The sequence below is a fragment of the Oncorhynchus keta genome, chromosome 22, assembly GCF_023373465.1.
Source record: "Oncorhynchus keta strain PuntledgeMale-10-30-2019 chromosome 22, Oket_V2, whole genome shotgun sequence".
NCBI classification, from domain to species: Eukaryota; Metazoa; Chordata; class Actinopteri; order Salmoniformes; family Salmonidae; genus Oncorhynchus; species Oncorhynchus keta.
This window is the reverse complement of record NC_068442.1, coordinates 3,542,111-3,614,199: the sequence shown is the minus strand read 5'-3', so window position 1 is coordinate 3,614,199 and position 72,089 is coordinate 3,542,111. Positions and strand designations below refer to the sequence as shown.

Genomic DNA, 72,089 nt, shown 5'->3' with positions numbered 1-72,089 from the left:
CCAATGCACTACATTACTTTGCACTGAATTTGACATTTTTAAATCAAATAAGTTGTAGTACAAAAACATTTTTGTTTCCGTCTTTTCATCTATTTGGTTTTATGACCATTTCCTCTTCCTAGAGGTATAATGCTAATATTAGATTATTACATGAACAATGATGCTTTATTATCTGCATATGGAAATAAAAAACAACGTTTAGTTGATTTACAGATACTAAAGGCCCACACTTTATATGGTTTTGTACTGTGATTTGTGATACTGTACTATTTAAAAACATGTAGGACAACATACACTGAGTGCACAAAACATTAGGAACATCTTAATATTGAGTTGCACACCCTTTTTCCCTCAGAACAGTCTCATTTCGTCTGGGCATGGACTCTACAAGCTTCCCTAAGTGTTCCACAAGGATGCTGCCCATGTTGTGTCAAGTTGGCTGGACGTCCTCTGGATGGTGGCCCATTCTTGATACACATGGGAAATGGTTGAGCATGAAAAAACCAGCAGTGTTGCAGTGCTTGACACACTTAACCCGGTGCGCCTAGCACCTACTACCATACCCCGTTCAAAGGCAGTTAAATATTTTCTCTTGCCGAATCACCCTCTGAATGACACACAATCCATGTCTCAATTTTCTCAAGGTTTTAAAATATTTCTTTAACTCCCCTTCATCTACTCTGACTGAAGTAGATTCAACAAGTGACATCAATAAGGGATCATAGCTTTCACTTGGTCAGTCTATGTCATGGAAAGAGCAGGTGTCCTCAATGTTTTGTATTATCAGTGTGTGTAGTAACCCGGTACAGTATGAAGTATACCACTAGAGGGGATAATTGCTTCAGTCTTGAATGTTACTTCTCACTATCCCTACATTAACAGTCTGCCATTGTAGACTCCGGTAACTTGGGTATCTTCGTTTTTTATATTTGCCATTAATGTCTGAACCATTTACCATCTTTCCCACTGAAATCAGTAAATCAGACTGTTAAACAGCCACCACTAACATTGAGTGGCTGCTGCCAACACACTGACTCAACTCCAGCCACTTTAATAATGGGAATTGATGGAAAATATATCACTAGCCACTTTAAACAATGCTACTTAATATGTTGACATACCATACATTGTTCATCTCATATGTATATGTATATACTGTACTCTATATCATCTACTGCATCTTTATGTAATACATGGATCACTAGCCACTTTAACTAACTTTGTTTACATACCCTACTTTAAACTATGCCACTTTGTTTACATACCCTACTTTAAACTATGCCACTTTGTTTACATACCCTACATTACTCATCTCATATGTATATACTGTACTCGATACCATCTACTACATCTTGCCTATGCCGTTCTGTACCATCACTCATTCATATATATTTATGTACACATTCTTATCCCTTTACACTTGTGTGTATAAGGTAGTAGTTTTGGAATTGTTAGGTTAGATTACTCGTTGGTTATTACTGCATTGTCGGAACTAGAAGCACAAGCATTTCGCTACACTCGCATTAACATCTGCTAACCATGTGTATGTGACAAATACATTTGATTTGTTAGTGTTCATGTGAGAGAGGGTGTAGTAGTGCATACTGACCATTAGTTGTATCATAGTGTGGGTGGTGGAGTTTATGCAGGAACAGAGGGTAGAGGCATTCTCCATCACAGTAGAAGGCAGAGTAACCCGTAGGAGCCAATACCCAGTCATAACGGAGAGAAATACCATAGAAATCAAAAGACAAGATGAATGACTAGAATAGACTCTTTCAATGAGAAATACAGTGTCACGTTCTGACCTTTATTTCCTGTGTTTTGTATTTAGTTAGTATGGTCAGGGCGTGAGTTGGGTGGGCAGTCTGTTTGTTTTTCTAGGTTTTGGGAATTTCTATGTTTCGGCCTAGTATGGTTCTCAATCAGAGGCAGGTGTCATTAGTTGTCTCTGATTGAGAATCATACTTAGGTAGCCTGGGTTTCACTGTGTGTTTGTGGGTGATTGTTCCTATCTCTGTCTTTGCACCAGATAGGACTGTTTTGAGTTTTCACATTTCTTGTTTTTTTGTAGTCAGTTGTTCATGTGTACCTTAACGCATTAAAAAGAACCATGGACAATTACCACGCCGCGTATTGGTCCTCTGATCCGTTTCGCCTCTCCTCTTCGGAAGAAGAGGAGGAAATTCATTACATACAGTGCCTTGCGAAAGTATTCGGCCCCCTTGAACTTTGCGACCTTTTACCACATTTCAGGCTTCAAACATAAAGATATAAAACTGTATTTTTTTGTGAAGAATCAACAACAAGTGGGACACAATCATGAAGTGGAACGACATTTATTGAATATTTAACTTTTTTAACAAATCAAAAACTGAAAAATTGGGCGTGCAAAATTATTCAGCCCCCTTAAGTCAATACTTTGTAGCGCCACCTTTTGCTGCGATTACAGCTGTAAGTCGCTTGGGGTATGTCTCTATCAGTTTTGCACATCGAGAGACTGATATTGTTTCCCATTCCTCCTTGCAAAACAGCTCGAGCTCAGTGAGGTTGGATGGTGAGCATTTGCGAACAGCAGTTTTCAGTTTGAAGCCTGAAATGTGGCAAAAGGTCGCAAAGTTCAAGGGGGCCGAATACTTTCGCAAGGCACTGTACATGATAAAGAATGCAAAGAACATACTCTACAAAGCACATCCTACACAAATGCCTTGCTTCCCTAAAAATACTAACTGTGTTACAGCAAATAAGGTGGTACAATATTAGCTCATTATTATCTATTCAGTACAATGAGTAGTTGAGAGAGAGAATCTCACCTTCCAGCCTTGTTCACTGAATCTCACAGATATCTCACATGTCTCTTACAAGCCTGATGCCCACTGTTGACATGGCTGTGATCTGAAAGGGAACAAAAAATATGTTATGAACCAGGAAAGACTAATGTACACTTTGGATTTGAAATTAAATGTAAATGCAACTTAAGCAATTTTGTAATTGGGATGAACTATCCCTTTAAACTGTGTATAAAACAAGTTTAACTACAAGACGAAAAAAACAGTGTTGCCCCCTGACCTTGTATGTATACTGGGCAAGGGCAGGTCGTATTTGGGCTTCTTCTTATTGGGTTTCAGGGCGTGTGGGGGGCGACAGGGGGCCTGGCTGGCCCTGAAGAAGTTGGTTAGATGAGTACTTTAAGGATTATATCTATATTTTGGAATGATGATGATTTCGGGAGGCTTCCATCATGGAAAAGGGACCAGACCACTTTTTTTGTTAGTTAACCTAAACGAATCACGACTCCCAGCAAAATGAACTCCCAGCAAAATCTCTCTGCAATGACCTCCCAGCAAATCTCCTGAACAGAACACTGGCTTTTATATAGCTTCAGAATGAATGTGTAACTGGAGACAGCTGTGTCTTGACGAGGGGGCGGGGTCAGCTCTCCAATTAGCCATGGATTCGACCAATCAGCTGCTTGAGGGATTTCAGGAAGCCATTTCCTGAAATCAACACATGCAAATACATAAACTACAACACATAAACTGGGGAACGTAACAAGGGTGAAAATGCAAGCTTGTGTAAGGTAGTAAGTAACACAAACTGTCCGCATTAGGGTCATTTGCGCAATATACAATTTACTATGGCAAAAAAAATCAACATGTCAATTTAAGAAGATTGTATTTGTTGCCTACTCACAAAGTATTACCAAAAGTACATATATTTCAAGGGACATAACACTGAGACCCCTGGACATGGGTGGGGGAATATTTGTGTGATGACCTAAAATAGGGGCCGGAGCTCACCAGCACCAGCAGTCTCTCCAACCACCCCTGAACGTCAGAGTCATTTAACCATTTAGAGAGTTGAACAAATGCCTGGCACTCTAGACTTGAGCCTCCATAGTCAGTGCAGCAACCTGAACGTTTCACGTGCCTACCTTTAGGTTTCTCTCAGTACAGTCCATTGTACTGGCCTGTGTGATGTGTCGTAGTTTGATGCACCTTATTACTTTGTTTGTTTGTCACCCGAAAGTTCAGTCTCAGCCAATGATTGCTAATATCCTCCATTCCTTGCCTGACCCTTACAGATGCAGATGCCTGACCTGAAGACATTCAAACAGCGGTTTGAGAGCAAGCATCCCAAGTCCCCAATGCCACCAGAGCTGGTTGATGTTGGAGACTTAAAGCGATGACCCACACAATGGACCTACAGCTGGGGTAAGATGCAGTATACAGTGGGAAGAAATAGTAAGTGAACCCTTTGGAAATACCTGGATTTCTTTTTTAAATCTTCTTTTTTTATACTTAGTTTTTATTGTAGGAACACAAAGAAAGGTCAAATAAAGCCAAATAAAAGAACAACAACAACAAAAAGATCTGGCAGTTACAGTGCACTTCATACCTTCATCATCATCAGAACATCATATTAGTTACACTGACATCTTTGAATTAGACCTGTTGAGTTCTTAAAGCAAAGGTCATACGCTCCATGTGGTGTATTTACATTTAAGTCATTTAGCAGACGCTCTTATCCAGAGCGACTTACAAATTTCTTCGACAATGTTTATCCATTGTGTCACTGTGGGAGGGTCTTTTTGTAGCCATTTCCCCGTGATAGGCTTTTTACTGGCTGCCAGTAGGACCTTCAAGAGGTACTTTTCTCTATTGTGTAAGTCATCAGGTCACCCATGTACAAAGAAATCAATGTTTGTTCTATGTCAAATCCCATTATTTTTCCAATGTTAGATCTTATTTCTCCCCAGTAAGTTTCGATTGCGGGGCAAGTCCAAAAGATATGAGAGTGGTCTGCCCTCAATAGACCGCATTCTCCAACAAGGGTGTTGTGAGCCAGTCTGTTTTGAAGAAACGTATAACATTCTTCCAACAGAATTCTCTCCATGACCTTGAGTTGGTGGAGGGAGCTTTGTTGAGTCTCTTATATGTTCAACCATGTGTCATCAGTTATTTCAATGTTAAGTTCCTCCTCCCATTTCTTTAAAAAATAGTTTGTAGAATGTTTCTTTGAGGGTTGAATACCCAAGCAGAGATTTTAAATAGTTTTTTTGTTACTCCCCAAGTTGTATGCGTTAGTGAATACTTGGAATAATTTTGGAGGTGCTCGAGGGTCAGTCACTTTTATCTCCCTTAAGAAATAGTGTCGTACTTGTAGGTATCTGTAAAAATCTTGTTTATCCAAGCCATGTTTTTTACTTAGGTCCTGGAAGTTATCTAGGTGCCCATTCCTTATAATTGTACTGAATGATGTGATACCTTTCTGCGTCCATTGTTTAAACCTGCTGTCCTGAGTTGCAGGGATGAAGCTGGGGTCGTATGTGGGCCAACTCAGCAGTTTGATCTCTCTGTCTAAATTATTTTGCTTAACTACCCTAAACCATGTCTTCAGAGAGAAATTAATCCACTGATTTTGTCTATTGTATATTTATTTTAAAATATCCTTATTTCCCAGTACTGACTGTATGGGTATCTCTGTCAGAGTAGTCTCGATGTCTTTCCATTTGGATTCATATTCTGAATTGCACCAACACACCAGGGGTCTCAATTGGGCTGACACATAATAATCTTTTAGGTTTGGTAAGGCCATACCCCCACAGTTTTTTGGTAACTGTAATGTTGTATATCTAGTTCTTGGTCTCTTACTGCTCCAGATGAACCTTGATATCCGTTTATCCCATTCCCTCAACTGTTTTGGTGGGATTTCTATGGGCAGTGATTGGAACAAATACAGTAACCTCGGCAGGATGTTCATTTTGATTGTTTCAATTCTACTACTAAGATCTAAGGGAAGTGAATTCCATCTTTCTAGGTCATCATATATTTTCTTGTTGATGTGACATTTTGGTAAATTTACTCCCAGATATTTAATGGATGAAGAGGTCCAGGTGAAGTTATACCTACTCTTCAGCTCTTCGTGTGCGGTATAATTATATACTAGGGCTTGGGTCTTGTGTACGTTAAGCACATACCCTGAATATGTTCCAAATGTTTGTAAAACTTCCATCAGTCTAGGTACACTTGAGCCTGGGTCTTTAAGGAATAACAGAACGTCATCAGCATACATGCATATCTTATGTTCACTGCCTCTTATTGTTATTCCCTCTAAGGTTGGGTCCTGTCTTATTGCCTGTGCTAATGGTTCGAGGTACAAGGAGAAGAGCGTGGGTGATAGATTACAGCCTTGTCTTGCCCCTCGCTCTAATTTTATCGTTCGTGTCAAATGTCCATTTATCTTTATTCTGGCGGTCGGACATGAATACAGTGTTTTGATGCACTGTATCACTTCTTTGTTGAAACTAAATCTTTCCATAACATGGAATAGGTAATCCCATCCCACTGAATCAAATGCTTTTTCTGCATCTAGGCTGATTAATATTGCACTTGTCTTATTCTGAGTAATGTGGTCCATGACATGTAGCGTTCTCCTTATATTGTCCTGTGTCTGCCTATTTTGTATGAAACCAGTTTGATCTCCGTCAATCAATTCTGGGATTATGTTCTCCATTCTTTTGTCAATTATTGATGCATATAGTTTATAATCTGTGTTAAGAATTGCGATAGGTCTATATGAACTGCATTCTTTCTTATCTTTACCCTCTTTTGGGATTACCGATATGATGGCCTCTCGCCATGACGTTGGGAGACCTCCCTCCCTCAGAGTCCAGTTAAAACAGGCCTTAAGTAGAGGTGCTAATTGTTCTCTGAAGGTCTTGAACCATTCTGAAGGGAAGCCATCAGTGCCTGGAGACTTGTTGGCTTTTTGCTGAGATATTGCTTTATTAATTTCTTTGGTGGATATTTCTGAAGATAGTCTATCATTTTGCTCTGTCCCAATTTAGGGGAGATCGAGTGAGTTCAAAAAGTGCTCTATTGTCTGTGCATCTGCCTTCTCTGGTTGCTTGTACAGATTTTTGCAATATGATTCAAATGTATTCTGTATTTCATCTAATTTGCATGTGATCTTTTTTGTTTTGGGGTCTTTTATTTTGAAAATGGTATTCTGTGCTTGTTGTTTCCTGAGTCTCCATGCTAGTAATTTGGTTGCCTTTGAGCCTGCTTCATAATATCGTTGTTTCAGGAACCTAAGCTTTTTCTCTACTTCCTCTCTATAAATCTGGTCAATTTCCTGTTTTACCTTTTGAATCAAAACTTATATTTCTTGAGGAAAGAGCATTGTTTGTGTGAGGCAAACCTTTTTTATATATATATTTATTTTATGGCAGGGAAATTCGCAATGACACTTAATGTTAGCTTGTTGGCTATTCGTTTTTATCAATTTATGGTACAATGTTATTTGTAATTGTATAAAAATATATATATATATATATATATATATATAATTTAGCTCAACCACTTGCGTGGTGCAAAGGACTGTTTTTATTTGCAACTAGTAGATTTTTGATTTTATTAGGATCTCTTTTAGTCCCCATTTGGACTAATCTTCCAAGAGTCCTTAACATTAAAATACAATTTATAATAATATATGAAATAATATATGCCATTTATCACGCTTTTATCCAAAGCGACTTACAGTCATGTGTGCATACATTCTACGTATGGGTGGTCCCGGGATCGTTTTAACCACTACCCTGGCGTTACAAGCGCCATGCTCTACCAACTGAGCTACAGAAGGAACAATACAAACACACTTTCACATATAACACACTATTACAAACATACATAATACACTAGCATAATGACCCAATAAATACTCAATCTAAAGAAATATTGATTCTTCATCTACTATAGTCCCACAACATTTCTATATACTATATTTAAATTGTTTTTAAATAATGTTTAAACTTGTATATTGAAAGGTTTCTAGTTTGCTAAGTTAATTTATTCCATTTCTTTATTGCTCTAAATCGAAATGTTATTTTTGTGAGACCCTGATTCATGTGAACGTATACAAGTTTAATATTCTTCATATAGTCACTGTGATAGTAAATGTCCATTTCTGTTTTTTCTATTAATGCCAGGCGAATCCGTAATATTTTTAAGAGACCGGAATAAGGTTTCTAAAGCAGTTTCCTGTATTGAAGACTTTTCCTTAGTTTCGGGTTGGAAAATGAATACCAGTAAAGTCAGTCTTATTTCCACTCAAGGATTGTGTTTACAGGAAGTACAGTGGGGCAAAAAAGTAATTAGTCAGCCACCAATTGTGCAAGTTCTCCCATTGAAAAAGATAATAGAGGCCTGTATTTTTCAACATAGGTACACTTCAACTATGACAGACAAAATGAGGGGGAAAAAATCCAGAAAATCACATTGTAGGATTTTTAATGAATTTATTTGCAAATTATGGTGACAAGCCGAATTTCTTCAGCCTCCTGAGGTTGAAGAGGCGCTGCTGCGCCTTCTTCACGATGCTGTCTGTGTGGGTGGACCAATTCAGTTTGTCTGTGATGTGTATGCCGAGGAACTTAAAACTTACTACCCTCTCCACTACTGTTCCATCGATGTGGATAGGGGGGTGTTCCCTCTGCTGTTTCCTGAAGTCCACAATAATCTCCTTAGTTTTTGTTGACGTTGAGTGTGAGGTAATTTTCCTGACACCACACTCCGAGGGCCCTCACCTCCTCCCTGTAGGCCGTCTCGTCGTTGTTGGTAATCAAGCCTACCACTGTTGTGTCGTCCGCAAACATGATGATTGAGTTGGAGGCGTGCGTGGCCACGCAGTCGTGGGTGAACAGGGAGTACAGTAGAGGGCTCAGAACGCACCCTTGTGGGGCCCCAGTGTTGAGGATCAGCGGGGTGGAGATGTTGTTACCTACCTTCACCACCTGGGGGCGGCCCGTCAGGAAGTGGAGGTGATATGGTCCTTGACTAGTCTCTCAAAGCACTTCATGATGACGGAAGTGAGTGCTACGGGGCGGGGCGGTAGTCGTTTAGCTCAGTTACCTTAGCTTTCTTGGGAACAGGAACGATGGTGGCCCTCTTGAAGCATGTGGGAACAGCAGACTGGGAAGGGATTGATTGAATATGTCCGTAAACACACCAGCCAGCTGGTCTGCGCATGCTGTGAGGGCGCGGCTGGGGATGCCGCCTGGGCATGCAACCCTGCGAGGGTTAACACGTTTAAATGTTTTACTCACCTCGGCTGCAGTGAAGGAGAGTCTGCATGTTTTGGTTGCGGGCCGTGTCAGTGGCACTGTATTGTCCTCAAAGAGGGCAAAAAAGTTATTTAGTCTGCCTGAGAGCAAGGCATCCTGGTCCGTGACTGGGCTGGTTTTCTTTTTGTAATCTGTGATTGACTGTAGACCCTGCCACATACCTCTTGTGTCTGAGCCGTTGAATTGCGATTCTACTTTGTCCCTATACTGACGCTTAGCTTGTTTGATTGCCTTGCAGAGGGAATAGCTACACTGTTTGTATTCGGTCATGTTTCCGGTCACCTTGCCCTGATTAAAAGCAGTGGTTCCCGCTTTCAGTTTCACGCGCATGCTGCCATCAATCCACGGTTTCTGGTTTGGGAATGTTTTAATCGTTGCTATGGGAACGACATCTTCAACGCGTGTTCTAATGAACTCGCTCACCGAATCAGCATATTCATCAATGTTGTTGTCTGACGCAATACAAAACAAATCCCAGTCCACGTGATGGAAGCAGTCTTGGAGCGTGGAATCAGATCAGTCAATGATATACAGGTAGATACTGTATGAAGCCATTCCAATACAGCCCTTTGAGTAGAGCAAGGGGTAAGACTGATTGTAGGGCTGTCCCCCCCCCCCAAAAAAAAATTGTCGACCGAGAGTCATCCTGTTCTAATGTTAAAATGTATTTTTCCATATCAGACACACCCTATGTGTTTGAATACAATCACCTACATAGGCACTGAGCTTGTCTGATGCTTTAAGCACACTGTTTGATAAAATAATTAAGACACACAAATGACTACAGAAAGAGACCGATGGTGACACTGTATTAAAAGAAATGACAGCAAGTGCCTCTGTGACAGGCGCACGTTGTCTCGCCCTCCTCCATACTGCAGCGAAAAGGCACCACATAACAGCAAGTGTTTATTGTGCTGTCCATGCTGAAGACGCATTTCAGCCATTTAGTTTCTTCCTTACAGTTCTCTTCTACAGTTTCTTTACAGTTCTGGAAACTTTAGAGTGTTTTCTATCATAATCTGACAATTATATGCATATTCTAGTTTCTGGGGCTGTGAAATAGGCCGTTTCAAATGGGTACGTTTTTTAGCCAAAAACTAAAATACTGCCCCCTACGCGCAAAAGGTTAAGAAAATGTTAAAACCTCTTATGGATCATGCGCATTTTCGCAGCTTTTTGTTAAAAATCGCGCAACATTTCAAAGTCATGCTACTCATGCCAGGAATATAGTATATGCAAATGATTAGTATGTGTGTATAGACAACACTCCGAAGTCTCTAAAACTGGTTGAATCGTGTCTGTGGCTATAACACAACGTGTTTAGGAGTAAAAATCCCTCGAAAAACTGTTCTCCAAAAACACAAAAAATATATTAATCCGACCAGTCAATGTATTGTTTAAGGCGACTGCAAATACATGAATCTGTTCTGTAAACGCCTACAGCTTCCACACGATGTCGCCAGTGCTGGCATTTCGAGCAGACTTAATCCTTAATTTGTATGACGTTTTACCCTTTCCTGTTTCAGTCTCTCAACACGATGTTATTAAAATGGAAAAGATGGCCGCTGATTTCAAGACTAGCTGCTATCGAATACAGATCGCCCCGTGATGAATTGTATAGATTATTAACGTTTATTAATACCTAAAGTTGGTTTAGAAAAGTAGTTTGAAGTGTTTTGTAAAAGTTTATAGGCAACTTTTGTCATTTTAAAAAGTGACGTTGCGTCTTGTAAAAGGGAATATTCCTGGATCAGACCGGTCTTCAGAAAATTACATTTTGGCTATACAATGACGGATTTAAATCGGGAAAAAGACCCAATTGTGATGTTTATGGGATATATGAGTGCCAAGAAAGAAGCTCATCAAAGATAATGAATGTTTTATATTTTATTTCTGCGTTTTGGGTAGCGCCGGCTACCGCAAAATCTGTAGTTTTAGGTGACGTTGCAGTACTTTGGGGGTGCATGCTATCAGATAATAGCTTCTCATGCTTTCGCCGAAAAGCATTTTACAAATCTGACTTGGTGGATAGATTCACAACGAGTGTAGCTTTAATTCAGTACCTTGAATGTGTGTTTTAATGAAAGTTTGAGTTTTATCAAAAACTATACGTGGCGCTCTTGAAATTTCCGCTGATTTGATCCCGACAGCGGAACCCACTCCCTAAAAAGTTGCAATACCAGTAAAAATTATAAAGCCATTTTTACAGCATAAGCAAATATTAAAAACAGTCTGTGAAATTGCTTAATTCAACATTTTGCCTATGAAATAACACATATGGAATCATGTAGGTACCAAAAAGTGTTAAACAAATCAAAATATATTTTATATTTGAGATTCTTCAAAGTAGCCATCCTTTGCCTTGATGGCAGCTTTGCACACTCTTGGCATTCTCTCAACCAGCTTCACCTGGAATGCCTTTCCAACAGTCTTGAAGGAGTTCCCACATATGCTGAGAACTTATTGGTTGTTTTTCCTTCACTCTGCGGTCCAATTCATCCCAAAACATCTCAATTGGGTTGAGGTTGGGTGATTGTGGATGTCAGGTCATCTGATGCAGCCCTCCATCACTCTCCTTCTTGGTCAAATAGCCCTTACACAGCCTGGAGACGCAAACCAGATGGGATGGCGTATCACTGCAGAATACTATGGTAGCTAAGTGTGCCTTGATTTCTAAATAAATCACAGACAGTGTCACCAACAAAGCGCCCCCACATTATCACACCTACTCTCACAAAGACATTGTTGGAATTTGGACATATTTTCACCAGTTTAATGTCCATTGCTCGTGTTTCTTGGCCCAAGCAAGTCTCTTCTTCTTATTGGTGTCCTTTAGTAGTGCTTTCTTCGCAGCAATTTGACCATGAAGGCCTGATTCACGCAGTCTCCTCTGAACAGTTGATGTTGAGATGTGTCTGTGACTTGAACTCTGTGAAGCATTTATTTGGGCTGCAATGTGAGGTGCAGTTAATTCTAATGAACTTATCCTTTGCAGCTGAGTTAACTCTGTATTCCTTTCCTGTGGCGGTCCTCATGAGAGCCAGTTTCATCATAGTGCTTGATATCTTTTGGACTTGATGGTTTTTGCACTTGATGAAAAGTTCTTTACATTTTCCGGATTGACTGTACTTCATGTCTTAAAGTAATGACGGACTGCTGTTTATCTTTGCTTATTTGAGCTGTTCTTGCCATAATATGGACTTGGTCTTTTGCCAAATAGGGCTATCTTCTGTATATCAACCCTACCTTGTCACAACACAACTGATTGTCTCAAATGCATTAAGAAGGAAAGAAATTCCTTTACTTAATTTTTAACAAGGCACACATGTTCATTTATTAAATGCATTCCAGGTGACTACCTCATGAAGCTGGTTGAGAGAATGCCAAGAGTGTGCAAAGCTGTCATCAAGGCAAAGGGCTACTTTGAAGAATCTCAAATGTAAAATACATTTTGATTTGTTTAACACTTTTTGGTACCTACATGATTCCATATGTGTTATTTCATAGTTTTGATGTCTTTACTATTATTCTACAATGTAGAAAATAGTAAAAATAAAGAAAAACCCTTTTGACTGTATATATATATACATATATATGGATGATTTACAAAGCCAGGAACATTTAACAATTAGGCTTTTGATTATAGACCTAATTTCGTTGGGTTTTCCTCTCTCCTCAATTTTATTAGACAATTAGGCTAAGGCAAGGGCTGTTTCCCCGTCTCTGCTGCTGCCTCTACAGCATTGCTCAATCCCAATATGCTGGTTAACTTTGCTATTATGCACATAGCAACATAGGAAAGGGCGGCAATTCTACGAAGCACTGTTACAGAACCACGGACAGCGACCGTATCCAATGCAGGAGAAAGTGCATTTGTTATAAAATAATATTTGATTTATTAGTGTTGCACCAGTAATTACATAATTTAACCATATACAATGTCAGTATCACGTCTTAGCGTGATGGACTGTGCCATCCCTGTGGCCTCGGCAATGGATTAGTCAACTGAGACAGGCGCGAATCAAACAGGTGTCCATGTGCACCATGAAGAAAACAAACTTTTGCGACTGCTCGACTTAAGAAATCCCAGTCAACCAACAGCCTATTGACCAAACGGGGTCAGACCTAGATTTACTATTAGGAGATAAAAGGGTATTGCATGGGCAATTTACCTTCCTCCGAACAACATGCTGTAGGGGCAGGTTATAGATATGAAAGATATTACAAATACCCACATCTCTGCTCAATCTGTAACGGCTTTCTTCCGTCGAATGAGAGTCGGACCAAAATGCAGCGTGGTTAGTTCGATACATCTTTAACCTCTTAAGTCGACCCGACACACATGCGTCCCATCTAGCCATCTGGAAATGCAAATGCGCTACGCTAAATGCTAATAGCACTCGTTAACCTGTTAGAACTCTAGGGGCAGTATTTCATTTTTGGATAAAAAGACGTGCCCGTTTTTAGCGCGATATTTTGTCACGAAAAGATGCTCGACTATGCTTGGAATTGATAGTTTTGGAAAGAAGACACTCTGACGTTTCCAGAACTGCAAAGATTTTCACTGTGAGTGCCATAGAACAATATCTACAGGCAAAACCAAGATGTTTGAGTGACCAGGAAATCAACAGGATTTCTGAAGGCACGTTTTCCATGATCTCCTTATATGGCTGTGAATGCCACAGGAATGAACGGACACTTCCTATCGTTTCCCCAGGTGTCTGCAGCATTGTGACGTATTTGTAGGCATATCATTGGAAGATTGGCCATAAGAGCCTACAATTACCAAGTGTCCCGCATGGTGTCTGCGTGGAAATTGTGCGCAAAAGTCAGGTCCCAGTATTTTTCCATCCGAATCAGAGAAGAATGCACGCTTCTAGGACTGGCATTTCAATGAAGAGATATATGACAAAACACCTTGAGGATTGATTCAAACAACGTTTTCCATGTTTCAGTCGATATTATGGAGTTAATTCGGAAAAAGTTCACGTTTAGGTGACTGAATTTTCGGTTAGTTTCGGTAGCCAAATGCATAGTAACAAAACGGAACGTTGTGTCCTACACAAGCATCTTTCAGGAAAAACTGGACATCTGCTATGTAACTGAGAGTCTCCTCATTGAAACATCTGAAGTTCTTCAAAGGTAAATTATTTTATTTGATCCCTTTGCTGGTTTTTGTGAATGTTGCGTGCTAAATGCTAACGCTAAATGCTACGCTAGCTATCACCACTCTTACACAAATTATTGATTTTCTCTGGTTTTAAAGCATATTTTGAAAATCTGAGACGACAGGATTGTTAAGAAAAGGATAAGCTTGAGGACAGGCATATTTATTTCATTTATTTTGCAATTTTCAGAAATCGCTAATGTTGCGTTATGGTAATGAGCTTGAGGCTGTAGTCACAATCCCGGATCCGGGATGGGGCGGCCTAACAGGTTAAAACTCAAACGTTCATTAAAAAAAACACATGCAGGGTACTGAATTAAAGCTACACTCGTTGTGAATCCAGCCAACAAGTCAGATTTTTAAAATGCTTTTCGGCGAAAGCATGAGAAGCTATTATCTGATAGCATGCAACACCCCGAAATACCTGAAGGGGACGTAAACAAAATAATCAGCATAGCCGGCGCTACACAAAACGCAGAAATAAAATATAAAACATTCATTACCTTTGACGATCTTCTTTGTTGGCACTCCTAGATGTCCCATAAACATCACTATTGGGTCTTTTTTTCGATTAAATCGGTCCATATATACCCTAAATATCGATCTATGAAGAGTGTGTGATCTAGGAAAAAAGACTGTTTTAAAACGCAACGTCATTTTTTAAAATTAAAAAAGTTGACGATAAACTTTCACAAAACACTTCGAAATACTTTCGTAATCCAACTTTAGGTATTGGTAAACGTTAATAATCTATCAAATTGATCACGGGGCGATGTGTATTCAATAGCTCCACGTCTTGAACTCATGGTCAAATTTATCATCCAAACATCCTGTCGGAGACCGGAAGGAATGGGCTCTCTCTTACTCGTTTGACCAAGAAACAAAGCCCAGGCAATTGACAAGACTGGCGACATTGTGTGGAAGCTGTAGGACTTGCAATCTCAGCCCCATGTAATTTGGTTTCCCATAAACAATACATGCAAGTGGCGCATTGATACTTTTTCCAGTTTTCAGTGATCAGTTTTTCTTGCGCTTTTCGATGAAACACAGGCTCTGTTATAGTCACAGCCGTGATTTAACCAGTTTTAGAAACGTCAGAGAGTTTTCTATCCACACATACTAATCATATGCATATACTATATTCCTGGCATGAGTAGCAGGACGCTGAAATGTTGCGCGATTTTTAACAGAATATTCGAAAAAGTGGGTAGGATTAACAGGTTAATAGACAAAAAACACAAACAATACAAAAACAACAAACAGAACGTGAAAACCTATACAGCCTATCTGGTGAACACTAACACAGAGACCGGAACAATCACCCACAAAACACTCAAAGAATATGGCTGCCTAAATATGGTTCCCAATCAGAGACAATGATAATCACCTGCCTCTGATTAAGAACCGCCTCAGGCAACCATAGACTTTCCTAGACAAACCTACTCAGCCACAATCCCAATACCTACTAAAACCCCCAATACAAAAACACACCACAAAATAAACCCATGTCACACCCTGGCCTGACCAAATAAATAAAGAAAATACTAAGACCAAGGCGTGACAGAACCCCCTGCCCCCCCCAAGGTGCGGACTCCCGGCCGCACACCTAAACCCATAGGGGAGGGTCCGGGTGGGCGTCTGTCCACGGTGGCGGCTCCGGCTCGGGACGTGGACCCCCACTCCAACCAAGTCTTAGTCCCCCTGTAACGCGTCCTATGATTGGCGACCCTCGCCGCCGACCTTGGCCTAATAACCCTCACCAAGAACCCCACTGGAGTGAGGGACAGCTCGGGACTGAGGTAGAAGCTCGGGACTGAGGTAGAAGCTTGGGACTGAGGGGAAGCTCAGCACTGAGAGGAAGCTCAGCACTGAGGGGAAGCTCAGCACTGAGTGGAAGCTCAGGCAGGTAGTTGGATCCGGCAAATCCTGGCTGGCTGGCGGATCTGGAAGAGTCTGGTTGACTGGCGGATCTGGAAGAGTCTGGTTGACTGGCAGATCTGGAAGAGTCTGGTTGACTGGCAGATCTGGAAGAGTCTGGTTGACTGGCAGATCTGGAAGAGTCTGGTTGACTGGCAGATCTGGAAGAGTCTGGCTGACTGGCAGATCTGGAAGAGTCTGGCTGACTGGCAGATCTGGAAGAGTCTGGCTGACTGGCAGATCTGGAAGAGTCTGGATGACTGGCAGATCTGGAATAGTCTGGATGACTGGCAGATCTGGAATAGCTCTGGCTGACTCCATGCAGACTGGAAGAGTCTGGATGACTGGCAGATCTGGAAGAGTCTGGCTGACTGGCAGATCTGGCAGCTCTGGCTGCTCTATGCAGACTGGCAGCTCCATGCAGACTGGCAGCTCTGGCTGCTCTATGCAGACTGGCAGTTCTATGCAGACTGGCAGCTCTGGCTGCTCTATGCAGACTGGCAGCTCCATACAGACTGGTAGCTCTGGCTGCTCTATGCAGACTGGCAGTTCTATGCAGACTGGCAGCTCTGGCTGCTCCATGCAAACTGGCAGCTCTGGCTGCTCCATGCAAACTGGCAGCTCTGGCTGCTCCATGCAGACTGACAGCTCAGGCTGCTCCATGCAGACTAGCAGCTCTGGCTGCTCCATGCAGACTGGCAGCTCTGGCTGCTCCGTGCAGACTGGCAGCTCCATGCAGACTGGCAGCTCTGGCTGCTCTATGCAGACTGGCAGCTCTGAACAGGCGGGAGACTCCGGCAGCACAGGAGAGGAGGAAGGCTCTGGCTGCGCTAAACAGGCGGGAGACTCCGGCAGCGCTGTAGAGGAGGAAGGCTCTGGCTCCGCTGAACAGGCGGGAGGCTCCGGCAGCGCTGTAGAGGAGGAAGGCTCTGGCTGCGCTAAACAGGCGAGGTGCACTGAAGGCCTGGTGCGTGGTGCTGGCACTGGTGGTACTGGACCGAGGACACGCACAGGAAACCTGGTGCGGGGAGCTGCCACCGGAGGACTGGACCGATGGACCGGACCGTGAAGGCTGGAGAGCCTGTGAGCATGACTGGCACAGGACGTGCAAGGCTAGGTAGGTACACAGGAGGCCTAGTGCGTGAGGCTGGCACAATTTTCACCAGCCGACTAACACGCACCTCAGGACGAGTATGGAGCGCTGACCCAGGTGCCATTAAATCCCGACACGCTCCGTCGGGCGAATATCGTATTTAAAGCACCAAACTAGCAACTCCCTCATAACTCTCTCCTCCACTTTCCCCATTAACTCCTTCACAGTCTCTGCTTCACTCACCTCCAACACCGGCTCTGGTCTCCTCCTTGGCTCCTCACGATAAACAGGGGGAGTTGGCTCAGGTCTGAACCCTGACTCTGCCACACTCTCCCTGAGTCCCCCAAGACATTTTTGGGGCTGACTCTCAGTCTTCCGTCCGCGCCTCCATGCTTGCTTCGCCAACTCCATTCTCCGATAACCTGCTTCGCAATGCTCCAGCGAATCCCAGGCGGGCTCCGGCACTCTCTCTGGGTCGACCGCCCACCTGTCTATTTCCTCCCAAGTAGTGTAGTCCCGATATTGTTGCTCCTGCTGCCGCTGTTGCTTCTCCTCATACCAGCGCCTCTCAGCTCTCGCCACCTCCAGTTCTTCTTTGGGGCGGCGATATTCTCCAGGCTGATCCCAAGGTCCTTCTCCGAACAATTCATCCATGTCCGTTCCTCCTTTCGCTGCTTCTGCTGTCGCTGCCTGTCACCACGCTGCTTGGTCCTGGTGTGGTGGGTGATTCGGTCACGGCTTTCTTCCGTCGAATGAGAGTCGGACCAAAATGCAGCGTGGTTAGTTTGATACATCTTTAATAGATGAAAAAACATGAACAATACAAAAACAACAAACGGAACGTGAAAACCTATACAGCCTATCTGGTGAACACTTACACAGAGACAGGAACAATCACCCACGAAAAACTCAAAGAATATGGCTGCCTAAATATGGTTCCCAATCAGAGACAACAATAAACACCTGCCTCTGATTGAGAACCACTCCAGACAGCCATAGACTTTGCTAGATCACCCCACTAGCTACAATCCCAATACATACCAAAAACCCCAAGACAAAACACACCACAATACAAAAACCCCATGCCACACCCTGGCCTGAACCAAACATGAAGATAAACACAAACTACTTCGACCAGGGCGTGACAAATACATATACAATCTTTCGCCTTTAATGTAATGGCATGAAAAGAATTGCCAGAATATTATACAATGACTTATCAACAGCTGTAACAAATTGCCCCCTACAGGAAATCTACACGGGCAGTTATAGAAAGAGCCATTTACTAAATAACCATTGATTGTTGAAGAATAGAACTTATAAATGCCTCAAATATTTCAACCGTATTACCCCACCAGAAACCAAAACATAAGCTCGTATAACGCCACTGTTTGTAAACTAATACTATATGGCTGAGGAGTAGGGTCGATCCAAGCGTTCTGACCTCACAATGACAGTAAAGCACCCAAGCTAACTGGCTAATGTTGGATAGCTTGCTAGACACAAATCAGAGAAAACCTCACTCTTACCATTTTACTTGCCCTAGCAGAGCTGGTTAGGCTGTTTCCATGTTATCCAGAACATTGGTTACTAACTGTGCTGCTGGCAACAATTTAATTTGAGCTTTTTTGCAGATGTTTACTGACACCAGCCATATTCAACGGGTGTTGAGCGTTATTAAATTCATCAGTTATTCTGCGCTCTAATCAAGTCAATAAACATTGGGTAGTTAGTTAGAATATAGTTACTATACTGACAAGTTTGATGTATAAGTAGCCAACTAACGTTAGGTAGCTAGTTAACATACCGATACATACTGCTGTAAAGATATGCTATGCGTTTTGTAAGGATAGTGTAGCTAACATAATGTGTAACGTAACTTATTTGAAAAGTCATTACTTTATTACATTGCTCAACATTTTCTTAACATTTGTCATAATCAGTTAAAGCAATGAATTTGTATCGGCTCTCATTGGACTTTGGCTGCATATTTTCCTCAATTTTCTTCAAATCTGAAAACGCTGTGTAGCCACGCCCATTTCCTGAAGAATTGCATTATGGGGCGGCAGGGTAGCCTAGTGGTTAGAGGGTTCGGCTAGTAACCGGAAGGTTGCAAGTTCAAATCCCCGAGCTGACAAGGTACAAATCTGTCGTTCTGTCCCTGAACAGGCAGTTAACCCACTGTTCCTAGGCCGTCATTGACAATAAGAATTTGTTCTTAACTGACCTGCCTGGTTAAATAAAGGTAAAATAAAAAAATTGAAATTATGGGCCCTAAAGTACTGCGTGTATACGTCATATTTTGGCGAATTTAGTACGACATCCAATAACTTTTGGCATACTAACTACATCATACTATGACCAATAAGCATACTATATACTCAATTAACATCACAAATAGTACGGTTAGTATGAGTATTCTAACACAGCTCAGGACTCTGGGCAGCCATTTTGTTTGTTTAAAAACTAGGTTGCCCCTTTAAAAAAGCCACACAACAATCAATCAACCAACCAATCTGCAGTTCAACCAATAACAAAGCTGTAATTCCACCACTGTTTTGGTAATAAGATGATGGATGGGGCTTGAGAAATGTAACTACTCTCAAATGCATAGACAGACCTATGGATGCAAGGACTGACCATCCATAATATCAGCATTATAGTTTTAACCATGTTGAGGCTATACAGTGTTGGTTTACATTGTTTCTAAACATTGGCGTAAAAAAAGCTTATTTGTGGCTCTGATGGGGTACAACAGTTGAACTAAGCTCATGAGGCATGTGTTATATTCTTCAAGAATCAATGCCTATAAATAAATAATTTAAAAGTCAAAATATGAATGTAGCAATTGGAAATTTCCCCTTTAACACCACACATCAGTTCAACAACAGCAGAGTTTGTGCTTCTGTTTTTAAGACAGTACTTACTAGTGTTAATCAGGGCCCATTCATCTTTAAAACCATTGGATGCCTTAAGATACCCTTGGGAAACCGGGCCCAGATATCCAGTTCCCTCTTCTTCTTCATCATTTTTCGATGTGACAGTCATCTCTTCATTCACTGAAACGTCCTCGTCTTTCTCTTCTTCTTTCACTGTAACAGCCTCACCCTCTACTTGTTTTTGTATTGTAACAGCCTCCTCTTCCTCCTCCTCTTTCACGAGAGCTTCTTTCTCCATCCAGCAGACCTCCTCTTCTTCAGCAGGAACGGGGTTAAGTTTGAGACTGGAGCTATGAGGCATGTACTGAAGTCACTAAGCGGTATAATTCAAAGCAGTGTCACTTTATCAGCAGCACGCGCTACGGTGTGTGGGACGTCATCTATAATAATGTGGCTGTTCTAAATTCTGTGTCGCTCAAAGCCTTGAGAAATGAACCTATTTTTTGACACAATTGGCTGGAAAGATCCAATGCTTCAGGAAGTTTTGTTTCCCTATCCCTACTTTTCAGCATGTTCTCTGTGAAGTAGACTACGGGAGTTTTGTAACTTTTACAACCTTGGCTTACTGCTAGCGCACTAGCTGCCTGATATCTGTAATCTTTCTATTTTGGATGTCTCTGCTTTTTTGATCTGCAGTCATGTTTTAGTTGGGTTTTGTTAATCGGGTTCTAACTGGTCTCCGGTAGTTGGGCTCCATCTCGCTAAATAGCTAATGTTAGCTGGCCATCTAAGATAACTGCATATAGCTAATATTATTTGATTTTTAGTCAAGGAATACCTAGGATAGGGTAAGTAAGGGTAAGTAATCCTAGAACACACCTCCATCCTCACCCTGCACAGACCCACTAAACACAACATCATCTCCATTAACACATCACACCTGCCCAGACCCACTAGAACACACCTCCCCCAAAAAAAAAAGATTTAGATGCAAGTGGCTGTTCCACTGGATGTCATAAGGTGTATGCACCAATTTGTAAGTCGCTCTGGATAAGAGCGTCTGCTAAATGACTTAAATGTTAAATGTTAGTTAGATGGCGTTATGTATTTCCAAAACTGTGGTTTACTTTAATCACTCAAGTCATGAGTGCAAACGATTGGTTGAAATTGAAGTTTATTTGATATTTTATAAACACTACAAAACATACACATACAAACATTAACTACATCACACGTGCCCAGACCCACTAGAACACACCTCCATCTCCATAAACTACATCACACGTGCCCAGACCCACTAGAACACACCTCCATCTCCATTAACTACATCACACCTGCCCAGACCCACTAGAACACACCTCCATCTCCATTAACTACATCACACCTGCCCAGACCCACTAGAACACACCTCCATCTCCATTAACTACATCACACCTCCCCAGACCCACTAGAACACACCTCCATCTCCATTAACTACATCACACCTGCCCAGACCCACTAGAACACACCTCCATCTCCATTAACTACATCACACCTCCCCAGACCCACTAGAACACCCCTCCATCTCCATTAACTACATCACACCTGCCCAGACCCACTAGAACACACCTCCATCTCCATTAAGTACATCACACCTGCCCAGACCCACTAGAACACACCTCCATCTCCATTAACTACATCACACCTGCCCAGACCCACTAGAACACACCTCCATTAACTACATCACACCTGCCCAGACCCACTAGAACACACCTCCATCTCCATGTCCAGACCCACTAGAACACACCTCCATCTCCATTAACTACATCACACCTCCCCAGACCCACTAGAACACACCTCCATCTCCATTAACTACATCACACCTGTCCAGACCCACTAGAACACACCTCCATCTCCATTAACTACATCACACCTGTCCAGACCCACTAGAACACACCTCCTTCTCCATTAACTACATCACACCTGTCCAGACCCACTAGAACACACCTCCATCTCCATTAACTACATCACACCTGCCCAGACCCACTAGAACACACCTCCACCTCCATTAACTACATCACACCTGCCCAGACCCACTAGAACACACCTCCAGCTCCTGCATCACTGTCCGCCACATGGCCTCAAACTGCACCATTTTATTTCTCACCGTCACCCAGCACTTTACATTTTTAGATAATAAAGCATTTGACCTTTCTATTGCATTAATAATGGAGGATTGGTTCATTTCCAGTTTTTAAGTATAGTATTTAAAATGATTGACGAGAAAAGTATCGTCCAACCATCGGGTAACTTGTTTCATGCGTATGAAAGGTGAGGGTGAATTTCAGATGTTCACTGCTTGTATTGATGAAGGAGTAGAATCGATGAAGTTCCTCTGCTGTGCCCTGGAATAGAAGGAACACGTCATCAATGAAGACTTTTTCAGAACCTGATGAGGTGCTGGAATAGATTGTTAGGGATGACAATAACATTCTTCTCTAACAACCCCACATACAGTTACGCATAATTAGATGCCATTTATTTGAACTACAATGACAGGGGATGACCTGAGCGCCTACGTGTCTTGTCTGTGTTTCTTTTACACCTGCTACGTAAGAGACCGAAGAATGTGTAACAGAAAAGCTTCCGTCCCTCTCCTCCCTCCTACCTGGGCTCGAACCAGGGACTCTTGCACACATCAACAACTGCCTCCCACGAAACATCGTTACCATCGCTATTAGCGCACACCCCGCAAGCTAGCTAGCCATTTCACATCGGATAGAAATGTACAATGGTCAATGCTATCTGGGATTCTTGGGACATCCCTACCCTAAACCTAACCCCTAACTTAACCATTTTAAATGTCAACTTCAATGGGCTAGGGAAGTATAGCTACCTGAAAATACACAATCTAAGTGATTGATAGTTCATATTCAGCAGTCATAAAGCCTTATTTACTTTAATGAACTACTAAAATAGTGATTTTGTCAGACAGCAGCTCTACACTTTATTGACTGACTGATCCATTTATCCTTTCAACCAACCTTCCTCAGCCTTCCTCCCCTCTGAAGACCCAGTGAGGGTGGAGCTCAGTCAGAGAGCTGTTGAGGGACTGGTTAGGAAGAACACTTCTACAGCCAGAGAGGTCACACATGGTTTAGATGGTAAATATTTATGTCCCCTTAGTGGTTCATCACGTCAGCATAAGGGAGTATGTTCCATCATCTATGTTTATTTACATTAGTGCCAATTGTCCAGATATTGGTGTAATTTCTCATCCCTTTTGGCTGTATGAAAGTTAATTTCCCCTCAGGCACACACATTTGTTCTTTGCTATTATGGTCATTTGTGTAGAATGTACTTCTCCCCACCTCTTTACGTTGCTTATTTATATTCAATAGCCTGACTACGTCCAGACTATCAAAGGCCCATCCTGGTAGATCTGAACCTAATGCAGTTTGGAGTGATCAGATGACAAAAGTCACATTTAGGTGCTAGGTGTAACTGAGGCCATAGATGCTCCATATCCATTACTTATGTTTTATATAATATGACTAAATATGTTTATTTCTGTGTTGCAGGTACAGTCAAGAAATGGAACGGCAAGGCCACAGAGCATGACATAAGCAGAGTTGTGGGAGACCACCTCAAGCCATTGGTAGAGCTGGGGGTGGTGTTTACTACTCCACCATGCTGGAAAAGTGGGATTGATACTGTTTTTCATACTAAGAGGGACCAAGAGTCTGTTGATTGGTCAGTCGTTGGGTTCATTTGTTGAAATCAAATCAAGCTTTATTTATACAGCACATTTCAGACATGGATGCAACATAATGGCTTCACAGGAAAAAAAACAAAATGAAAATAAACAAAAATATTTAGTACACAACAAACAGAAGATTAACAACTGAAAGACTAATGAACATTAAGGAAATTCCATTGATTGAAATATTAATTGGATGCAATATCCAACCCAAAATATTAGCTTGTTTTTTAGGAGGCTCTGAAAGACACTATGGGGGTGTCCACTGGAAGTTGACTAGTAACAACAACTGGGACATGAAAGACACCCACCATGAGACCCACTAAATCTGCCCAAGAAGCCGCAAACAAAAGAAAAACCCACAACAAACTTAAAGACAGGAAGTAAACCAAAAAGGTGGTGGTTAAAATAATTTATTTACAATCAATACCATTCACACTTTACAAAATCATATCTCTCATTCATTCTTAATTACTTATATTTACAAAACCAAATCACCAAACACCAAACAAAAACAAACCTCAGGGGAGCATCGTCCCTCCCCGTCATACATAACCAATACCTAACCCTTTCCCTAATCTATCCCCTTACCAAACTCACTCTAACACTCCCAGCCCTAAACCCCCCTTTCCACCTCTCCCGTGCCGCATGCTTCCCCCACTTCCTCTCCTCCCTCTTCATCCTCCCCCTCAAATCACCTTCCACCCTTCTCACTATCCCTTCCACCTCCCAATCTCTCCCTGCCTTGACTAAATTCTTCCTGGCTTCCCACAGTCCCTTTTTAAAGAGACTCATGAGAAGCCAGAGCAGAAACCTGTCCCTATCCGTTCCCTTTGCTCTCCCTACGCCTCTATCTAGCCTAGCCCATGTCAAAAGAAAATCACTCCTAACCACACCTAGCATCACCCGTGCCCTAGCCCAGACTAGTCCGGCAAAGGCACAGTCCCAGAAGGCATGGCGCACAGTCTCCTCCCTACCATAAGAGGATCTTGGACAGGTGGGGGATTGCACCAAACTATACCGGCACAAGATGGAAAGTACCGGCAAACGCTCAACCAATTCAGGTCCTTGAGCCCGTTGTCCAGGCCCCGCGCCTGCACTCCCTCCCAGACCACTGACGAGATGCCCGCTACGGGCGCAGGACTCTCTGCCTGCCTGACCTCCTCGTACAGGTGCCTGTGGTCTAAAAACCTACCTCGGGGTGCGGGCCGCATGACCAAAGTGCCACGGCAGCTGTTCTGCCCGAGGACCGCGTTAGACCACACCATTACGCTTCTCGCCTGATACGAGAAGAACACCCGCAGGAGGTAACCGGACGGGTGTATCACTGGCTGAGCAAGCTCCGCTAACAAGAAAGAAACAAAAATTGAGTCCAGCTTGAGGGGGAAATGTGGTACCCCCCTACCTCCCTCCCCGATGGGACAGATCATGCGTGCCCTAGCGACCCACTCGAACCTGCCACTCCACATAAACTGAAACACAAGCCTCACTAGAGGCCTCCTCAGACAAGCCGGCAATGGGTAGATGTACGCCAAATACAAAAGAGACGGCAACACATCCACCTTTAGGACCAGGACTTTGCCCATAAAATACAAATACCTAGCCTTCCACATTGCTAGCTTCCTCTGTACCACTGCGATACGCATGTTCCAGTTTAGCGTCGCTGAGCCGGAGGTCTCAAAATGAACCCCGAGAATCCTCAGGGCCCCTTCACAGAGAGATAACCCCCCAGGCACATCCGTTCTACCGCGCCATCTTCCGAAAAACTTGACGGAAGACTTTGCATGGTTCAGAACTGCTCCCGACGCTCGGGTGAAATCCCCAAAGATGGCAAGGGACCTTGTCAGGCACGAGTCCTTGCACAACAGCAAGGAAGTGTCGTCGGCGTACTGCGTCATCTTAACACGCAGCCCACCACTTCCAGGGTTCAACAAGCCTTCCACCCCCGTGTCTGCCCTAATGGCAGCCCCCAGAGGCTCCATGTACAGAACGAAGAGGAGAGCCGAGAGTGGGCATCCCTGCCTGACCCCAGACGAGAGGTCAAAAACGTCACCTAAGTGACTATTTACACTAACTCGACACCCCGCTCCGACATATAAAGTACGGATCCATCCTATAAACTTCTCCCCAAATCCTAATCTACCTAACACCCTGAATAGAAAAGATCTATTCACGCGATCAAAAGCTTTTGCCTGATCTAGCGCTGCTACCATTAAAGGCAGCCCTCTATCTTCAACCCAAGCGATGGAATCCCTGATCAACTGTAGGTTCCATCTTATAGAGCGGCCCTCTACCCCGCACGTCTGATCCTCCTGGACGACGTAGGGAAGGGCTGTGCGCAACCGGTCTGCTAAAACCTTTGCAAGAATCTTGTAATCTACGCACAGCATGGTCAATGGCCGCCAGTTGCCAAGGTCAGTTCCTTCCCCCTTCTTATAAAGAAGTGACAGCACACCAACAGCCATTGATCCCCGGGACCCCCCGTCTCAAGGATGGCCTTCAAGACTTCGAGAACCACTGGTCCAAGTATACCCCAAAACTTGAGGTAAAACTCAGCCGGCAGCCCATCCATCCCAGGCACCTTCCCTTTTCCCATCCTCCTAAGAGCGCTCTCAACCTCTTCTAGTGAGATCTGGGCCTCCATCACGTCTCTAATGTCCTCTGGCAACCGCCGGGACAAGTGTTCTAAAAACACGTTTCCCTGCTCTACATCTATTTTCCTTTCCTTAAATAAACCTTGGAAATGATCAGTTGTCACCCTGACCATTTCCTCTGGTTTACTTACTATACTACCATTTTCTTCCCTAACTCCATGCATTACCTTCCTACTCTGCCTGGCCCTAAACGACTTAAAGAACATAGCGGAACAAGTCTCATTATGTTCTAGAAAGCCACTATGCGCACGCTCCAGGAAAGCTCGAGCCTTCTGCTCCTGCAGCTCCCTGAGTTGCGCCTTTAGGGCTGCGAATCTCTCCCAGTCAATCGACCCGCCGAGGTTGCCTGCCTCGTACTCGAGTTCAATTAACCTTTGGATACGATCCACCTCCCTCCTTTCCTCCCTTTTTTCCTTCTACAATATCCTATTATAAAAGCCCTTATCCCCCCTTAACTAAATCCCACCACTCTAACACCCCCTCGCACATGGACCGGAGGCCGTCAAGCCTCCGAAAGAAACAAAAAATGCCTCAACGAAAGCCTGCTCCTCCAGTATATCCCGATCTAACTTCCAGTACCCCCTACCGAAGAGGCAGACTGGCAACCCCACCTGCAGGAACACCCCGTCGTGATCCGTGAAGAAAACAGGCAACAGCCGCCCAGACAACTGACCCAAAGACCTGGATACAAAAATGTAGTCGAGCCTCCGCGCAACCCCTGGAGTTGCGCCATGTAGGACCGACCATTGCCGGAGTAGTGTGCAGGCCACCATCAACCAGACCATGGCAAGCCATTAGCCCAGAGATGGCACCTGCACTGCTATCACCGCCTACCCCTAAATCTATATTAAAGTCTCCTCCTATCACCAAGTGCCTGTTTGTAACACACAGGGGCGCCAGACAGTCCACCATCTCCCTCCTGTCTGCCGCCACCTGTGGCCCATACACCCCAATTAACCTATATCTAGCTTCTCTAAACTTAACATCTATCCCCAAAACTCTACCCTGCATTATTACAAAAGTGTTCTCTATTTTAACCTCTCTATGCCCACACAAAATCCCTACTCCTGTTGAGTGCACCCCTCCTATGCCCCAAAAAGATTCCCCCTTATCCCACTCCCTCTTAAATCTACACACATCATCCCTCAGGTGAACCTCCTGTAAAAAACAGAAATCAAACCCCACACCCTCTAAATAACAAAAAAACTTTTAACATTATTCCTTAACCCCCTAACATTTAGACTAAAAAAAGAAACAGAACTATTCATTGAATTATTAACAACAAATAAAACCCCCCAAAACCAAAGAAAAAACAGGAGACTCACCCGATGCTCCCCTGGTCCATCTCCACCGGCGGGGACGTCCTCTCCTCTCCTGACGCCCCCCCCCGTCCTCCATCCCAACCCATGACCCAGGCAGTGTGTTGGGTCCTCCCTCCCCACCCACCATCCCCCCCTCCCCGTTTGCCTCGGGGCTGCATGTAGGGGACCCCATCTCCTCAAACAGGAGTTGGGATCCCTCTAGCAAACAGCCCACCGACCCCTCACTGGAGTCATCTACTAAAATGCAAGGGGCTGAGGCAAACCGGGAGGACAAATGACCCTCCCCCCGCCACTCTCTTAGCCCCCCCTCCCTCTCACTTCCTGCCAAGCTCCCCCTCTTCATCCCTTTCTTCTTTGGTGAAGGAGGTGGCGGGGAGACACAACGTCCCATCCCCGCTAAATCCTCCACCAAATCCCTCATTTCAACCTCGAGGAAGCCTGGCAGGCTGTCCCCCCACTCCTTTCCCCCCATCTCCCCCTCCCACCCCCTCCCCTCCCTCCGTCCCCGTCACCGCTCCCTCTTCCACTCGTACCACTGTCCCACTCTCCCTCTTCTCCGCTCCTTCCCGTTCTTCCGCCTTCTTTTTCTTCTCTCCTTCTTTCCATCTTCACTCCTCTTTCTTTTCGCCTCTTCCTTCTTCCCTTCTTCGTCCTTCTCCGTCCTTTCCCCTGTGCCATCCGTACAATCCGCATGCGTCCTTTCTTTTCTCCCCCCATCCCCCGCTCCCCCCCCCCAGCTGCAGACGCGTATGACCTGTGACGAGCCAGGCAATCACGCCACAGGTGTTCTCGGGAGCCACACCCGTGGCAAGCCTTGGGCTCGTCACACTCCCTGGCCTCGTGCTCTTCCGACCCACAAAAGCGACACTTCTTGTTGCTGCACGAGGCCAGGGTATGGCCGTAGGCCATACAACGCCTGCAGAACGGGGGCTGACGTGCATAGTAGAGTGTTCCCCTGTCAGCCCCAGGAGAACATCGCCGGAGGATGGAGGTAGCCATCCACACTCTTCGGGGACTCCCTGAGTAACGCCTGGAAGCCTCTCTTCCCATTCCAGAAACCCAGGGAGTCCCTGAGGTACCTCGCTGAAGAGACATTGTCCATGTACCTCCCCAGAAAGGCCCTCACTTCTTCGTCCTTCACGTGCGGATTGTACATGGTTACGGTGACCACCCTGAAGTTGTTTCTTGCCAGGCTGGTCACCGTGTAATGACACAGGGGACCTTCTTTCCTTTCCATCACCGTCTTCATAATCTCATTGTGTTTTTCTTCCAAATATAGGGTTACATCAAACCCCTTCTCCATTGGGTTCCCCTGAAGGCAGAGAACATCTCTAACCTTCAATTTTAGGTGCCCCATTAGGATGTTCCTCCCGAAGGTTTCTCTCCCCCAAGGCTCCATCTCTTTTCCCCGCCAAGAAAAGCGCACCGTGTTGGCCAGTCCAATCCCCAGAACCGACGGTCCCGATGTACTTTGCGCCATCTCCTCACGGACGATGGCGCACCCGTCCCACCACCTCAAACTTATAAACAGGAATCAAATCAAAAAAGAAAATCCAAAAAGGTGGAGCAAACTAAAGGTGTTGACTCTCCACATCTATCAAGAGCACTGGGCCAGACACTCTTAAATAGAACCTGGATCAGCTCAGGTGAAACATATTCCCACTAACGAGATGGACAAGCTAGCACAGGTGTAACACAAACTGGCTAACGAGGTGACACCAATCAGTGCTAATGAGCTACACGTGCTAAAGTCCAACCTCAAAACATAAATGGAAAAACCAAAGCCTGGAACACCTTCCCCCTAAAGACAACAAACATATCCTATATGTTTTTGGACAAGCTTGCTCACCACCAACAGAAACAATTTCCATTTCACATTATAATCAACTACAATGCTTCACCTTCACCAATAAAAACAAAAAACACCTATTCCTAAATAATAATAAGCAATCGTATTAATTTGTTTCTCATTTTTCTTTGTATAGAATTCTAAAACTCACTAGCTTCTAGAACTCTCGTCCCCTTGGAACGAGCCCAAACAAAACTCAAATCAAATTGTATGTCATATGCGCCGAATACAACAGTGAAATGCTTCCTTACGAGCCCCTAACCAACAGTGCAGTTTCAATATGGAAAAAAAGAAGAGACAAAACTCCAAATAAATTGTGATCATGGTAAATCAATAACCAATATGCAGGAAGTTTGGGATACATTGAAAACCTAACATGTGCTATATACACAAACATCTGCCACAATAATCACATTACTTGTATTTTTTTTAAAGAAGCTCCTGATAAACTGCACAAGCAGCAATAAATCACTGATATTTGTCGCTCTGGATAAGAGCGTCTGCTAAATGACTTAAATGTAAATGTAAATATTGATTGGGGGGGAAATTAGGTTGTACGTGCTGTTGAAACTGACACAACAAAAAAAAAACATAGAAATGGGAGATATATTTTACCTCACTGGTTAGAGGACAACCTACAGAAGACAGTCAGCTGCAGTTGGAGTGATGCATTTAAATGTAGGGGTCGCTAAACAAGGGAATGCAACACTTATTTGTCATCACTCATCGATATCATGCTAAAATCATTTGGGCGAGAGGAGGGAGATTATGTTGCACGTCCTGTTAAAACTAACAGCTCAAAAACCACACAAAATCTGGGAGGAATGTGTACATCCCTGGTTAAAGGACAATTTGTAGAAAACAGCTAGCTACATTTTGATTCAAGTGGGTCACCAACGTGGTAAGTGTAACACAACTCGTAATTGTCCCTAGAATGTCTAAGCAAACAGCTGGAGGGATTTCTCCTATAGAGCTCCATTTTTATGGAATAGTCTGCCTACTCATGTGAGACGCAGACTCGGTCTCAACCTTTAAGTTTTTACTGAAGACGCATCTCTTCAGTAGGTCCTATGATTGAGTGTAGTCTGGCCCAGGAGTGTGAAGGTGAACGGAAAGGCTCTGGAGCAACGAACCGCCCTTGCTGTCTCTGCCTGGCCGGTTCCCCTCTCTCCACTGGGATTCTCTGCCTCTAACCCTATTACCGGGGCTGAGTCACTGGCTTACAGGTGCTATTTCATGCCGTCCCTAGGAGGGGTGCGTCACTTGAGTGGGTTGAGTCACTGACGTGATCTTCCTGTCTGGGTTGGCGCCCCCCCTTGGATTGTGCCGTGGTGGAGATCTTTGTGGGCTTTCCTCGGCCTTGTCTCAGGATGGTAAATTGGTGGTTGAAGATATCCCTCTAGTGGTGTGGGGGCTGTGCTTTGGCAAAGTGGTTGGGGTTATGTTCTGCCTGTTTGGCCCTGCCCGGGGGTATAATCGGATGGGGCCACAGTGTCTCCCGACCCCTCCTGTCTCAGCCTCCATCATTTATGCTGCAGTAGTTTATGTGTCGGGGGGCTAGGGTCAGTTTGTTATATCTGGAGTACTTCTCCTGTCTTATCCGGTGTCCCGTGTGAATTTAAGTATGCTGTCTCTAATTCTCGCTTTCTCTCTCTCTGAGGACCTGAGCCCTAGGACCATGCCTCAGGACTACCTGGCATGATGACTCCTTGCTGTCCCCAGTCCACCTGGCCGTGCAGCTTCTCCAGTTTCAACTGTTCTGCCTGCGGCTATGGAATCCTGACCTGTTCACCGGACGTCCTACCTGTCCCAGACCTGCTGTTTTCAACTTTATAAAGACAGCAGGAGCGATAGAGATACTCTTAATGATCGGCGATCCTGATGTGCTGACCTGTTGCACCCTCGACAACTACTGTGATTATTATTATTTGACCATGCTGGTCATTTATGAACATTTGAACATCTTGGCCATGTTCTGTCATGATCTCCACCCGGCACAGCCAGAAGAGGACTGGCCACCACTCTTAGCCTGGTTCCTCTCTAGGTCTCTTCCTAGGTTTGGGCTTTTCTAGGGAGTTTTTCCTAGCCACTGTGCTTCTACACCTCCATTGCTTGCTGTTTGGGGTTTTAGGCTGGGTTTCTGTACAGTACTTTGGGATATCAGCTGATGTAAGAAGGGCAAAATAAATACATTTGATATGATCTCTTATTTGGTTTGTCAATTTTTGTTAAATCACATAAATAGTCCTCTTCCATTTCAGAGCTGGATTTTTCGCTTGGATTTCCCCCGAGGCTAATATCCATATCATGTTGAAATCAATTTATAAGGGGGCAAACGTTTAGGCTTCTACATTGTGACATCTTTTAAATACTCCAACTACAATGTTAAAACATTCTACATTGTGACATCAATTCATTGAAATCACGAAACAACTCCTTAATTTATGTATTTTCTAATATTTGATCAGAGATACTTTATCAGATTATCTCTGGTCACAGCTATGAGATTTCTCTCCTGTGTGTGTTCTCCGGTGTTGAGTCAGATTGCCAGATGCAGCAAATCTCTTCCCACATTGACCACAGGTATAAGGTTTCTCTCCTGTGTGTATTCTCTGGTGCACTGTCAGCTTTCCAGATTGACCAAAACTCTTCCCACATTGATCACATCTATAAGGTTTCTCTCCTGTGTGTATTCTCTGGTGCACTGTCAGATGGTTAGCTGTAGCAAAACTCTTCCCACATTGATCACAGCTATAAGGTTTCTCTCCTGTGTGTATTCTCTGGTGCACTGTCAGCTCTCCAGATTGACCAAAACTCTTCCCACATTGATCACAGCTATACGGTTTCTCTCCTGTGTGTATTCTCTGGTGCACTGTCAGATGGTTAGATGTAGCAAAACTCGTCCCACATTGATCACAGCTATAAGGTTTCTCTCCTGTGTGTATTCTCTGGTGCACTGTCAGATGGTTAGATTTAGCAAAACTCTTCCCACATTGATCACATCTATAAGATTTCTCTCCTGTGTGTATTCTCTGGTGCACTGTCAGATGGTTAGATTTAGCAAAACTCTTCCCACATTGATCACAGCTATAAGGTTTCTCTTCTGTGTGTATTCTCTGGTATACTGTCAGACAGCTAGATGAAGTAAAACTCTTTCCACATTGACCACAGCTATAAGATTTCTCTCCTGTGTGTGTTTTCTGATGAATTTTAATGCCTGATGAGGTGAATCTCTTCCCACAGTCAGAGCAGCAGTGAGTTATCTTCCCTGTGGATCTCTGCAGGTGTTTCTTGAGGTGTTTTGATCTGGAGAGACACTTCTCTGCCTCTTCAGCATCATGAGGTTGTTGAGGCTCCCCAGAGGATCCACGATAGTCCCCACTCTCTCCTGTGTGAACAACAAAGTTAGATGATTAAAGGCCCACAACAGCAGAAAACCACTGTAAAAGAAAGGTGAGGCCAACAGAGTAGCCATGATGTTGTACAACAATTGACATCTGTAATGAATGTTAAAATTATTTGACAATTGTCTTAAAATGAGCAAGAATAGTCATATTTTGCCTTGTTTTCACATTAATAGTAACATTGATGATTGTAGACTAGAAATAAGTTATTCATGTTGTTGAAACTCTAAGCAGTGTGCCAGACAACTTTTGGCCTCCAATATAGGCCCCTTTCTGTGTTTAATAAAATTGCGGCACAAGGGCGATGCACAAACACCTCCCTGCTAATGAGGAAACCGCTAGTTATGGATGTAGTATATCTGCCTGGAGCAAAAATTGTGAGCAAAGATTTTAGTTTTTCACAATGTATTCTGAATGTGAATGGGGAAAACTCAGGGGAGGAACCTCCATTTCCAGAATGCTTATGAGTACATTTCACACTACTTTGGATTATAATTGTAAGGCTCATTTGAATGTCCTGCTTAATATAATGTTTGCTACAGTATTGAGAATTGTGTAATTATTGAAGAACCGTGTTAGACAGTGTACATTTGGGTGATGCTAATAATAAAGGTAAGAGTTGTTTTGTATTTCATCTTTATTTAACCAGGTAGGCCAGTCGAGAACAAGTTCTCATATTCAACTGCGACTTGGCCAAGATAAAGCAATGCAGTGAGACAAAAACAGTTACATTCACTTGGGATAAACAAAGGTACGGTCAATAACACAATAGAAAGTCTATATACAGTGTGTGCAAATGGAGTAAGGAGGTAAGTCAATAAATAGGCCATAGCAGCGAAGTAATTACAAATTAACACTGGAGTAATGGATGTGCAAGTAGAAATACTGGTGTGCAAAAGAGCAAAAAAAGTCCATAAAAACACAGGGATGAGGTAGGCAGTTGGATGGGCAATTTACAGATGGGCTGTGTACAGCTGCAGCGATCGGTAAACTGCTCAGATAGCTGATGCTTAAAGTTAGTGAGTGAGAGTCTCCAGCTTCAGTGATTTTTGCAATTCGTTCCAGTCATTGGCAGCAGAGAACTGGAAGGAAAGGCGGCCAAAGTAGGTGTTGGCTTTGGGGATGACCAATGAGATATACTTCCTGGAGCACGTGCTATGGGTGGGTGTTGCTATGGTGACCAGTGAGCTAAGTTAAGGCGGCCTAGCAAAGACTTATAGATGACTTGGAGCCAGTGGGTTTGGAGACGAATATGTAGCGAGGGCCAGCCGACGAGAGCATACAGGTCGCAGTGGTGGGAGATGGATTGGAGATGTTTAACATGAGTCTGGAAGGAGAGTCTAACCAGACACCTAGGTATGTATAATAGTTGTCCACATATTCTAAGTCAGGACGCGTGGGTACGGACAGCGATCGGTTGAAGAGCATACATTTCGTTTAACTAGCGTTTAAGAGCAGTTGGGAGGCCACGGAAGGAGTGTTGTATGGCATTGAAGCTCGTTTGGAGGTTTGTTAACAGTGCCCAAAGGGGCACATGTATACAGAATGGTGTCACCTGCGTAAAGCTGGATCAAGGAATCACCCGCAGCAAGAGCAACATTGTTGGTATATACGGAGAAAAGAGTTTGCCAGAGATTTGAACCCTGTGGTACCCCCATAGAGACTGCCAGAGGTCCGGACAACAGGCCCTCCGATTTGACGCACTGAACTCTGTCTGAGAAGTAGTTGGTGAACCAGGAGAGTCAGTCATTTGAGAAACCAAGGCTGGTAAGTCTGCCGATAAGAATAGTGATTGACAAGAGTTGAAAGCCTTGGCCAGGTTGATGAAGATGGCTGCACAGTATTGTCTCTTATCGATGGCGGTTATGATATCGTTTAGGACCTTGAGCGTGGCTGAGGTGCACCCGTGACCAGCGCGGAAACCGGATTGCACAGCGGAGAAGGTATGGTGGGATACAAAATTGTCAGTGATCTGTTTGTTAACTTGGCTTTCGAATACTTTCGAAAGGTAGGGCAAGATGGATATAGGTCTGAAACAGTTTGGGTCTAGAGTGTCACCCCCTTTGAAGAGGGGGATGACCGCAGAAGTGTTCCAATCTTTAGGAATTTCTGACGATAGAGAGGTTGAACAGACTAGTAATAGGGGTTGCCACAATGGCAGCAGATAATTTGAGAAAGAGAGGGTCCAGATTGTCTATCCTAGCTGATTTGTACGGGTCCAGGTTTTGCAACTCTTTCAGAACATCAGCTATCTGGATTTGGGTGAAAGAGAAGCTGGGGAGGTTTGGACAAGTAGCTGCAGGGGGTGGGGAGCTGTTGTCCGGGGTTGGGGTAGCCAGGAGGAAAGCATGGCCAGCCGTAGAGAAATGCTTCTTGAAATTCTCGATTATCGTGGATTTATCGGTGATGGCAGTGTTTCCTAGCCTCAGTGCACTGGGCAGCTGGGATGAGGTGCTCTATTCTCCATGGACTTTACAGTGTCGCAAAACTTTTTAGAGTTAGAGCTACAGGATGCAAATATCTGTTTGAAAAAGATAGCTTTTGCTTTCCTAACTGACTGTGTGTATTGGTTCCTGACTTCTCTGAAAAGTTGCTCAAGGCTAGCTTCGGGGCTGGGCCACTCGGTAGCAGTGTAATGGTCCATAGTTTATGGCAGGAATATGGTGATGTAGTGGAGAATAAGTGGATGATATCGCGCTGTGTAGACTGACAAGCTAAAAGCGGCTGGTGTCTGAGATAAAAAAGATAAAGGCCGCTAGCAGTGGCTAACAATGACTAAACAGCTAGTAGCTAATTAGCTTCTGATGGAGGTTCTAGGTATACGGTCTAAAAAATAGCAGATCTGTATCACATTGGGTGAGCCAGGCTGCCGGAAGGTATATTTAATTTAAAAATGGAAAAAGAGATTTTGTATATATTGCAATATATTACAAAGACTAAAAAAAACATAACATTTCCAACAAACACGTCTTACTGCTATACCATCTTGGATTACAAGATGACTCAGTTAAAAACCATTGGATTTAGCAAACTCTGAAATGATTTAGTATTTCTGTTCCCACGAAAACTGTTTTCCAAGCGCACCATAAGGAGCCACTAAATGATACATAGTTCGAGTGCATTTCAGAATACAAAAAAACTATCCAACAGCAAGATCCAGTATTTAAGTTGAAGTTCATCATATGACAAGCGTAACGTTATGTCTATAACTACTGTTCCCCGAAGGAGATAAATTAGGTACAACATACTATTAAATTCACACCTCGTTGCCTTCTACAGGTGATGAGCGGTATTAAACTTAAGGAATACATCAGAGCCTCATGCTCTTCACCGACCCAGGAAGGGGTAGGGCCAAACAGGTGTTGTACCTCGTTTCCCTCCTTCAGGGAACACTAATTATAGTGTTAGGTTGTAATTTTTCAGAGTAAATAACTCACGGACACTAGAGAAGTTTAACCAAGTTTAAATATTCCCAAAGGGTCGTTCCAGCCGTAGTCCAGACAAAAACATGTTCTCACCATCACAAGTATATATACCCCACTTTGGACACTCCTCCTTCTCTCCAATCCTTACACCTTCTGGTTCGACAGGAAAAGGGTAACAGGATACTAAACTCTTACAACTCCCTTCAGGGGATCTGACCTGACCTCAAAACCCCTCCTCCGCCTAATCCAGATGTCCATCCGCTTCCCTTATAGCAATCCTGTGATCTCCCATCCACCCAGCACATTCCACAGCCACTCTGTCTTTCTACAGAGCTCACTCCTTTATATACGCTGCGTCTGATCGGTCTTTAAAATCTCAATGTTCAAAGTTTAGAATCCAATAATAGTCATACAGTTACACTCCCTTTCAGTCACTCAACTATGGTAAAACATACTATGGGAAAATACAATCATTCCCCATGCCGACCCAGACGGATACTAAATGAAACGGCCCCTGGCAGACCACGCAGACCTGAGCCCGCAAGATGCGCCACTCCAACTGGAAAAGGTTGCCGACTGCTGCTGTAGTCTATTACTGAACACTTCAGGAGCAGAATGGCAGAATTTACATATTCCAGCAGCGGAGGGGTTCTCCTGGTTAAGTTGGGGCGGCAGCGTAGCCTAGTGGTTAGAGCGTTGGACTAGTAACCAAAAGGTTGCAAGATTGGATACCCAAGCTGACAAGGTACAAATCTGTCATTCTGCCCCTGAACATGGCAGTTAACTCACTGTTCCTAAGCTGTCATTGAAAATAAGAATGTGTTCTTAACTGACTTGCAGAGTAAAAAAAAGGTTATGTCGATGACCGGCTCCCTCCTAGTCAGGTTATATTGATGACCGGCTCCATCTAGTCAGGTTATATTGATGACCGGCTCCATCTAGTCAGGTTATATTGATGACCGGCTTCCCTCTAGTCAGGTTATATTGATGACCGGCTCCATCTAGTCAGGTTATATTGATGACCGGCTCCCTCTAGTCATTTGTGTCTTATTTATTTAATCAAACAGCGTGCTTAAAGCATCATTTCGTTCAGTACATATAGATTTTATAAAAACACATGGGGTGATTGGTAGAAATTACAGATGACTCTTGGTTAACCAAGAAGTATTTTAGTTGAGGACAACACTAGAACATGATTTTGGGGCTCCCGAGTGGCGCAGCGGACACTGCATCTCAGGGCTTGAGGTCTCACTAGACACCCTGGATCCAATCGAGGCTGTATCACAACCGACTGTGATTGGGAGTCCCATAGGGTGGCGCACAATTGGCCCAGCGTCGTCCGGGGTAGGCAGTCATTGTAAATAAGATTTTGTTCTGAACTGACTTGCCTAGTTAAATAAAGGTTACATTTAAATAAATGTAAATAAGTGTGTTTCATGACAAACCATTTTTTAGAAATCCGTCAAGGCACCAACTTTAAGGAGAGTTTAAAATAAAGGTTTCAAACAAATTCATGAATGTAATTTAATCTAGGTATATCTTGCCTTTAAGGGAATGGCATGAAAAAAAATGGCTGAATATTATACAATGACTTATCAACAGCTCTAATAATTTTCCCCCACAGGAAATCTTCACTGGCAATTATAGAATATACTACAGTATATAGCCTCAATCTGTTAAACAATCATCACGTCATGGATGGCCAGTCTTTGTATTCATAGTGTAGTGAATTCAGGAGGTAGCGCTGAGCTGAACTCAAACCTGGGTCCAGTGACTGTCAAATCAACACCTTATAACTGTTACGCCAAGATGTCGGGAGGTCGCTGGGTTGTTGCTCCAATAGCTGCTTTCTCTATGAATGTGAGAGTGGTTACACTTCTCCTTCCCCCTTCCTCAGCTGTTTACCAAACCAAGCTTCTGGGCAGCCATTTTGTTGTTGTTTAAGAAACCCACACAGCCAGGCAATCTGCAGTTGTTACATTGTTTCTAAACATTCGAGTAAAAAAAAGCTTATTTAGGGATCTGATGAGGTGCAACAGTTGAACTAAGCTAAGTTATATTGATCAAGAATCAATGGCTAGAAATAAATAATTATGGTCACAATATGGATGTAGCAATTGCACATTTTCGCTTTTAACACCAAACATCAGTTCAACAACTGCTGAGTTTGTACCTCTGTTTTTAAGACAGTACTTACTCGTGTTAATCAGGGAACGGTTTCTCAAAACCATTTTATAGCTAGCTTACATTCAGCGTTGGAACGGTCGGACGCCTTAAGATGCGTTTGGGAAACCGGGCTCAGATATCCAGTTTCCTCCTCCTTTTCCGATGTAACAGTCATCTCCCCTCTTCCTTTCAATCCATAAACTCCATCCTCCTCTCTTTTTACTGTAACATCCTCCTCCTCTTTCAATCTGAACGCGTCTTTTTCTTCTTTCACAGTAATGGCCTCACCGTCTACTTCTTGTTTTACTGTGATACCCACCTCTTCTTTAGTAGGTGGAGTGTAGCTTAGTGACCGCATGGTCGGGATATTAGCTAGCTAGGCTAATGTTAACTTAACCAGCCCGCTAGCTGAATAAAAACAACAACACCGTAAATATGAAATTAAACCGGATAACTAACTAGACGACAGAAGTGGGTTTAAAACAGTGTCTAATACACACGAACGCGTCTAAAGAGCGTTATTGGTTCGCCTATTTTGTCTAGCAAGCTACGGAGGTGTCTGACTAACTGTTGCTGCTGCTGAAAGAAGAGTTCCGTCCACTAGATTATACGTCACATAAGCAGCATTGCCTTAAAGTCGCATATCGTCATATTCTGACGAGAGGGTAACGCTCAGTCAATATATTTTTTCTGTGATTTCATTTTTTGTCAACCGTTCCATCGCATCGTAGTTAATGTGGAGACAAACGATTATGCATTTTTTTTTATCATAAAGTTCATTCACAAATCACGAATACCTGAGCATGTGAGTTCAAATTGACTTTTTATTACTTCATAATAAAAGCCGAGCCGGACAACTGCCTTCCAGCACACACGTTTTATACATTTGTCATTCTTACGTCACACTCAAAGTAACTCCTCTTATTGGCTCATCACCTCTGGCATTTAGCCACCGTCATCATATTGCCTTCATATTAGGACATGGAACCTGCAGTCTCAAATAAATAGTTTCATGCATGTAGGACAATAGCAACAGACCATGGCACTCAACAGGAATAACCATGTCTAATGGTGTCCAATGACCTAGAGCACAGAGAGCACTCGTTTTGCTGGCTCCTTCTGAAATAAATAATTGCCACATATGTACAGAAAAAGTTATTGCTTATTGTACAGTGGATGATTAAAATCCCTCTATGCCCATGGATGTGTAGCTAGCTATCTAGACAATCTGTGTATGGACCCAAACGTTTGGTATACATATTAGTTCAGAACCGAGCTATGAACCTCAGCTATCATAGCCAGTTGTATCAACTTCAAAACAGCCTGAATGACATTTATGAAGCCTATGGATTGCGTAGAATATAATTTCATGTTGTGCCAAGGATGCAAGTCGTATATACATGTAGTTATTACCATACATGAGAGCCCCACATTGTAGCCTGTACATTTAATATATTCACTGATAATGTACTCTACCATGGCAAATAAATGTGCATAGGAGCAGGGAAGGTAGCTAAATATTCTCTCAGTTCATCACAATTACATAATAGTGTCTCGAGTCGGCCCAAATGTTATCTTAAAAGCCGGTGAGCGAAGATGGGACTGGGGGTTGGCATCCTCTCACATCAAAACATACCTGCAGACGGAGAGAGAGCATGTTTAAGCCTTGTGTTTTTATTCTAACATTGTTAGTCATCAATCAGGAGGTGAAATGCAAAACTGACCTTGGATCATTAACTCTGGGACTACTGCATCTATCTGTATTTCAATGTAAGGCATCTCTTTAATAATAATTCCTGTTGACCTGACCAAGTGACCTCTCACATTTGATCATGCTGTGCTCTCTATGTAGCCAGTTCAGGTGCAGGAGGGGTTGACCTAAACAGCTGATATAACCTAGAGGATGTAGGGAGAAGGGGAGAGAACCTCACAGGACTTCATTATAGTCATATTACACCACACTGAATATTATGTTACTATTATCTCCGTCCTTACTTCTAGGGACAGGAACAACACAAAAGTACCTGCCCTATCCAGAATAGCCTCCTCTCTCACTGACAGTTGGGGCTGCTATCCTTTCCCCCTCCCCCATGACTGTTAGCTAGCTACAGCGCATCTGCACTTCGCTCCGCAGGTAGTATAACTTTTCATTACATTTCATTATAGTACAACGGTTTGACTTGTCTAATCTTAGCAATTTCTTCTTAGCTAGCTACATAGCCGTCTTTGTATCAAAGATAATTGCGTAATTATCGTATTTCGTCGTCCTAACGTAGTCTTCACTGCTATTTGCCCAGCAGCTAGCCAGCTCACATTTCATTACATTTCATTATAGTACAACGGTTTGACTTGTCTAATCTTAGCAATTTCTTCTTAGCTAGCTACATAGCCGTCTTTGTATCAAAGATAATTGCGTAATTATCGCATTTCGTCGTCCTAATGTAGTCTTCACTGCTATTTGCCCAGCAGCTAGCCAGCTAGCAAACGTCCACCGAATAGCAGCACTGTAGAAACTATTACACTCAACTGAACGACTTGATTAGTGTAGTGTTAGCTAGCTACATAGCTGTCTTTGCTGTCTTCGTATCCAAAATAATTGTGTAGTTTAGAGTGTGTAGTCTTAGAGTGATTATCTTAATTTACCGAGGTTAGCTAGCCAGCTATTTGTCGTCCTTAACGTAGGAGACACTGCTAGCTAGCCAACAGCTAGCCAACGTCTTCCGAATAGAACTCAACAACCCGGTCGCATTCCGCTTCGCTCCACAGGTAGTATCACATTTTTATTTCATTTCATTACAGTACAACGGTTTGATTTGTTTGATCGTAGCTAGCTACATAGCTAGCTACATAGCCGTCTTTGTATCAAAGATAATTGTGTAGTCTAGAGCGATTTTCTAGGTTAGCTAGCCAGCTATTGTCGTTCTTTTAACGCAACGTAACATAATCAACACTGCTAGCTAGCCAGCTAGCCCACGAATAGCAGCACTGTAGAAACTATTACACTCAACGGAACGACTTGATTAGTAACAACGCAGCCACTGCCAGCTAGCCCACAAAGTCAACAACGCAGCCACTGCCAGCTAGCCTACTTCAGCAGTACTGTATCATTTGAATCATTTTAGTCAATAAGATTCTTGCTACGTAAGCTTAACTTTCTGAACATTCGAGACGTGTAGTCCACTTGTCATTCCAATCTCCTTTGCATTAGCGTAGCCTCTTCTGTAGCCTGTCAACTATGTGTCTGTCTATCCCTGTTCTCTCCTCTCTGCACAGACCATACAAACGCTCCACACCGCGTGGCCGCGGCCACCCTAATCTGGTGGTCCCAGCGCGCACGACCCACGTGGAGTTCCAGGTCTCCGGTAGCCTCTGGAACTGCCAATCTGCGGCCAACAAGGCAGAGTTCATCTCAGCCTATGCCTCCCTCCAGTCCCTCGACTTCTTGGCACTGACGGAAACATGGATCACCACAGATAACACTGCTACTCCCACTGCTCTCTCTTCGTCCGCCCACGTGTTCTCGCACACCCCGAGAGCTTCTGGTCAGCGGGGCGGTGGCACCGGGATCCTCATCTCTCCCAAGTGGTCATTCTCTCTTTCTCCCCTTACCCATCTGTCTATCGCCTCCTTTGAATTCCATGCTGTCACAGTTACCAGCCCTTTCAAGCTTAACATCCTTATCATTTATCGCCCTCCAGGTTCCTCGGAGAGTTCATCAATGAGCTTGATGCCTTGATAAGCTCCTTTCCTGAGGACGGCTCACCTCTCACAGTTCTGGGCGACTTTAACCTCCCCACGTCTACCTTTGACTCATTCCTCTCTGCCTCCTTCTTTCCACTCCTCTCCTCTTTTGACCTCACCCTCTCACCTTCCCCCTACTCACAAGGCAGGCAATACGCTCGACCTCATCTTTACTAGATGCTGTTCTTCCACTAACCTCATTGCAACTCCCCTCCAAGTCTCCGACCACCACCTTGTATCCTTTTCCCTCTCGCTCTCATCCAACACTTCCCACACTGCCCCTACTCGGATGGTATCGCGCCGTCCCAACCTTCGCTCTCTCTCCCCCGCTACTCTCTCCTCTTCCATCCTATCATCTCTTCCCTCTGCTCAAACCTTCTCCAACCTATCTCCTGATTCTGCCTCCTCAACCCTCCTCTCCTCCCTTTCTGCATCCTTTGACTCTCTATGTCCCCTATCCTCCAGGCCGGCTCGGTCCTCCCCTCCCGCTCCGTGGCTCGACGACTCATTGCGAGCTCACAGAACAGGGCTCCGGGCAGCCGAGCGGAAATGGAGGAAAACTCGCCTCCCTGCGGACCTGGCATCCTTTCACTCCCTCCTCTCTACATTTTCCTCCTCTGTCTCTGCTGCTAAAGCCACTTTCTACCACTCTAAATTCCAAGCATCTGCCTCTAACCCTAGGAAGCTCTTTGCCACCTTCTCCTCCCTCCTGAATCCTCCTCCCCCCCCCCCTCCTCCCTCTCTGCAGATGACTTCGTCAACCATTTTGAAAAGAAGGTCGACGACATCCGATCCTCGTTTGCTAAGTCAAACGACACCGCTGGTTCTGCTCACATTGCCCTACCCTGTGCTCTGACCTCTTTCTCCCCTCTCTCTCCAGATGAAATCTCGCGTCTTGTGACGGCCGGCCGCCCAACAACCTGCCCGCTTGACCCTATCCCCTCCTCTCTTCTCCAGACCATTTCCGGAGACCTTCTCCCTTACCTCACCTCGCCCATCAACTCATCCCTGACCGCTGGCTACGTCCCTTCTGTCTTCAAGAGAGCGAGAGTTGCACCCCTTCTGAAAAAACCTACACTCGATCCCTCCGATGTCAACAACTACAGACCAGTATCCCTTCTTTCTTTTCTCTCAAAAAACTCTTGAACGTGCCGTCCTTGGCCAGCTCTCCCGCTATCTCTCTCAGAATGACCTTCTTGATCCAAATCAGTCAGGTTTCAAGACTAGTCATTCAACTGAGACTGCTCTTCTCTGTATCACGGAGGCGCTCCGCACTGCTAAAGCTAACTCTCTCTCCTCTGCTCTCATCCTTCTAGACCTATCGGTTGCCTTCGATACTGTGAACCATCAGATCCTCCTCTCCGAGTTGGGCATCTCCGGCGCGGCCCACGCTTGGATTGCGTCCTACCTGACAGGTCGCTCCTACCAGGTGGCGTGGCGAGAATCTGTCTCCTCACCACGCGCTCTCACCACTGGTGTCCCCCAGGGCTCTGTTCTAGGCCCTCTCCTATTCTCGCTATACACCAAGTCACTTGGCTCTGTCATAACCTCACATGGTCTCTCCTATCATTGCTATGCAGACGACACACAATTAATCTTCTCCTTTCCCCCTTCTGATGACCAGGTGGCGAATCACATCTCTGCATGTCTGGCAGACATATCAGTGTGGATGACGGATCACCACCTCAAGCTGAACCTCGGCAAGACGGAGCTGCTCTTCCTCCCGGGGAAGGACTGCCCGTTCCATGATCTCGCCATCACGGTTGACAACTCCATTGTGTCCTCCTCCCAGAGCGCTAAGAACCTTGGCGTGATCCTGGACAACACCCTGTCGTTCTCAACTAACATCAAGGCGGTGGCCCGTTCCTGTAGGTTCATGCTCTACAACATCCGCAGAGTACGACCCTGCCTCACACAGGAAGCGGCGCAGGTCCTAATCCAGGCACTTGTCATCTCCCGTCTGGATTACTGCAACTCGCTGTTGGCTGGGCTCCCTGCCTGTGCCATTAAACCCCTACAACTCATCCAGAACGCCGCAGCCCGTCTGGTGTTCAACCTTCCCAAGTTCTCTCACGTCACCCCGCTCCTCCGCTCTCTCCACTGGCTTCCAGTTGAAGCTCGCATCCGCTACAAGACCATGGTGCTTGCCTACGGAGCTGTGAGGGGAACGGCACCTCAGTACCTCCAGGCTCTGATCAGGCCCTACACCCAAACAAGGGCACTGCGTTCATCCACGTCTGGCCTGCTCGCCTCCCTACCACTGAGGAAGTACAGTTCCCGCTCAGCCCAGTCAAAACTGTTCGCTGCTCTGGCCCCCCAATGGTGGAACAAACTCACTCTCGACGCCAGGACAGCGGAGTCAATCACCACCTTCCGGAGACACCTGAAACCCCACCTCTAAGGAATACCTAGGATAGGATAAAGTAATCCTTCTCACCCCCCCTTAAAAGATTTAGATGCACTATTGTAAAGTGGCTGCTCCACTGGATGTCATAAGGTGAACGCACCAATTTGTAAGTCGCTCTGGATAAGAGCGTCTGCTAAATGACTTAAATGTAAATGTACCTACAAATGCATTTAGAGTTAGTTTTTTACAGTGATAAATATATAGATAGCTAAAATGAAGTTAGGTAGCTGGTGATATTTAATTAGATAGCCATCTGTCACGCTCGTCGTAAAGAGGAGACCAAAGCGCAGCGTTATTAGAATACATACTTTTTAATGAAGACGAAGAACACTTAACAAAAACAACAAACTGAACGTGCTGCTATATAAAACTAGTGCAGACACAGGCAACTAGATATAGATAATAACCCACGAAATACCCAAAGATGGCTGCCTAAATATGGTTCCCAATCAGAGACAACGATAAACAGCTGCCTCTAATTGAGAACCAATCTAGGCAACCATAGACATACATGAACACCTAGATAGTACACAACCCCATAAACCTACAAAACCTCTAGATAGTACAAAAACACATACATCACCCATGTCACACCCTGACCTCATCAAAACAATAAAGAAAACAAAGAATACAGGGCGTGACAGTACTCCCCACCAAATATGTGGACTCCCGGCCGCACACCTAAACCTATATGGGAGGGTGTGTGTGGGCATGACTCCGAGGTGGCGGTTCTGGCTCGGGACGTGGACCCCGCTCCACTTCACCCTTACTTAATGTCTCTGGAGCGGGAACCGTCACGGCCGACCACGGACTAGAGGACGCCACTGGACTGATGGTCGAGTCTGGAGTGAGTGGCGCCTCTGGATTGGAGGGGGACTCTGGCGGATCCGGACCCAAAACAATAAAGAAAACAAAGAATACTAAGGTCAGGGCGTGACAGCTATCTATCTATACAGTATTTGAAGTTGGATAGAGAGCTCATTTAGCAGCTCATTTGAGTTGGCAGGGACTGTAGCTAGTTAACTAATAATACATCGCTTTTTTTTACATTTTCAAAATCTATTTACTTACTTGAATAGGTTCTCCCAGCCATGTAGACAATTGGAAACAGGGCAGCAAAGTTTGTCACCAGAGTGTTTTAGAGGATTTTACTATTGAACTATGAACCCATTTAATAACCAGACCTTCATACAAACTTGCTCTGCTGAATTCTTGACGGAGTCACAACGGGCGGCCTAAGCGGCACACAGCAATTTACCGCTATTTATCTAGTGTACATTCACCATTACATGGCATTGTAGATTGCAGCGGTATACAGACAACGATGTGAACCATTTCCCTGTTTGACCTGTAGTTGTTATGGATATTATAACTCTACAGAGCCCCACAGTGGACGGGTCACAATATGTTACATTGATAAAGCACACTTTATTTAACCTCCATGTCATCTTGTTTTACATGGCATTGTAGATTGTAGTGGAATACAGAACGTATTTTGGATGTTTTCAGTGTATTTTTAACCCTTTCAAACAATGGATTAATCGATTAATTAACTTTACAAAAAGTAAACTCAAGTCTGACAGTCCAAACAAAACCACAAATTCTCAGTCAAAACACAGCCTCTCGATTCTCTCATGTGATTTCAGGTCCTCTGACTGGGTAAATGTCTTTTCACAATGAGGGCAGTGGTATGCCTTCTCCTCCTGTGTATTAGTATGTTGAAAGGCTTTTCTCCTGTGTTTTCTCACCTGCTTTTTCAGATTCCCTGACCACCTAAAACCCTTTATACACTGGGAACATTGGAAAGGCTTCTCTCCCGTGTGTGTTCTCTCATGCCCAACCAGGGCCCCTAACTGAGTAAAATTCTTTCCACAGTGGGAACAGTGGTAGGGCGTTTCTCCTGTTTGTATTCTCTCATGCATTTTCAGGCTCCCTAACCACCTAAAACTCTTTCCACAGTGGGAGCAGTGGTGTTGGTTAGGCGTCTCCAGGTCTGTTTCCTCTGAGGAACTTTTCCCGCTGTCAGAGTCAGGTCTCTCTCTTGCCAAAAGACAAACAGATTATTTAGTTAAACAGAGAGACCTGAATGAAACCTGCATTAAATCAAATTGTCTTCCTATTGAGGTTTAATCTAGACTAGATCCCTCAATAACCTGAGGTTAGTTTTCACAACATTTCATCATTAAAAATAAACTTGAAATTTAAAAACAAATGATTTAGAGCTCCAAATCTAATTTCTCATGGAATGTGATATTTTAGGCTAAGCAGAGCTCTATAATAATAGATAATGTCATGTTTTAGGCTGAGCAGAGCTCTATAATATATATTGTCATGTTTATAGGCTGAGCAGAGCTCTATAATAATATATAGTACTATTTCAGGCTGCATTTGATCCAATGTTAATAACGTTTTGTTGGTGTCCCACTTCATCTCTAAAGTAATAATGACTATCTTTTCTAAATGATCATTCTGTAGTTCAGCCTTTCCTTCAAATGGCTATTTGCCCATGTTTTTTGTCAACTAACAAACGTTTGCTAATATGTTCAGTCTCCCCAAAACATGTGTCCTTTTCAGGTCAATAATGTTTGTTATTTTCTGTATTTCTCCAACATTATTTAGAAATCTGCTTTTTGCGTGTATACACACTCCATGCAAGGTCTACAATAGACATATGTCAAACATTTCATTTACAACTTGTTTGCCATTCTGTGAGACAATTAAGTTATGGTTTTGTGGTGGGGGGACTCTGATGGTATACACATGTTACAGTTAAGCAAGAAGACCCGAGGAAGTGTGGTATATGGCCAATATTGTCACGCCCTGACCTGAGTATTCTTTGTTTTCTTTATATATTTTGGTTAGGTCAGGGTGTGACATTTGTGATGTATGTGTTTTTTGTACTGTCTAGGGTTTTTTGTAGGTTTATGGGGTTGCTTACATTCTAGGTGTTTATGCATGTCTATGTTTGCCTAGATTGGTTCTCAATTAGAGGCAGCTGTTTATCGTTGTTGTCTCTGATTGGGAAACATTTAGGCAGCCATCGTCTTTGGGTATTTCGTGAGTTATTTTCTATGTGTAGTTGCCTGTGTCTGCACTCGTTGTCATAGCGTCACGTTCGTTTTGTTGTTTATGTTTAAGTGTTCTTCATCATTCAATAAAATGATGGATTCACACCACGTTGCGCTTTGGTCTACTCCATACGACGATCGTGACAAATATAGCATGGTTAAATACTGTCCTTATGCACAACGCAGAGTGCCTGGATACAGCCCATAGCCGTGGTATATTGGCCATATATCACAAACCCGAGGTGGCTTATTGCAATTATAAACTGGTTGCCAACGTAATCAGAACAGTAAAAATACATGTTGTCATACCTATGGTATACGGCCTCATACCACAGCTGCCAGCCAATCAGCATTCAGGGCTTTAACCACCCATTTTAAAACGTAGCTTTAACATTATAACATCAATTCCTATAGTACAGAACAACATTTTCAAGTATAGAATTTCAGTAGCATGCTGCTACATTCGTTCAAAAACTTTAGTTAGTTCCGTCTTCTAAGACAGTACTTACCGGTGGTAAACAGATCTCCTGTCAATACGACAGTTCTCTCTCCCTCTCACCTCATTCACTTAAACTGCATCCTCCTCTTTCCCTTCCTCTTCTTTTACTGTAACATCCTGTTCTTTCATTGAAACATCTTTATCTTCTTTCACTGTAACAGCCTCACCCTCTACTTCTTGTTTTACTGTAACATCCTCCTCTTTCACGACAACGTTCAGCCCAGTGCTTCTTTCTCCGTCCAGCAGACCCCCTCTTCTTTAGTAGGAGTAGCTTAGTGAGCTCATGGTCGGAGATGTTAGCTAGCTAGTTGTTAGCATGAGCTAGCTATGACTAGTTTAGCGCTAGCCTAACCTATAAAGCCAGCTAGTTGACTAACAATGTACGTATAACATTTAAATGGGGGCAATTAACTAGATGTCAGAAGTATATTTAAAACAAAGAGGAAAATATGCACCGATGCAGTCTAAATTTTTCGGCTGTTGGCTACCAAGATGGCGGACTCGTTGATGTTGCAGTGTTCCGTCCACTAGATTATACGTCACGCTGGCAGCATCACCTGAAAGACGCACATCGCCGTCTGCTGACTGGAGGGGAAACACAGTTAAGATACGTTTGTTTATTTTTCATTTCTTTCATTAAATAATAATATTATATTGAGACGTTTAAATAGAGCAGTGCATATTTTGAGTGAGAATTTAAAACATACTGTCCTTCACGTCTGTATTTAAGGCAGTTTCATATTCATTCATTTAAAGAAACCCACTGGTCACACTGGTTGAATTATCTGTCAAACTAGGAACACTCTGCAGCCTAGTTTAACAGTGATCTACATTCTATGAAAGCTGCTGGGAGCAAACTGGAGAGAAGCTAGAGGAAAACAAAGATAACTGTGCATCCTCAGTCCCTGGTATATCATCAGACTGCATACAAACCCAACTTTGCATCCCCAGTCCCTGGTATATCATCAGACTGCATACAAACCCAACTGCATCCCCAGGCCCTGGTATATCATCAGACTGCATACAAACCCAACTGCATCCCCAGGCCCTGGTATATCATCAGACTGCATACAAACCCAACTGCATCCCCAGGCCCTGGTATATCATCAGACTGCATACAAACCTAACTGCATCCCCAGTCCCTGGTATATCATCAGACTGCATACAAACCAAACTGCATCCCCAGGCCCTGGTATATCATCAGACTGCATACAAACCTAACTGCATCCCCAGGCCCTGGTATATCATCAGACTGCTATGACAACCCTCCCACTCTGTCTGCCGTATTCTTTCTCTTTGCTCTTATTTTCCTTAATAGGATGTCGGTGGGCGGAGCCGGGTGAAATGGGACACACCTGGACTCGGGTGTGTCCCAGGATAAATGCACCTCTTCCCCATTCATTGAGGAGACTCTCTCCATGCAGACACAGACAGATTTTGGTTGCGCAATTTTGGTTGTTTGCGTTGGCAGTGTTCAACATCCCTCATTATCACATGACCAATCACTTACACTACTGACTAAATACACACCCGTGTTAACTGTATTTACTTTACTTCAGTTAATAAATATATTTTGTTATTCTTTATCTCCACGTCTCTCTTTTTGTCACGGTCTTCGAGCCGGTTCGTGACACTATGGTCAGCAAGCTGGAGCCCAACTAATGGAGACCAGTTAGAACCCAACTAACAAAACCCAACTAAAACATGACTGCAGATCAGAAGAGCAGAGACATACAGAATGATGGCAGGGAAAATCCCCAACATCAAAAATAGATATATTCCACGATGGGGAAACAAAGCTTCCTGAAGCATTGACGCTTTCCAGCCAATTGTCTCAAAAATAGGTTCATTACTCAAGGCTTTGAACAACACAGAATTTAGAACAGCCACATTATTAAAGATGACATCCCACACCATGGCAGCATAGCCTTAATGTCATTATTATAGATGACATCCCACACTGTAGCAGCATAGCCATAATGTCATTATTATAGATTACATCCCACAACGTAGCAGCATAGCCTTTGTCATTATTATAGATGACGTGACACACCGTAGCAGCATAGCCTTAATGTCATTATTATAGATGACATCCCACACCGTAGCAGTATGCCTTAATGTCATTATTATAGATGACATCCCACACCGTAGCAGTATGCCTTAATGTCGTTATTATAGATGACATCCCACACCGTAGCAGCATAGCCTTAATGTCATTATTATAGATGACATCCCACACCGTAGCAGCATAGCCTTAATGTCATTATTATAGATGACATCCCACACCGTAGCAGTATGCCTTAATGTCATTATTATAGATGACATCACACACTGTAGCACGTAGCAGCATAGCCTTTGTGTCATTATTATAGATGACATCCCACTCCGTAGCAGCATAGCCTTTATGGCAGACTAAATAACTTTTTTGCCCGCTTTGAGGACAATACAGTGCCACTGACACGGCCTGCAACGAAAACATGCGGTCTCTCCTTCACTGCAGCCGAGGTGAGTAAGACATTTAAACGTGTTAACCCTCGCAAGGCTGCAGGCCCAGACGGCATCCCCAGCCGCGCCCTCAGAGCATGCGGAGACCAGCTGGCCGGTGTGTTTACGGACATATTCAATCAATCCCTATACCAGTCTGCTGTTCCCACATGCTTCAAGAGGGCCACCATTGTTCCTGTTCCCAAGAAAGCTAAGGTAACTGAGCTAAACGACTACCGCCCCGTAGCACTCACTTCCGTCATCATGAAATGCTTTGAGAGACTAGTCAAGGACCATATCACCTCCACCCTACCTGACACCCTAGACCCACTCCAATTTGCTTACCGCCCAAATAGGTCCACAGACGATGCACTCTCAACCACACTGCACACTGCCCTAACCCATCTGGACAAGAGGAATACCTATGTGAGAATGCTGTTCATCGACTACAGCTCGGCATTCAACACCATAGTACCCTCCAAGCTCGTCATCAAGCTCGAGACCCTGGGTCTCGACCCGCCCTGTGCAACTGGGTACTGGACTTCCTGACGGGCCGCCCCCAGGTGGTGAGGGTAGGCAACAACATCTCCTCCCCGCTGATCCTCAACACGGGGGCCCCACAAGGGTGCGTTCTGAGCCCTCTCCTGTACTCCCTGTTCACCCACGACTGCGTGGCCACACACGCCTCCAACTCAATCATCAAGTTTGCGGACGACACAACAGTGGTAGGCTTGATTACCAACAACGACGAGACGGCCTACAGGGAGGAGGTGAGGGCCCTCGGAGTGTGGTGTCAGGAAAATAACCTCACACTCAACGTCAACAAAACTAAGGAGATGATTGTGGACTTCAGGAAACAGCAGAGGGAACACCCCCCTATCCACATCGATGGAACAGTAGTGGAGAGGGTAGCAAGTTAAGTTCCTCGGCATACACATCACAGACAAACTGAATTGGTCCACTCACACTGACAGCGTTGTGAAGAAGGCGCAGCAGCGCCTCTTCAACCTCAGGAGGCTGAAGAAATTCGGCTTGTCACCAAAAGCACTCACAAACTTCTACAGATGCACAATCGAGAGCATCCTGGCGGGCTGTATCACCGCCTGGTACGGCAACTGCTCCGCCCTCAACCGTAAGGCTCCCCAGAGGGTAGTGAGGTCTGCACAACGCATCACCGGGGGCAAACTACCTGCCCTCCAGGACACCTACACCACCCGATGTTACAGGAAGGCCATAAAGATCATCAAGGACATCAACCACCCGAACCACTGCCTGTTCACCCCGCTATCATCCAGAAGGCGAGGTCAGTACAGGTGCATCAAAGCTGGGACCGAGAGACTGAAAAACAGCTTCTATCTCAAGGCCATCCATCAGACTGTTAAACAGCCACCACTAACATTGAGTGGCTGCTGCCAACACACTGTCATTGACACTGACCCAACTCCAGCCACTTTAATAATGGGAATTGATGGGAAATGATGTAAATATATCACTAGCCACTTTAAACAATACTACCTTATATAATGTTACTTACCCTACATTATTCATCTCATATGCATATGTATATACTGTACTCTACATCATCGACTGCATCCTTATGTAATACATGTATCACTAGCCACTTTAACTATGCCACTTTGTTTACTTTGTCTACATACTCATCTCATATGTATATACTGTACTCGATACCATCTACTGTATGCTGCTCTGTACCATCACTCATTCATATATCCTTATGTACATATTCCTTATCCCCTTACACTGTGTATAAGACAGTAGTTTTGGAATTGTTAGTTAGATTACTTGTTGGTTATCACTGCATTGTCGGAACTAGAAGCACAAGCATTTCGCTACACTCGCATTAACATCTGCTAACCATGTGTATGTGACAAATAAAATTTGATTTGATTTATGTCATTATTATAGATGACATCCCACACCATAGCACGTAGCAGCATAGCCTTTATGTCATGATTATAGATGACATCACACACCGTAGCATGTAGCAGCATAGCCTTTGTGTCATTATTATAAATGGCATCCCACACCGTAGCAGCATAGCCTTAATGTCATTATTATAGATTACATCCCACACCGTAGCAGCATAGCAATAATGTCGTTATTATAGATGACATCACACAACGTAGCAGCGTAGCCTTAATGTCATTATTATAGATGACATCCCACACCGTAGCAGCATAGCCTCAATGTCATTATTATAGATGACATCCCACACCGTAGCAGCATAGCCTTTATGTCATTATTATAGATGACATCACACACCGTAGCAGCATAGCCTTTATGTCATTATTATAGACGACATCACACACTGTAGCAGCATAGCCTTTATGTCATTATTATAGATGACATCCCTGTCAGGACCCGGTTACGAACCCGGGTCTCCGGAGTGAGAAACAGTCACTAAACCAACTGAGCCACGAATAGTCAGCAGAACCCAGAAGATGAGGCAGACACAGCAGTACTTGAGACAGTGTATTTAATGAAGTAAAAAGTGAAGTTCTTCAGGAAAACATGTAACTCCACAACCTCAAAAGGAATTCCACAAGAACAAAGGCAATCCTCCAAGACAAAAAGGCAAATCCACAAGATGGAAGGCACAGCACAAAAAGCCTCAAAAGATACTCAAAAATAAACAAACAAGAACAAAAAAACAGAACTCCACAAGAGAGTCCACCGGGATCAACAAGAGCTCACAGAGTACTAGGGCTGGGTGCTAACATACAAACACAGAGCAAAGAACTGAGTAAAACAAAGGGTTTAAATACAATCAGGGGAAACGAGGCACAGGTGCAAATAATAATGGGGATCAAGGGAAAACAAAAGGTCAAAAGGCACAATGGGGGCATCTAGTGACCAAAAACCGGAACAACCCTGGCCAAATCCTGACAATCCCACACCGTAGCACGTAGCAGCATAGCCTTTATGTCATTATTATAGATGACATCACACACCATAGCAGCATAGCCTTTATTCGCTTTGAAATAAGTAAGCAAGGTTAGTTTGTATTTCATCCAACAATCTGTGCTACAAATTATGGCTACAGTATATGCAATTTCTTCCACTTTGAGTGACACAAAGATGCTTATCTAAATGGTGAACATGCAACAGCTGTTAATCAGACTAACTTTGACTTTATATAGTGCACCAAGAGATAGTTTCTCGCTTACGACCACACCGGCCTGATTGAGCAATTCCTGATTGGAGAAGTGACGACAGGTGCGAGTGTCTGAGCTGTGAGGGAGTGTTTGCTGGAGAGTGTTTGCTCGAAAGCTATTTTTGTTAATTAATTGTTTTTTTGTAATATAATTTATTATTTTCTTCAGTTGAATAGTTTAAAGTTTGGTTAGTCTTCCCCCTTGCAGTTTTTCTGCTTGGGGGAGAGTTTTTTTGGGGATTCATTTTTTACTATGACGGACAACATGGAAAAGACAAACGGAATGGACAAAGACAACGAAAAGGCGCAACGGAAGAAAAATGAAGATAACGAAGGAGTGAAATATGGAAAAGAATACACGGTGGCAATTGTGTTGGAAGGAGAAGACTAAGTGACGACAATGGAACTACTAAGAGCAATTAAGGAGGTGTGTGGAGAGGTGGTGGGATGCCGAATGAAAGGAGAAAAGAAGTACGAAATTACGATGAGAAATGAAAGAGGAAAAGAACAGTTAATGGATGGATTGCGAATAAAGGACACAAGGATTCTGGCGAGAGATATTAATGTGAAGGAATTGCTGGTGTCTTTTATGAATCTCCCAGTATACGTAGAAGATGGTGTGATACTGGGCAAGCTGAGAAGCTGGGGAGTGGCGGCCGTCTCGGAGATAAGGAGGAGAGTTTGGCCAGGAACGGAGGTGGTTGACGGGACACGTTTCTGCAAGGTCAAGTTCACAGAAGAAGTGACATCATTACCTTATTCTACAAGAATTGAGACGTTGGAGGGAGCAGAATATTTCAGGGTCATTCAGGTCAGAGTGTGTGAGGTCAGAGAGTGTATGTGTATTCAACCCGGGCACATAGTTAAAGACTGGAGGAGGAGGGGGAGTGGACTGGGGGGAAGCACGGGGGACTCACAGGTTTTGGGGGAAAGCACAGCACTAACAAGTAGCTCGGGGGGTGAAGAAATGGAGGGGGTTATGGAGTTGATGACAATACCAGAGACGGCGATGAGCACGAGGAGCACAACGACTATACGAGAAGTGGAGATGAATACGGGGAGCACAACGGAGGTGGATGCCAAGAGTGGGAGTTGGCTGGATAACATGGACTTGGAGGAGATATCGGACGCGGATGATGGGGCAAAGATGGAAAGAACGAGGGAAGGATACAGGAAGAGGAAAGCGGTGGGAAGAGGGGGAGAGAAAGGGTGGAAGAAGAAAGAAACTTTATAACAGGTGGTGGGGGTTTGGGACTAATAGATGCTGATGGACATTGCGACGGAAGGAGGCTGGAGCTGGTGGAGGCCTTCTCTGCAGAGGTGTTGTGTCCGAGGGAGACTCATTGGACTGAGCCGTGTAGGGGTGAAATAAGGCAGAGATGGAATGGACAAATGTACGTGAGTAGAGGTGCTGTGTGGGCATGTGGGGTAGCTATGTTGGTAAAATGTAGTTATGTGTAGATACTCTGGGTAGAATGGGGATGTATAGGTCTAAGCAGGAGGATTTAGAGAGGGTGTTTATGAAGGTTTGTGGATTGATTACTGTGGGGGAGGATGGTGGTTTAGTGCATGGGGTTTGATGTGTAAAGTTTAAGAGATATCAGTAAATATTTTGAAAGATTGTTTTTTGAGACTGTCTTTAGGTTCTACTGGACAAGGAGGTGATTTGGAACCATCTATTCGTATGGAATTTGGTTTAACAAAGTATTGTATGTAAATGGTTGTATAATCTTAGTCTTGGTATATTCATTTAATTTGGTTTTCTGATTGTTTTGACAGGGGGTGACTTGTGTGCCTGCCAATGTATAGTATTGTGTGTGTATTGTGTTGATTAAAATGGTTTGTGTATTATGTTGATTAAAATGGTTTGTGTATTATGTTGATTAAAATGATATGTGTATATTAAATTTGTATATATTGTAAATAAGAATTTTTGATAATAAAAGAAACAAAAAAGTATGCCTGATCTCGTCTGATCTTGGAAGCTAACCAGGGTCGGGCCTGGTTAGTACTTGGATTGGAGACCGCCTGGGAATACCAGGTGCTGTAAGCTTTTTCTGTCCGTTTTTTCCCACAAGGCTGAAATATGTGCCCTCGCTTTGAAATAGTAAGCAAGGTTAGTTTGTATTTCATCCAACAATATGTGCTACAAATTATGGCTACAGTATATGCAATTTCTTTCACTTTTTGAATGACACAAAGATGCTTATCTAAATGGTGAACATGCAACAGCTGTTAATCAGACTCACTTTGACTTTATATAGTGCACCAAGAGATAGTTTCTCGCTTACGACCATACCGGCCTGAGTATGCACTTGTTGATGGGTAATTGACGCAGGTGTGAGTGATTGCGCTGGAGTTTGTAGCTATTTGAAGTACAATTTCTTTTTGTAAATTGATTAAGTTAGATTTATAGTTTGGGGTTGTTTCCCGGCAGCATATTGCTGTTTGGGGGACTTTCCTCGGATAGATACCATGGCTTTGACCAACGCTGGAAAAAAGACTACGAACAAAGGAAACATGGATAATGGCGCTGCAGCAAGACAGGCACAAAAATATGAAAAGAACTTAACAGTGACTGTTGAAATTATGGGAGAGGAGAAGATTACAATGATGGAGGTATTGAGAGGGATTAAAGAAGTTTGTGGACTGGTCTGTGGCTGTCGGGTCAAAGATGAAAAGCGATATGAAGTGACGCTGTCAAGTGCGAGAGGGAAAGAAAAACTGATGGATGGATTTAAAATCCGGAGCTGTCGAATCATGGCAAAGGATCTATCGCTGGATTAGATGGTTGTATCCTTCTTAAACCTCCCAGTATATATTACAGACGAGGACATCACAGAACGGCTAAGAGCATGGGGTGTGTCTGCTATATCGCCGGTGAAAAGGCGCTACTAGCCGGGGACGGACATTGCTGATGGGGCGCGCTTCTGTAAAGTTAGGTTCACAGACACTGTGCGCTCATTGCCATATTTGGCTGAGTACTTCGGAGTAATACAGGATCGTCAGGTCAAGGTCTGTAGGCTGTGTATCCAGCCAGGGCACGTGCTACGAGAGTGCCCTGATTTCACATGTCAACAGTGTTGTCCCCACGGGGAAGGTGCTCGGGAATTGGCATCACAGGGTTTCAGCGCAAATAGTGTCGTGGAGGAGAACGAGGTGGAGGAAGCTGGGGAGGGGAGGAGATCGGCATGAGTGAGCAGTCCCAGGGAGAGACTGAGGGCAGAGGCAGTCGGAGGATGAAGTGGAGACGGAGCCTTGTACTGAAGGAAGGGAGGCATCCAAGGATGGAGGGATAAGCTCAAGCCTAGACGATGTGGAGTTGGAGGGCGATCCTCGTGGCTGAAATATGTGCCCTCGCTTTGAAATAAGTAAGCAAGGTTAGTTTGTATTTCATCCAACAGTCTGTGCTACAAATTATGGCTACAGTATATGCAATTTCTTCCACTTTTTGAGTGACAAAGATGCTTATCTAAATGGTGAACATGGAACAGCTGTTAATCAGTCTCACTTTGACTTTATATAGTGCACCAAGAGAAAGTTTCTCGCTTACGACCACACCGGCCTGAGTACGTCTGATCTCGGAAGCTAATCAGGGTCGGGCCTGGTTAGTACTTGGATGGGAGACCGCCTGGGAATACCAGCTGCCGGCTGAGTTTTACCTCAAGTTTTGGGGTATACTTGGACCAGTGGTTCTCGAAGTCTTGAAGGCCATCCTTGAGACGGGGGTCCCGTTGAAGATAGAGGGCTGCCTTTAATGGTAGCAGCACTAGATCAGGTGAAAGCCTTTGACCGTGTGAATAGATCTTTTCTATTCAGGGTGTTAGGTAGATTAGGATTTGGGGAGAAGTTCATAGGATGGATCCGTACATTATATGTCGGAGCGGGGTGCCGAGTTAGTTTAAATAATCACTTAGGTGACGTTTTTGACCTCTCGTCTGGGGTTGGGCAGGGATGCCCACTCTCGGCTCTCCTCTTTGTTCTGTACATGGAGCCTCTGGGGGCTGCCATCAGGGCAGACACAGGGGTGGAGGGCTTGTTGATCCCTGGAAGCGGCGGGCTGCGTGTTAAGATGACGCAGTACGCCGACGACACTTCCTTGCTGCTATGCAAGGACTCGTGCCTGACAAGGTCCCTTGCCATTATTGGGGATTTCACCCGAGCGTCGGGGGCGGTTCTGAACCATGCAAAGTTTTTCGGAAGATGGCGCGGAAGGACGGATGTGCCCGGGGGGGTTCTCTCTCTGTGAGGGGGCCCTGAGGATTCTTCTGGTCCATTTTGAGACCTCTGGCTCAGCGACGCTGAACTGGAACATGGGTATCGCAGTGGTACAGAAGAAGCTAGAGATGTGGAAGGCTAGGTCTTTGTCTTTTATAGGTAAGGTCCTGGTCCTAAAGGTGGATGCATTGCCATCTTGTTTGTATTTGGCGTACATCTACCCATTGCCGGCTTGTCTGAGAAGGCCTCTAGTGAGGCTTGTGTTTCAGTTCATGTGGGGTGGCAGGTACGAGTGGGTCGCATGCTCTGTCCCATCGGGGAGGGAGGTACCACATCTCCCCCTCAAGCTGGACGCAATTTTAGTTTCCTTTCTGTTGACGGAGCTTGCTCATCCAGTGATACACCCGTCTGGTTACCTCCTGCGGGTGTTCTTCTCGTATCAGGCGAGAAGCGTAATGGTGTGGTCTAACACGGGTCGGGTCCTCGGGCGGAACAGCTGCCGTGGCACTTTGGCCATGCGGCCAACTGGCTGCGTGCGCACCCCGAGGTTGAAGTTGCCCGGGTAGGTTGAAATCACAGGCACCTGTACGAGGAGGTCAGACAGGCAGGGAGTCCGGCGCCTGTAGCGGGCATCTCGGCGGTGGTCTGGGAGGCGCGGGGCCTGGACAACAGGCTCAAGGACCTGAATTGGTTGAGCCTCCACAAGTGCTTGCTGGTACGTTCCATCATGTACCGGCATAGTTTGGCACGATCCCCCACCTGTCCAAGATCCGCTTGTGGCAGGGAGGAGACTGTGCGCCATGCCTTTTGGGACTGTGCCTTTGCCGGAGTAGTATGGGCTAGGGCACGGGTGTTAGGATTGGTAAGGGCTGATTTTGTTTTGACATGGGCGAGGTTAGAAAGAGGTGTAGGGAGAGCGAGGGGAACGGACAGGGACAGGTTTCTGCTCTGGCTTCTCATGAGTCTCTTTAAACGGGGACTGTGGGAAGCCAGGCAGAATTTGGTCAAGACAGGGAGAGATTGGGGGGTGGAAGGGATAGTGAGAAGGGTGGAAGGTGATTTGAGGGGGAGGATGAAGAGGGAGGAGAGGAAGTGGGGGCAGCATGCGGCACGGGAGAGGTGGAAGGGGGGTTTAGGGCTGGGTGTGATTTAGGTTTGTAAGGGGATAGATTATGACGGGGAGATAGGGAAAGGTAGTTTGTAGGATGACGGGGAGGGAAGATGCTCCCCTGAGGTTTTTGTTTTGGGTTTGTGTTTGTTAAAAAATATACCATTGTTTGAGTTTGAATGACAATTATGTTTTTGTAAAGAATGAATGGTATGGAACATAATAAATTGTTTATTTTTTAAATAAAAAATCTGTCCTAATCAGTTTAATATCTGATACGTCCCCCATCGGGGGACTACACATTAAATTGATTTTTCGAACAGGGAGTCGGAAATGGGGCTTGCTCCGTCCGCTCCACGCATCGACCCGGTATTGCAGTACCTCCGGGAACGGTGCAACACTTTTCTCCCGTCAAGGAAAAATACAAATTCACAAAGCTATGTAAACAGCTAGCTAGCTAGCTAGCAGAAGAAAAGGGAAAAAAACATTCAAACTGAAAGAAAGGCGAAGCGCCCTTCAATGGGGTCCCCCCTTTCCCTCTGTTTTACTTAAAAAATAAATAAATAGGGTCAGGATAGTGTGTGTGTGACGTTTTTATCCACAGCGCCCGAAAACTTGGAAGAGTGGGTTCTGGGAGCACCCGCGGGACCCCGCCTAAAGTGCACAGAGTGTGTCTCGGGCCCCGACCTCTGACTTCCATACGACTCTGGCTTCTCTTCATTGCGCACAAGCCTTTCGCCTTTTACTAAAGACTTCCGTGGAGAGGAACACTTACGAGTTCACCGTATTTTTGGAGGGGCTTTGCTTCTTGCAGGGCCCGGTATCTTGTTTCAAGAGAAATATACAGAGATGACCCCGAGACTTTTTGCTCAGGCCTTTGACTTTGAGCCGGCTGGCTGACCGGTGGGCGGGCATATTTTTCCACTAGAAGTAACTCGTCGCTCTGGCAATTGAGTTAAAGCCCGATGACGGACGACTGGCTGGCGTATTTGCCGAGGGCTTTGAACAAATAGTGGCACTAGGCGTGAAGAGCTAGGGACTTAAAGACGCATTAGCGACTTTTCCCCCCCAAAAACACCTGCCTGTCGCCGGGGAAACGTTGGGTGGGGAGGGAGGGAGGAGCCAGCTTTTGCTAACCCGCTGAGGTCTGTCGAGACCCCCGGGGGCCCGGCGGTTGCAGGGTTCCATTTGTGGGTTATCGCTTCTCGGCCTTTTGGCTCAGATCAAGCTTGGTACCGAGGTGCCCCAAAGCCCGCTGAGTCAGAAGGTGGAAGGAAGGCAGGAGGGAGGGAATTTTGTTGTTTTTGCGAATTTCGGATTTAGCTTTTTCTTGTTAGTTTTTCTTTGGTCTGGAAGAAAGAAGAAGGAGCACATTTTGAGAGCGTCATTATCCTTGCGGAGATGGCGGAAAATTCAACCAATCGGTCGGTCCCAGGGAACGGACAGGCGAATACTCTTCGTTTTTCTTGGAGGGGGAAAGAAATGGAGACTTTTGGACGGGAGATATTTGGAAGGACAATATTGATCGGAATTCTGAAGCTGACTGTCAAGGACGTGTTTTGCCTCCAAGGAAATTCTTTGGAGGGAGCTTTTGAAGTTGCTTTTTTTACTGAGAGCAAGCACGACGACATATTTAAGAAGGTGAGAGAGGTGGGAGACAAGAAGCCGATGTGCCATTATGAGATCAAAAGTTTGGCGAGAAGTAACTTCAGGGTTGTAACGGTGAACATCTATAACCCGTACGTGAAGGATGAAGAGGTGAGGGCCTTTCTGGGGAGATACATGGACGGTGTCTCCTCAGCAAGGCACCTCAAGGACTCCCTGGGTTTTTGGAATGGGAGGAGAGGTTTCCAGGCCCTCCTCAGAGAGGATCCCAAGGGATTGCGTGGGTACCTTCATCCCCCAGCTATGTTCTCCCTTGGGGCTGACAGGGGGACATTATATTATGCACGTCAGCCCCCGTTTTGCAGGCGCTGTATGGCCTATGGACACATCCTGGCCTCGTGCAGCACTAGGAAGTGCATATTTTGTGGATCTGGAGAGCACGAGGCCAAGGACTGTGACGAGCCGAAGGATTGCAACGGGTGTGGATCTAAAGAGCACCTGTGGCAGGATTGCCCGGCTCGTCAGCGGTTGGAGGGGGAGCAGGACCAGGGGATGGGGGAAGAAGAGGAAGGGAAAGAAGGTAATCTCAGGCCCAGAGCGCAGGTCCAGAGGGGAAGGAAACTCAGAAACAGAAGGAGAAAGGAGTGGCAGCAGGAGGAGACGTGCAAAGGGTTGAGAAGTACGGAGCTGAAGAAGAGGGAGTGGAGAGGCAGGAGACGTGACGGCGGAGAGAGAGGTAATGGAGGAGGGAACGGTGAAGAGAACAGAGGGAGAAGTGGAGACTGGACAAGAAGAAGAAGTGGAGATGGGAGAAGGAGTGGGGGGACATCCTCGTGGAAGAACTGAGGGAAATGGTGGAGGAGCTAGCGGGGAAGGAGGGTGGTGTCTCCCCGCTACATCCTACACCAAAGAACAAAGGGAAGAGGAAGGGGAGCCCGAAACGCAGTAAGAGGGAGGGGCAGGGGGAGGTGGAGGCCAAGCGAGCGACTTGAGGGGGGGGAGAGTCCATTGGCCTCTCTAGTTACCTCAGCCCCCCACAATCTGGTGGAGGGTGACTCCAGTGAGGGGCCTGGGGACTGTTTGGCAGGATCGCAACTCTTGTTTGGGGAGATGGGATCCCCTACACTCAGCCCCGAGACCTACAGGGAGGGAGGGTTGGAGGGTGGCGGTGTGGAACCCAGGATGCAGGGCACTCAGAGGCCTAACACACTGCCTGCATCCTGGGTTGGAGAGGTGGACGGGGGGATGTCAGGAGAGGAGAGGACGTCCCCGCCGGGGGAGATGGAGCAGGGGAGCATCGGGTGAGTCTCCTGTTTTTTGTTTGGTTTGGGTTTATTTTTAGAGGGGTTGTATTTAATTAATAATTAATATTTATGTTAAATTGTTTAGTTTAAATGTAAGGGGTTTACGGGATTTTGTTAAAAGGAGGGCGGTTTTTAGTTTTTTGGAAGGGGTGGGATTTGATGTTTGTTTTTTACAGGAGATCCACCTGAGGGATGGAGGGGATGTTGTGAGGTTTAAGAGGGAGTGGGATAAGGGGGAATCAGTTTGGGGTATAGGTGGGGTTCATTCAACGGGGGTGGGGTTTTGTTTGGTACTAGGGAGGTGAAGGTAGAGGGCACTTTTGTAGTAATGCAGGGGAGGGTTTTGGGGGTGGATGTCACTTTTAGGGATAGTAGGTATAGGTTAGTGGTGGTGTATGGACCACAGGTGGCGGCAGACAGGAGGGAGATGGTGGACTGTCTGATCTGACGCCCCTGTGTGTTACAAATAGGCACTTGGTGATAGGAGGTGATTTTAATATAGATTTAGGGATAGACGGGGATAGCAGTGCAGGCGCTATCACCGGGCTAATGGCTTGCCATGGTCTGGTTGATGGTGGCCTGCACACTACTCCGACAATGGTCGGTTCTACATGGCGCAACTCCAGGGGGGTTGCGCGGAGGCTCGACTATATTTTTGTAGGTGAGGTCGCCAGTCTGCCTCTTCGGTAGGGGGTACTGGAAGTTAGATTGGGATGTGCTGGAGGAGCAGGCTTTCGTTGACGCCTTTTTTGGTTTCTTTCGGAAGCTTGATGGCCTCCGGTCCATGTGCGAGGGGGTGTTAGAGTGGTGGGATTTAGTTAAGGTAAGGATTAGGGCCTTCATAATAGGATATTGTAAAAGGAAGAAAAGGGAGGAAAGGAGGGAGGTGGATCGTATCCAAAGGTTAACTGAACTTGAGTACGAGGCAGGCAACCTCGGCGGGTCTATTGACGGAGAGATTCTCAGCCCTGAAGGCGCAGCTCAGGGAGCTGCAGGAGCGGAATGCTCGAGCTTTCCTGGAGCGTGCGCATAATGGATTTCTAGAACATAATGAGACTTGTTCCGCTATGTTCTTTAAGTCGGTTAGGGCCAGGCAGATTAGGAAGTTAATGAATGGAGATAGAGGAGAAGATGGTAGTGTAGCTAGAGAGCCGGAGGAGATGGTCAGAGTGACCACTAACCATTTCCGAGGTTTCTTTAAGGAGAGAGAGGTAGATGTAGAGCAGGGAAGTGTGTTTTTAGAACACTTGTTCCGGTGATTGCCGGAGGACATTAGAGAAGCGATGGAGGCTCAGATCTCCCTTGAAGAGGTTGAGGGCGCCCTCAGGAGGATGGGAAAAGGGAAGGTACCTGGGATGGATGGGCTACCGGCCGAGTTTTACCTCAAGTTTTGGGGGATACTCGGACCGGTGGTCCTCGAAGTCTCGAAGGCCATCCTTGAGACGGGGGTCCCGGGGGGATCAATGGCAGTCGGTGTGCTGTCACTCCTTTACAAGAAGGGGGACGCCACAGACCTTGGCAACTGGCGGCCTTTGACCATGCTGTGTGTAGACTACAAGCTGCTTGCAAAGGTCCTAGCAGATCGGTTGCGCACAGCCCTTCCCTACGTCGTCCATGAGGATCAGACGTGCGGGGTAGAGGGTCGCTCTATCAGGTGGAACCTGCAGTTGGTCAGGGACTCCATCGCTTGGGTAGAAGATAGAGGGCTGCCTTTAATGGTAGCAGCACTAGATCAGGCGAAGCCTTTGATCGCGTGAATAGATATGTTCTTTACAGGGTGTTAGGTAGGTTAGGATTTGGGGAGAAGTTTATAGAATGGATCCGTACTTTATATGTCGGAGCGGGGTGCCGGGTTAGCGTAAACGGTCACATGAGTGACGTTTTTGACCTCTCGTCAGGGGTCAGGCAGGGGTGCCCGCTCTCGGCTCTCCTCTTCGTTCTGTACATCGAGCCTCTGGGGGCTGCAATTAGGGCAGACACAGGGGTGGAGGGCTTGTTGATCCCTGGAAGCGGTGGTTTGCGCGTCATCTTGACGCAGTACGCCGATGACACTTCCTTGCTGCTTTGCAAGGACTCGTGCCTGACAAGGTCCCTTGCATAAATATATGTTGTGTTTTCGCTGTAAAACATTTTAAACTCAAGAGACACGATGGGTAGATTAACAAGATGTTTATCTTTCATTTGTTGTATTGGTCTTGTTAACTTCTTGACGCTACCCATCCCTGTTGCGGGATCATTTTCGTCAGCAACTGCTGAATAGCATAGCACAACAGTCAAATAATATTACAAAAAAATATTCATATTCATGAAATCACAAGTGCAATATTGCAAAACACAGTTTAGCCTTTTGTTAATCACCCTGTCGTGTCAGATTTGGAAATTATGCTTTACAGCGAAAGCAATCCAAGCGTTTGTGTAAGTTTATCGATAGCCTAGCATAGCATTATGTACACTTAGCATCAGGAAGCTTGGTCACGAAAATCAGAAAAGCAATCAAATTAACCGTTTACCTTTAATCTTCTGATGTTTTCACTCACGAGACTCCCAGTTACACAGAAAATGTTCCTTTTGTTCCATAAAGATTACTTTTATACCCAAAATACCTCCGTTTGTAAGGAGTTCTGCCTAGGGTTACAGGGTTCAAGATCAGTTGTTGAGGAAATGGACGCCTCACAGCAAAAGTTGTGGGTGATTGTAATGGCTGTCTTCCTCCTCCGACGACGAGGAGGAGTAGTAAGGATCGGAGAACCAATGCGCAGCGTGGTACGTGTTCATGCTCTTTTTCAAAACAAGCGAACACTGAAACAAAACAATAAACGACTCGTGAAATAACCAACCCGAAACAGTTCCGTGTGGAACACACAGACACAGAAAATAAACACCCACGAAACACAAGCGGGAAAATGACACCTGCCTCTGATTGAGAACCTTACCAGGCCAAACACAAAAAACACAACATAGAAAACGGAACACAGACAAACTCACCCAACTTACTCCCTGACCATTCTAAAACAAAGACATAACAAAGGAACTAAGGTCAGAACGTGACAGTACCCCCCGCAAAGGTGCGGACTCCGGCCGCAAAGCCTGAACCTATAGGGGAGGGTCTGGGTGGGTGTCTGTCCGCGGTGGCGACTCTGGCGTGGGACGTTGACCCCAATACACCATCGTCTTTGTCCGCCTCCTCAACCGGTGACCCTCACTGCCGACCTCGGACTGGGGACACTAGCAATGGGTCCCGAATGGACAGGAGATTCCGGCAGCGCCGGAGTGAAGGACGGCTCCGGCAGCTCCTGGCTGACTGACGGCTCCGGCAGCTCTTGGCTGACTGACGGCTCCGGCAGCTCCTGGCTAACGGACGGCTGCCGAGCTCCTGGCTGACGGACGGCTCCGGCAGCTCCTGGCTGAAGGACGGCTGCCGAGCTCCTGGCTGACGGACGGCTCCGGCAACTCAGGACAGACGGGCGGCTCCGGCAGCTCAGGACAGACGGGCGGCTCCGGCAGCTCAGGACAGACGGGCGGCTCCGGCAGCTCAGGACAGACGGGCGGCTCCGGCAGCTCAGGACAGACGGGAGACTCCGGCAGCTCTGGACAGACAGCTTTTTTTTACGTTTTCTTGTGCATAAGGCACATGTTTTGTCCAGTTGCCATATGATTTCATAGGAAGTCAAAAGTCAGTCACTTTATTTTTAGGCCAAATGCCATAAGAAACGTCTAAATGCAATAGGAAAGATTTGAAAGTGCCAAATCAGGATGTTATATCCATTTGCCATGTACGATCAATGGAAGTCGGTTTACAAACACAAAAGTCAGTGAACCATGTCCAAAAGGCATTTATACTGTCAAAATGACGTATAGCACTATGTTAAGCCATGAATCAACCGAGATGGTCTATTTGTCATGTATGATGAAGGAGAAGTGGGACTGTTGTATTTTTTTAAAATGACAAGGGGCGCCATTGGGGGGTGCTCCCTATCCAATCGTGGACCCCTTGCTACCCCGTAATGGTAACTCATTCGAATCACCAGGTGCGCGGATGTGCATTTGCAATATGTTTCAATGGGCGTTTATCATCTTGAATTTGTCATGCTCAAAAATACTGCAGAAATGCAAAATTGACTGGCCTGATGAACTCGGGATGGCCGGTCAGTGATAGTGCTTCCTCTCCATCGCTCATTGGGGTTGATTTCAGAATGTCACTTTGGTGATGGTACCTCACTGTTTAAACATATTGCAAATAGACAAAAGTCACCAGCAAGTCACTGTCCATCAGTCAATTAGATATCATTCTGACACCAAACTGATACAAACTGACACCACACCCACTTTTCCCAACTTGTTTAGAAGCCAACAATCACATATTTCAGAGCTGGCCCAAAATTCACCAATTCTGTTCAAACCACAATAAAAACGTAAAACATGTAGTTACGTTCTAGCTGTGGGTCCAGTTCTGACATTATGTGTAGGCCTAGCTGAGGCGACCCCGAATCCCAAGTTTCGGCTCGATAGGTCATTTGGTGCACGAGCAAGACCTTAATTGGTGCTGAAAATCCACTTTTTTCCATGCCTTGCTACGGGGTCCTTGAGTCCTTGAATTAGCAATCGGACAGAAACTTTGGGGTCTGTCTCTATGGGCCGAGGCGGTTGCAATGCACCTAGTCTTGCGACTCTGGGACATTTCTAAATGTCATCATTTTCGTGATGTAAAAATTAATTGAAGTCATTGCAAATGTACGAGGCTGTTTCTCGGTCCGAGAACCTTCTAGAGCAACATAACTCACCACGCACTATCAACCTGAGCTCTAGGTCTGATGGTTATTTAATAGTTTGACCAAAGTTAACTATTGTAGGCTCTGTCTGTCTCGACACACCCCACTGTGTCCCTCCGTCCAAGCTGTGTGTGTGATTGAGTTTTTCTTGGAAATTTTATGGGACACATGACTGATTTACAGTTCATGAGGGTTGCCTAATCGCACATATGAAGTTTTGGAAAGATCTGACTTTTTTAACCCTTCGAAACAGCCCCTGTGAGACCAATTATGGCACTTCCGGTTGACACAGGACGCTAAAAGTCAACACATATCCTCATTGGAGTATGCTTTTACAGAATCCTGAGTTAAGTCTTTACGTTAAGAACTGACTGATTTACACAGAGTTTGAATTCACTATTTCTATCAAACATCAGTTTGGGTATGGAAAAACACTTTTAGGGTGATTTTAACCACTTCCGGTTGATTCAGGAAGCTTAGAATCAACAAAGGTAAGCCTCAGTGACCTGATGGATTGTCATCGAAGACAAGTTCATAAGGCAATATTAACCCACATAGGCTCTCGGTTGAATTTAGGGGAGCAGGCAATGTTTTCCTATAAGGAGAGATGTCATTGTAAAAAAAAAAAATGTTTTCTGTTAAGGGTTAATGCCACATGGTCAAGGTTTGCACAGATCGGGAGGACCTCAGGAACGTACCTGAAGTCAAATGGTGCTTCTCACCCTAACGGTTCTCTCACTGTCACCCAAAAGCAAATTACATTTAGGGCCAGGCTTAATTTTGGGCCTACTTTTTTCACGGTCGCTGCACTCAGAGCGAGCTACGGTCAAGTGGGGCATCTCGTTGAACTCGGCATGGCCTTGAGAATATGGAAATCCATTGCAGGCTCTGTGTGTCTTTAAGCACCACACTTTGTCACTCCATCCTTGCTGTGTATGTGTGTGTGTGTGTGAGATTGCTTTTCTTTGACATCTGTTGTGAGAAATGACTGACTTACAGTTCATGAGGGTTGCCTAATCACACATATGACGTTTTGAAAAGATGACCTTTTTAACCCTTCGAAACAGCACCTATGACACCATTTTAAGGCACTTCCGGTTTACACAGGAAGCTGAACGTGAACACATATCCTTCTTGGGGTAGGCAATTATGGAATATTGAGTTGTAAGTCTTTACGTTAAGAACTGACTTATTTACGGAGGGTTTAGTGTGTGTGTGTGTGTGTGTTATCACAGAAATCTCGCAGAGCTCCGAAGCAGACTTTAAAAAGATTTGTATGAACACGCTGCAACTGGATTTGTAACTGTTTAAAAAATTGTAAAAACAATTTTTGAACATGACCAATTTGACATTGTACGATTTCTCTTAAGGTATGAAAGCATAGGGGAATATCCAATTCCAGCTCCCATATTGGAATTCCCATGGCTTCCACAATGTGTCAACAGTCTTTGTTCTTGGCTTCAGGCTTGTAACTTCAATAACTTGGTTAACTTCCAAACTGGTCTACAACGACACCAGTTTGGAAATCTGTGTTTGCGCGTGTAATGAGGAGGACGCGCGCCTGCTAATATTGCTTTCCTATTGAACAATACTTTCCGTATGAAATATTATAGTTTAATTACATTTTAGGGTACCTGAGCACTAACTAGAAACGTACTTTGAGTTGTTGAATCAAAGTTTAGGCATAGATTTTCGGATTGCTTTCTCTGCAAGTTGAACGAGTGGATTACTCAAATCGATGGTGCCAACTAAATTGACTTTTTGGGATATGAAGAATAATTTTATCTAACAAAATGACACTACATGTTATAGCTGGGACCCTTTGTATGACAAATCAGAGGAAGATTTTCAAAAAGTGAATATTTAATGAAACCTATGATTGTGGCATGCTTTCTTAGATTTTGCACTGACAACCGGACTGTTACCCACGGATGGAAGATTGTGTTTACCAGGTTGGTGCTGCCCGTTTTTTCAGCAAGTTTGATTTGCTGAAGGGTTACTGGGAAGTGCCTTTGCCATCAAGAGATCGTGAAATACAGTGCCTTGCGAAAGTATTCGGCCCCCTTGAACTTTGCGACCTTTTGCCACATTTCAGGCTTCAAACAAAGATATAAAACTATTTTTTTGTGAAGAATTAACAACAAGTGGGACACAATCATGAAGTGGAACGACATTTATTGGATATTTCAAACTTTTTTAACAAATCAAAAACTGAAAAATTGGACGTGCAAAATTATTCAGCCCCCTTAAGTTAATACTTTGTAGCGCCACCTTTTGCTGCGATTACAGCTGTAAGTCGCTTGGGGTATGTCTCTATCAGTTTTGCACATCGAGACTGATTTTTTTCCCATTCCTCCTTGCAAAACAGCTCGAGCTCAGTGAGGTTGGATGAAGAGCATTTGTGAACAGCAGTTTTCAGTTCTTTCCACAGATTCTCGATTGGATTCAGGTCTGGACTTTGACTTGGCCATTCTAACACCTGGATATGTTTATTTTTGAACCATTCCATTGTAGATTTTGCTTTATGTTTTGGATCATTGTCTTGTTGGAAGACAAATCTCCATCCCAGTCTCAGGTCTTTTGCAGACTCCATCAGGTTTTCTTCCAGAACGGTCCATCTTCCCATCAATTTTAACCATCTTCCCTGTCCCTGCTGAAAAAAAGCAGACCCAAACCATGATGCTGCCACCACCATGTTTGACAGTGGGGATGGTGTGTTCAGGGTGATGAGCTGTGTTGCTTTTACGCCAAACATAACGTTTTGCATTGTTGCCAAAATAGAATTTTCAATGTTGGTTTCATCTGACCAGAGCACCTTCTTCCACATGTTTGGTGTGTCTCCCAGGTGACTTGTGGCAAACTTTAAACAACACTTTTTATGGATATCTTTAAGAAATGGCTTTCTTCTTGCCACTCTTCCATAAACGCCAGATTTGTGCAATATACGACTGATTGTTGTCCTATGGACAGAGTCTCCCACCTCAGCTGTAGATCTCTGCAGTTCATCCAGAGTGATCATGGGCCTCTTGGCTGCATCTCTGATCAGTCTTCTCCTTGTATGAGCCGAAAGTTTAGAGGGACGGCCAGGTCTTGGTAGATTTGCAGTGGTCTGATACTCCTTCCATTTCAATATTATTGCTTGCACAGTGCTCCTTGGGATGTTTAAAGCTTGGGAAATCTTTTTGTATCCAAATCTGGCTTTAAACTTCTACACAACAGTATCTCGGACCTGCCTGGTGTGTTCCTTGTTCTTCATGACGCTCTCTGCGCTTTTAACGGACCTCTGAGACTATCACAGTGCAGGTGCATTTATACTTGATTACACACAGGTGGATTGTAATTATCATCATTAGTCATTTAGGTCAACATTGGATCATTCAGAGATTCTCACTGAACTTCTGGAGAGAGTTTGCTGCACTGAAAGTAAAGGGGCTGAAAAATTTTGCACGTCCAATTTTTCAGTTTTTGATTTGTTAAAAAAGTTTGAAATATCCAATAAATGTCGTTCCACTTCATGATTGTGTCTCACTTGTTGTTGATTCTTCACAAAAAAATAGTTTTATATCTTTATGTTTGAAGCCTGAAATGTGGCAAAAGGTCGCAAAGTTCAAGGGGGCCGAATACTTTCGCAAGGCACTGTATCTGCTTTTATTATTCCTTCAGGTCTTTTCTCCTATTCGGTCAGGAGTTGAGGCCTACGCAATGTTCCTGCTACGTTTCAGTGTCTAATGAATAGGGTGACCTCTGGCCTTGAAGGCTGTGCTGTTTATCTAGATGATGTGGTTGTTTTATAGTGACACTTGGGAGCGCTATCTGGTGCAGATACAGAATCTGTTTGAACATTTGGCTGAGGCCTGTCTCACTGTGAACTCTGCCAACTGAGTTTGCCCAGACAACAGTGACCTACCTCGGCAGAGTGGTCGGGCAGGGTCGTGTTCTCCCGCTGCGGGCTAAAGTGGCCACTATAGTTCTGTTTCCACTGCCCACCACCAAGAAGGAGCTGCAACGCTTCCTAGGTTAAAAAAAAAGGTCAGCAGATTGGCCAGCATAAATGTAAAACCTATTGCGTTAGCTGGGCCTGTTCCTCCTCTTGCGGAAGCTCAAGAATTGTCCAAACCTTTTAGTACTGATTATTCACTATTTTTCACAGAGGGTTGTTTCACTGTTGGGAAGTGATGTGCCAGTAAAGATTCTGCGAGACACTGGTGCCTCTGAATTATTTGTTTTGGATTCTGTTCTTACTTTTTCTTTTTAGACAGATACAGTAACCAGTGTTCTGATTCAAGGGATAGGTTTGAATACATTGTCTGTGCCCTTGCACAAAGTCAAACGTATATCTGACCAAGTGCAAGGTGAAGTTTCCCTTGGTGTGTCCCTTTCTGCCCATTAATGGTGTTCATGTGATTTTGGTAACAACTTTGCCTGTAGTCGTGTCTGGCGGTTTCTCATACCCCATCCCATGTAGGGATTATCGATGAAAACGTACAGCGAATCCTGGAGGTATTCTCTGCATGCACTGTGACTCGTGCTATGAGCGGTGCTGACACTAACGTTCAAACGGAATATACACAACACGTAACCGAACAGTTAGGCAAAGGTTAATAATTTAACGGATTATCTGTCCTGTAGGGATATTGTGATGGAGCAGTCCGCTGATCCTACCTTAAGGTTTATTTGATCAAGTATGTCTGGTTGAGGTAAGGCGTGTTGTGTTGCCCAGGGTTACAACTTTCAAGATCAGTTGTTGATAAGGAAATGGACGCCTCACAGCAAAAGTTGTGGGTGATGCTATTGTTCAGATCGCTTTCCTTCTAAGCTTTGATCTAGTTTTGAAAACATCTCATGACATTTCTGATCACTTAGGGGTTTTTAAAACCTATGATCGAATTGTGCGTCATTTTTATTGGCCTCGTTTAAAGACATTTTCGCTTACATCAAAACATGCCATGTTTGACTCGGAAGCCTAATCAGA

At 44.7% G+C, this 72,089-nt stretch overlaps 1 protein-coding gene, 1 long non-coding RNA gene, 1 other non-coding gene and 1 pseudogene across 14 annotated transcripts; 2 read left to right on the top strand and 2 right to left on the bottom strand.

The window, feature by feature from the left end:
* Window positions 1–21,444: 21,444 nt before the first annotated feature.
* On the bottom strand, window positions 21,445–25,101 carry LOC127910576 (uncharacterized). Of its 12 annotated transcripts, none has more exons than XR_008075278.1 (4): window positions 22,243–25,101; window positions 21,967–22,092; window positions 21,815–21,888; window positions 21,445–21,614 (listed from the first exon to the last, which is right to left on the bottom strand). It is a non-coding gene; the product is annotated as an uncharacterized LOC127910576 (long non-coding RNA). The 12 variants fall into 12 exon arrangements; XR_008075281.1 differs by having other exon boundaries at window positions 22,017–22,092; XR_008075284.1 differs by having other exon boundaries at window positions 22,067–22,092.
* A 3,767-nt stretch (window positions 25,102–28,868) lies between these two features.
* LOC118400712 (zinc finger protein 239-like) lies at window positions 28,869–39,332 on the bottom strand. Its single transcript, XM_052474712.1, has 2 exons — window positions 38,771–39,332; window positions 28,869–33,132 (listed from the first exon to the last, which is right to left on the bottom strand). The coding sequence occupies exons 1-2, from the start codon at window positions 38,802–38,804 to the stop codon at window positions 32,228–32,230; spliced, it is 939 nt and encodes a 312-aa protein (XP_052330672.1). The 5' UTR covers window positions 38,805–39,332; the 3' UTR covers window positions 28,869–32,227.
* A 20,329-nt stretch (window positions 39,333–59,661) lies between these two features.
* Window positions 59,662–59,842, top strand: LOC118401618 (uncharacterized; annotated as a pseudogene).
* A 298-nt stretch (window positions 59,843–60,140) lies between these two features.
* On the top strand, window positions 60,141–60,257 carry LOC118401600 (U5 spliceosomal RNA). Its single transcript, XR_004829292.1, has one exon. It is a non-coding gene; the product is annotated as a U5 spliceosomal RNA (small nuclear RNA).
* Window positions 60,258–72,089: the final 11,832 nt, after the last annotated feature.

What these genes read in the sequence shown, in the direction of transcription:
- LOC118400712 (XM_052474712.1), bottom strand. Translation starts at nt 38,804, where the DNA reads ATGGTTTTGAGAAACCGTTCCCTGATTAACACGA. An exon ending in CCGTTCCCTGATTAACACGA is followed by an intron (nt 33,133 to 38,770) that starts GTAAGTACTGTC and finishes TTGTTCACACAG; the next exon opens with GAGAGAGTGGGGACTATCGT.